The sequence below is a fragment of the Rattus rattus genome, chromosome 1 (genome assembly GCF_011064425.1).
Source record: "Rattus rattus isolate New Zealand chromosome 1, Rrattus_CSIRO_v1, whole genome shotgun sequence".
Lineage (NCBI taxonomy): Eukaryota > Metazoa > Chordata > Mammalia > Rodentia > Muridae > Rattus > Rattus rattus.
In genome coordinates this window covers 89,800,095-89,871,985 of record NC_046154.1, presented here as the reverse complement: position 1 = coordinate 89,871,985, position 71,891 = coordinate 89,800,095, and the positions used below count along the sequence as shown (strand labels likewise).

The following is a 71,891-nucleotide window of genomic DNA, read 5'->3' as shown; positions in this document are numbered from 1 at the left end:
GCCTACAGACCAACCTGACTTGGACAGGTGTCTTCAGATTGTGTCCAGCTGACTCTTAAAAACTAAACATTACAGCCCCCAGAGCCAACGTGAGTTTCCCTCACCTTGTAGACACTTCACGCTGTCTTTGCGTTCCTCTTTCCAGAGTTCCTGTTAGGAAACTGGATGGGCAGCAAAGGTTGGTAAAGGTGGAAGAGACACCATATACTTACTTCTTCTTAGGCTCATAGTTCCACGTGGCCTGCTATTCAGTGAGCAGAGTAGATGCTTCTAGTAGTAAGTTGTCTAGTTTTACAGGGACAAGGTCACGGGGGCAGTAAGATGTTGAGCCTTTAGTGTGTCACAGATAGAAGCAAAAGGCTCTTCTTCATCTGTTTTCTCAGATGTACCGCCCAGACCTAGATGCTTAAGGTTGACTGAATGGACAACAGTCGATCACTTTGTTATACAGACTGGCAAGCACACAAGCAAAGGAAGACACAGACGCCGAGTCTCTCGGCACAGGGTTTGCTCTGCTGTCTTTCATTTTCTTCTCTTGTGGTTTTGAGTGAGGACTCAACATTCACCGTGAATGGCTTTTTCTTCCCTTCTTGATGTAACCAACACCCACACTTGTAGTGAAACCACACTTAACCTTTTGGGATTCACTTTCAGGGTCTGTGGGGGAAGCACAGGGAAATGTCCAGGAGTTTTCAGTATGATTTTTTTTTGGTTTCCTTCTTCTTTTTTTTAAAAATAAAAATTATTATTATTTTTAACCACTATACTCACGTGTGTGTGTGTGTGTGTGTGTGCACGTGCGCGCACGTGTGTGCGCACCATGACACATGTTCCGAAGTTAGAGAACAACTTTTTTGAGTGAGATTTTTTTTTGTTACCTTCTTCCACCTTTCTGTGAGTAATGGGGACTAAATTCAAGTACTTAGGTTGGTGAATTCAGTGCTTAAATCACAAAACCACCTTATCATCCCTGTGTTTCATTTCTCATTTAACAAAGCCACAGAATCCTTGGAGTATCTGTTTGATGAAATCAGCAGCTACCCTCCCCCCTTTAAAATGTTCTTATTTTCTATTTTAGGTGCATGGGCAGTTTGCTTGCACGCACATTTGTATATCACAGGTGTGACTGGTGCCGATGGAAGCCAGAAGAGGTCTTTAGATCCCCTGAAACGGGAATTATGGAGGGTTGTAAGCTACATATGGGTGCTGGGAATTGATCTTGGGTCTTCTGGAGGAATAGTTAGTGTCCTTGATGGCAGAGCCATCATCTCTCCAGCCCCATTCCTGTTTTTTTTGAATGACTCTAGTGAGAAGCCTAGTCCTCCTGTATTTCCTTCCTTTGTTTGTTTTCCTTCCTGTTAGATGATGATGCCATGCTGACTTCTGTTTAAGCCTCTCTGGGAAAGATGGCTGCATGGGCAGGGGAGTCACAAGATTCTGTCAAAGAATTGTAAACCTCTAGAAGCTGAGTCCTGCTTTATAGGAAATTAGCAGCACTGTTCAGCCTTTTCAAGCTCCGTTAGCCTCAGTTTTATATGTGGTAGTTACAGCATCTGCCTCCTAGGTAAGCTCAAAGGAATCAATAAGGGCAAGGCCTATGGTGTCTGCCTCAGAACCCACACTGATGGGCTCAAACGGCCATTGACACACTATGAGTCCAAATCACTTTTTCTCTTGGAGTGGGTTTCCTTCAGGTGTATTGTCACACTACGAAAGAACCGACTAACACAAGAACACTATGAGCCTCAGAAGTCGGCCTTAGTGAGTTATTAATGTGGGGGTAAAGGAGACCTCAGCCTGTCTTGGGGCACTTGATTGGAATTATAGATGTCTCCAAAATACCTTGTATCCCTGGATAGTTGGAGAAGGTGGATTACCCTAAGAGAACAGCAAGTCCTAAAGCCCTTGGACTCCACTCCCCTGTGCCTGTCTACGTCAGAGCCATAAACGCGTCTAAGGATTTAGTCTTAATGTGAGGTTTCTACAGTGGGGTTTCTCTGACCTTTTAGCACATGGACCATATTCCCCCTGGGAAAGCATCAAAGGGTTAGGTACATAGTGTCATGGCTATTCAGATTTGCTTAGACCCTGTATTCTTTGACTTTTTTAGCTTTTTCCTTTTGAACCTCTCTTTATGTTCATTAAATGGACACTGTCTTTTAGGGCCCATCTCCTAACCACCACCATTCTTAAAACTCTTGGAAAGAGGAACATAGCTTATTATTTTCCTTGTGATGTTAGACTACATTTTCTTATGCAAAGGTAAAAACCAAGAGAACTCCCTTGGACACAAAAAAATAAAGCTTAGATGGACATGTTTTTTAAAGAACTGTGTGATGAGGTATTTTGGATCTTCTTCTAGCAGCTGTAAAAGAAACGCTTCCTGTCTGAGTGCACAGAACAGAGCATGCAGGCAGAGACCAGGGTGTGGCTTGCTTGCTTTGGCCCAGGGACAGCTGGCAACCAGCCAGTGTGTTTTGCCTCCTTGGTCTTTGACCCCCAAAGGTCTGGATATTGGAGTGAGTCACACTTGCTATTAGCTGATGATTGTATTGTGATTTCACAAACCCAGTGTTACCTAAACCATGAAGTGTACAGTAAGCATCTGGGATACGAACCCTGAGTCACTTATCATAAAGGCCCTTTCTTTGTTTTTAATCCTCAAATTCTTTCTTGTTTCTTTTATATCATTTATCACAATCACTTAGCAATTATTTAGTAATTCCTTTATTGTACCCTCTATTTCAACTCAATAGCGAAAATCTTTGCTGAATCTGTTAACCTTATCTGTCTCACACATGGCACTTGGCAGAGCTTGACCTGCCACTGTGGCCTTATGGCTTCATATGTCCAGAGTTTAGTATGTCCTGTATCAGTGCAGGAGAAAAGAAGACCACAGACCATCAAGGTCATTTTCAGACAGAGTGACAGCTGGCTGTTTACTGAGCATGGATCAAAGATCTTGACAGAATAATCATCTGTCATTGTCATGTGTATTGCTTCAATTTTCCACCTCAAGGGTATCACCCTAATCTTACTGCTTTGTAGATGGAGGAAGTAAAACTCAGACAGACTGGTTCAGCTATCTGAGGTCTAAGAGCTGGAACACGGCAGAGGAGAGATCATACATCTATCAACCTCCATAGCTGTGCTCCATAGCCTCAGGCACCAGTGCTCTGAAAGCTCAACTAGGATGAATTAGCTGGGAGTTTAAAAAAATACTATCCCTGTGTTCCACCTTAGAGACTGTGGTGGTTTGAATGAGAATGGCTCCCATAGGCTCATATATTTGAATGCTTCGGTAGATGAACTGTTTGGGAAGGATTAGGGGATGTGTCTTTCTTGGAGGTGTGTTGCTCAGCATATGATTTGAGAATTCAAAAGCTCTCACTAGGCCCAGTGTCTCTCTCAATCTCTGTCTCTTTGTGTCTGTCTGTCTGTCTGTCTGTCTGTCTGTCTGTCTGTTTCTGCCTGCTGACAGCAGATCAGGATATAAACTTCTCAGCTACTGCTCCATTACTGTGCAGTAATGTACTTGCATTATCATGTCAAGATGATAATGAACCAACCCTCTGCAATCGAGTCCCCAGTTAAATGCTTTTTAAAGATGTAAAAAATAGGAATCACCTTGAGTCTTTACAGCACTAGAATGGTAACTGTCTTAGGATTACTGTTGCTATGATGAAACACACTGACCAAAAGCAACTTGGGGAGGAAAGGATTTATTTAGCTAGTACTTCAGCATCACTGTTTATTATTGGAGGAAGTCAGGACAAGAACTCAAGCAGAGCAGGAATCTGGAGCTGAGGCAGAGGCCATGGAAAAGTGCTGCTTACTGGATTTGTTCCTCCTGTCTTGCTCAGGCTGCTTTATCATAGAACCCAGCACCATCAGCGCATTGATGATCCTACCCATTATGGGTTGGACCCATCCTATAAATCACTAATTAAGAAAATGCCACACAGCTGGATCTTTGGAGGCATTTTCTCAATTGAGGGTCCCTCCTTCCAGATGACATTGGCCTGTGTCAGGTTGATGCAAAACTAGCCAGCTGAGTAACTAAGACAGAGATTCTGATTGGATTGGTCTAGGATAGTCTATCCCTACCCTCTCCTTTCACTAGTATGCAGCCAAAATTGAGAACTTAGTGAGGTAAACATAGCCAGTTAGGACATTTTTCTTTGGCATGGATATAGATATGGATTGCTGGAGAAGGTTTTGGCATGATGTTTCATGGTCCCTAGGACGAATAGCAACTTGGAGAGGAGAGGGCTCTGGGTATAATATCTTCTACAATAGCAAGGTTAGACTTCGTAGAACACAAGAACGATGACAGTTGTGTTAAAGTTAAACTGGAACCTTAGAGATTTAGATCTGTACTTGAATTTAGAGGTCCCCTCTGAGGTCCAAAGGAGTTAGGTGACTTTGTCAATGATACACATAAGGCACAGAGACATGGCTAAGCCTGGAAGCAGAGTGAAACACTGTGTGAGAAGATGGAATCACACTTATTGAAGGCCCAAGTCCACAGAGTTCCTGGGTTTCAGTGAACCTAACTTTCTTTATGTGTAGAAGACCCACGATGACAGGAGTTCCTGCTCTCCCAGTCTGATGCGAAGATGAAGGGAAACTGTGCTTGCAAAATGCTAAGAAGGCTTGCCACAGGGCACAGGCTCCAATCAACTAAGGTTGAGTAGAGACTCTGCACCAGGAAGGAAACAGGGCTTACTTTTAGGGTGGGTGGTGGCATTTCAGAGGAACTAGAAGCCAATAGAGAAGAACCCCACATCACTCTCTGATTAGTAGCTGGAACTGGTCTGAGGACTTGATGTGGCCAGAATTGAGGTTCCTAGTTTGGGCAAGGCTTGGGATGATGATCATTGCATGATGCTGGTACTTCTATAGGGTAGTAGGCATGAGGACCTGGCATGCCAGAAGAAAGGACATCCCTGGGTAGGGTCTCTGCTGTGCTTACAGAGGTCAAACAATGCTTTGAATGGAAGACCCAGCCATCTTTTGAGGATTTCATGCTAATGCCTGAAGTGGCAGTAGGATCAGGTATGGTTATTGACATGAACCTAAGGAAGTGATGCTCTGAGGAGTAAACGAGATGATGCGTGCCAAGTGCTTAGCTCTTACTTAGCTATTGCTGTAGATTACTGACTATGGGTTCTGAGAGGAGGATACTTTCTTCCTCTCTGGATTAGGATCTTGGCTTTGCAGAGTTATTTTGGACCTGTGGGCTTAATCTCTCCAGCCTCATTTCCCTCACCTGTTCAGTGAGACAAGGCCAATTTTTATAACACTGTCGAATAAGGTGAGTTATGGGAAGATTTAATCTCAGGACCTGGGAAACACAAGCTGTAAATACAATAGCAACCCAATAGGACAGTTTCCTTGATAATGTGGGATGGAGAGTGGGCTGCCAAGGCCCACGAAAGCCAAAAGGGACCAGTGGGAAGAGGGGGTCAAAGAGTTCTGTTAACATGGAGCAGCATGAGTAGACCTCAGAATACACATCTCAGGCCCAGTTAGCTTTCTGTTTCCTCCACTGAAAAGGAGAAAAATCCCTGTGCCTAGGGACATAGAGTTCTGCTTTCTCTTGGAGAAGTCCTCTTCACTCCCTACAGAAATCTGATAAAAGGAAGCACATTTGAAACTCACATGCCATGGGCACAGACTTATTCAGCCCTGTTAGACTTATTCAGCCCTGTTGTTTGTTTAATTAGATTTTTATTACTTTTATTCAATATATTTTGATCATATTCTTTTCCTCTCTTAAATCTTCGATGGTCATCCCCATGTCCCTACCCACCCTATTTCATTCTTTCTTTCTCTTTCTCAAGGCTTCCCCCCAAAAGCCAACAAACAAATAAATAAACAAACAAGCAAGCAAGCAAGCAAGCAGGAAAACAAAGCAAAAAACAAAACAAAAACAAAAACCAAAAAAGCTAAACTCAATAACCTGTAATGGAAACAACAACACCAAAAAGTACACAAAAAAACATGGAGTTTGTTTTGCATTGGTCAACCACTCTGAAGCATGGGGCCTGCCCTGGAATGTAACTTACATATCTAGTGTCACCCCCATTGGAAAAAACTGATTTTGCCTCTCTCAGTGAGTACAAATTGCAAATAGCTTCTTGGTAAGGAGTGGGGCTTGCATCCACTCCTCTATGCTGGGATTGTGTCTGGCTTGAGCTCAGCAGGTCTTGTGCATGCTGCTAGGGACTTTAAGTTCATATGTGCATCAGCCTTGGTGTGTTTGCAAATGCTGTTTCCTCGGAGTCATCCACCACCTCTCACTCTTAGAATCTTTCAGCTTCTCCTTCACTATAGATCCCAGAGTCTTTAAGGAAGGGGTTCGATGTAAACATTCCAGGGATAAATTTGAGCCCTGTTCAGAACAGAGAAGAAAATGGAAACTTACAGAGCCAAATTGGAACCACTGGGCCTAGAACAGAGGTCTTCTGCCCTTCGCTCAGCAGTTCGTATGATTTCATTTTGGAACATTAGTGATAATTATTATTGAGATGGGATATGTGTATGTAGGGTGGGTAGATGGCAGATAAATACAGACTGTGATCACACTAGCTCACAGCCATAATGGTAATATCAGTCCTTTGGAATGGGGAATCTCATCTGTCACTGGGTGTCCCCCGTAGGTGACTAGGCTGACGCTGGAAAGAAGGTGAATGGCTTCAACTATTTGCTCTCCCAGGTTCTGGGGATGAAGAGCCCTTTAGAGAATCTGTTGGAAAACATGTTTTTGGTGACCTACATTAGGCGTTCATCACTATTTTCCTCTGGAAAATGGAAATGAGTTTTCACTGGTATTAGCTTACAGTGATTCATTTTATGCTACAAGGATAAAGAACAAATTGTTCTCTGTCATTCCCAGGGATGGGCACAAAGGAATGAGAAGGGAACTGACCTCCAGAAGGACCAAGAGCCTTTCCCAGGCTCATTAGGAAGGAGATTTTGAGGCAGATGCTTCAGAGCAGAGCCTTGATCTCCCTACCCTTTGTGTCTGATTTTACCTGTAGAGGTAGAGATAAATTTTCTGACATGTGATTTTTTTTCTAACTCTTAAAAAATGTCAGTTTAATGCTGGGCGTGGTGGGGCATTTTTTTCAGTCTCACTGCTTGGGAAGAAGAGGCAGGAGGATCTCTCTGAGTTTGAGGACCTCTTGGTCTACATAGTGAGTTCCAGGACAGCCATGGCTACATAGAGAGACCCTGTCTTCATACCTCCAAGAAACAGCTGGCAATTTAAAATAGTTCACATTAATTCCCAGTGAGCCCCAGAAGTGAACTGGTACCAGAAGTCCATTGCTCTGGGAAATGGGCAGAAATGGATGTCTTGAACCCTTTTGATTATTATTATTATTATTATTATTATTATTATTATTATTATTATTGACAGAATCTCATTTTGTAGCTCAGGCTGGCCTTGATGTCACGTTCCTCCTGTCTCAGGCTCCTGATTCTGCAGTGACATGCATATACCCCTAAGACTAGCTGTATTTGAGTTCTTCCATTGTGGTTTGGGTACAAGTCTATGCATAGATTTGTGAAAGTGCATGTGCCTGTAGGCCAGAGGATGTTACCTGGGTGTCTGTCTCTATCACTCTCTACCATATGTATATGTGTGTAAGCATGTATATGTATATGCATGCATGCGTGTGTGTGTGTGTGTGTGTGTGTGTGTGTGTGTGTGTGTGTGTGTGTGTCTTGGTTGATGTCAATAATCTTCCCCAATTGTTTTCAATCTTGTTCAGTGGGTGCAGGATCTCTCAGGTGAACCCAGAGCTCACTGACACAGCTCTTCTCAGCAGCTTGCTTTAAGGATCCCTGTTTTACCTTTCAAAGCTGGAGATATTGATAACTGGTACTCCCACCAGATATTCATGTAGCTTTAGGGAATCCAAAGTCTATATTCTCTTGCTTCTATCATAAGCACTTTAATGTCTTTGCCATCTACACAGCCCCTAGATGCATTTTTAAAAGAATCCCAAAGTTATCCTTGGAAAATAATCCAGAAAGAAATTAAGTGAACTGATTAACAAAAGAATTGAAACAATCAAAATTCTGTAGCCTTCAGTGTCAGTTTATTAAATTACAATCATTACATATGTTAACATATATAATTTTTCATTTACAGACATTAGAATTCATACATGGGATGCATACTAGTTAGTTATATACCCAACAACATACAATATGCATTTTTACCATGGTGATGTGACGTTTTAACATAAAACATACAACCAATGAAAGCACATGGGGCTTATCAATAAAATCAGGCGAACACCTACATCTGTTCAGCCTGTATACCCTCTGAAACAAAAGAGGGGCACGAGGTGTGTCTTAATGACTTTAAGACGAAAATCACATGTTTGCTTATCTGTTTACTTACTACTGTGAGCCTCCTTCATCTTGTGTGCACACGGCAGAGTAGGACTTGCCTGCTATGGACCCTCTTGGCATGACAGTAACTGGGTGTGACAGGTGCTCAAAATAACATAAAATAAACCACTAAACAATCCCTGGATCAAATTGAAAGGCTGTTGAGTGTGGTCAGGGGTAGGAAGTCTAGTTTTAGCCTCAAGACACCATCGAGCTACTGCTCAACACCAGGCTTCATAGGTTACCTCTCCTAGCCTGTGTTTGTTCATTCTTGAAGAGACATAAGTTTGGATGGCAGCTCATGTTAACTTTAAAATCCCGTGACATTTTTCTCTACAGGCCAAGCCCCTCGAGTTGGTGAGGGAACAGATTACTCTTCTAGTTCTTTGGGAACCACTGAACTCTGGGCAGGGCTCTCAGGTTTGTCATGATCAAATAGAAGTCCACCAAAGGGTGGCCACATGGCTATAGATTTGGAGAAGGAATTCTTTGGATTAATCCCTCCCATGACCTCCATGATGCAATGCTTTCCACAAAGCTCTCTTTTTGCTTGACCCTTTCCAGAGACTACAAGAAAAATAATCCCTAAAGCTACAAGAAAAAAAAATCTATTTGGGGTCAGAAAGTTGGTTTTAGGGATGAAACCAGAGATGTGACCACCATGTGTAAGCAGTCTCCTTCTTACGCTGCTTCAACGTAGAAGCAACTCTTCTACGTTGCCCCATGAATACTCAAAGATATTTCTGACTTCAATTTCTCTTTTAACTGAATCAAATTGAGTGCCACTTGCCAAGAGTAGAATTCTGGCTATTCCATTAAAAGAAACTGCAATTCGGGCTTGTGAGTCTCCTCACAAGCTATATCTACAAGATGGGTAGATGGAAGAGCTGGGGGTAAGTGTGTTACGGAGCCCGGGAAGTTTTAACAGTAGTAGAATAGTGCAAGGCATGAATACAGATGCTCTGATCTAATACTGTCACTGCTAGTAAACTAGCCAGAGGCTAGCAGGCAATATCTTGGAACACTGCTAATATTCAGGACAATACTGCAAGCTTAAATAAAATACAACTGAAAACAGCAAAACACGCCCAGTATTCTGTAAGCACTAATAAAAGCAGGGGATTTTGAGGCCAGACATATCTGCATATATTTTGCAAGGGACAGAATATAAACAAACCTGCTCTAGCAATTAATTCCCAATGTCACAATCATGGAAACCTGATTGAGTCAGAGCTTGAGAGAAATACCATGCAAGAGAGAGCTGGCAATGGCTGTGCCTTGTGCACAGTGAACTCGTGGGGCTTCCACAATCCAGAGTAGTTGACAGGCACAAACTTGAAATTTCCCTTGGAGTGATGTAGCTTGTAGCAGAATGAATCCAAGGTTCTGGCATGCTCTCTGTTGAGTAGACTCTGACATGCACTGAGAAACAACATGGTACAAGTACACTTTCCTTTTTCCCCACTGTACCTTAGAAAATCAACAAATCCACCTCAGAGATTACAGCCTAAGAATTTGTGTTCTGTTGAACAGATGTAAAAACAGCTAAGGTCAAAACTCAAGTGACCTATTCTGCATGCTGATTATGCCTTTTGCTGGAACATAGACTTTTCAAAGCACCTCTAGGCTGTCCATAAAGTCCTAACATTTTCAAAGGTGTTCATGTCAGAATTTGAGGCCAGTAAATAACAGTCTCTTTGAGAATTTGTCTCAATGCTGGCTCTCACCACAGGGTACTGTATCCTGACACTCCCCTGGTCATTAATTTATGGGAAACTGCCCTTGATTAGCTAGTTTTTTTTTTAAAGAAAAAGAAAAAGAAAAAAGAAAACCACTTAAGTGGAAATTCAAACCATTTTGTTAATGATTGTTCTTTGTCAAATGCACCCATGTTCATAATAAGAAAGTATCAGTGTGTCTCACGTTAGCTAATTAATTAGCTAATACAACCAGAGTGATTAAAAGCTCCACAGATGATGGAGATGCCAATCTGTTAGAACGAGTGGATCTGAGACTAAAATAATTTATGTCTCTGTCTCCAGGGCAAGCAAGTACTAGGTAAATGTTTGTAGACTTGACTTGAGTTAAGCAACCTTTGAGACACATTTGACCACAAAGCATTCTCGCTAAATTAACTATTTTCCAAGACATATACCTCCTCATCCAAATCCATGAATATATTACCTTATCTCTAAGGACCAGCCTGTGGTCTTCTTCTTCTTCTTCTTCTTTTTTTTTAAATTAAAGCAAGGTCTTGTTTTGTAGAGTAGGCTTTCTTGAAAATCACAATTTAGCCCAGGCTCTCCTCAAACTCATGACAATCCTCCTGGCTCAGCCTCCCATTGGCTGGGATTACAGATGTATGCCATTGACTCCATCACATATTCTTAAAACTATTTTTTCCATTTTGATTAAAAAAAACCCATCATGCTCCTGTTTGCTATGGAAACAGAAATGCTGGTTTGAGTCTAATATGTCAGGGACAAAGCCTCAAGCACCTTTGGATGTCAGGAAATTCCTGTCTTGGATAAATTTCCAAGCCATCTAGATCACTTCTGGGCAGCTTTGAAGGGTGTTGGCACAAAGCTTGGGTTTAGTGGAGGAGGTGATCGGGTCACTCTGACTGCTTTTGGGCAAGTCTTTTCCCATAACTCTATGTTGCTCAATGTTCTCATGCACCCGGAAGATAAACGTAGGCAGAGAGAGCATCTCACTCTCCTTTCTGACCTCGGAGCCAGGCTGGAGTCATTGACAAAGCATCCTTAATTGACCAATGAACATTACTCTCAGGGTTTTAGACCTAAGCAATACCTCTTCCTCCTGGCCACCAAGTCTGCCCAACTTCTTTCAGGTGTGATTTTCCCCTATGAAGAACGGGGGTGGGGGTGATCTCACCTTTCCCTGTGTTCTCACTGAGGCCTTTTTCAAGAAGTTGAAGACAGCAAAAGGACCAATGTAAGCCGGCTTAGCAGAAGTTAGATATTATACAACCTAGGTTTGGTAGGCAGTGGAGATGAATTTTGTAACAAATTATTACTCAACAAATTTTGTTCAGCTACTACTACTCTACCAGTGGTTGTGAGGGAGCCACACTACCCAGCTCTACTAATTTTTCCTAGCAGATGGCTCAGCAGTTATTTGGGGCCAAGTTTTACCATCCGACTCCTTTGTGGCATCTGCCATCACATGAGCACTTCTAACAGAGACGTGGAATTGGGAGGAACTGACCACAGTTCACACCCAAGTTTTATTCACCTGGTGGGATGTTGAATTTGGTCATGGAATCAAGCATCACTGTTAAAATATTATTGACCTTGTAAAGGTCACACAATAGGTCTCACTATATCAAATGCATGAGGTTAATGTGCCTTCTTCTAATGGCCTCATTTGGTCTTGAAAAATGAATGAATTTCTGCTGTACAGACAAGTCAAGCAGCTAAAAGACCATGGTCACCCCGTCTTATCTCTGTTAGTATTGGAAAACCACACTAAAGAAATGAAACCAAGGAAGCACATCCTCCAAGCTCTCCTCCAAGAAGAGGCTTTGTCTGGGTTGGTTAATTAATACCATATTTAAATCCCTTTGAATATTTTAAGGCAAAAATACCCATACAGCATTCTTCATTTAAAGCTGCAAACCAAACTTGAGAGCAGATCCAGATAGACTTCTCCAGATTTGATGATTGACACCTTGTTGGTTGTCGGAGAATAAGTACATTGAATCCTGGCGTGAATCAAGTGTTCATACAGTGGTCCATTCCACCAGATATCTGTCTCTAATTTCCTTCAGTGTCTCTATCAGCTGGCTAGCCTACCCTGGACAACAACAGAGAGAACATTTTTAGGAACGCTGTCTTGCATGACTTGAAATTTTTCTTTAAACTTTTCTTTAACATTTATTTAGTTAGTTAGTATGTGCATGCCATGGCATTTGTGTGAGGGTTGAGGATAACTTGTGGGAGTCAGTTCTCTCCTTCCAGCTTTTGGGTTCTGGGAAGTCAAACTCGGGGTCTCAGGCTTCATAACAAGCACCATTACTTGCAAATCACCTTGATGGCTGACTTGAAGTTAGTCTTTGGAACATTCTGAGTGGTAGTTGATTAGGAAGTATGCATTGAGAATTCATTTAGTTTTTAAGTAAAATTTGACTTTCTCTTCATGGTCCTGTGGACTGAGTGCCCAGAGCAGAGTAGGTACTCAAGAACCATGGTCTCACAACAATAAAAGTGTTCTATGTTCCATGTGCATGTGGAATTCCTACTGGCATGTTTGGATATTAAAGAATGCATTCAGAAGAAAGGTGAGCTTGCTTCGGCAAGCAGAAAACCATTTCCTTTTTGGAGAATATTCGTGAGAATACCAGTTCTTTTCTTTTTTCTTTCCTTTTCTTTTTGTCTTTTCTTTGTTTTTTCTTCATTTCTTTATTTCTTTGGGGTTTTTTTTGTTGTTGTTGTTTCTTTCTTTCTTAGTTTTTAGGTTAGGCACAAGAGAATGTCGAAATGCAAACAAAAGACTTTTGCCTCTGGAGGAATTAAATCGTTTTCTCAGACTTTCTTTGCATTCTGTCCTTAACTCTTGGACTGAAGTAAGTTTATTATCAAATTCAGCTGTAACTGAACTGCTGGTTCAGAGAGGTCTAGGACAGAGGGCACCGTGAGACCAGTAGATTTGTGCCATTGGATGATGGGTGTTTGAATTTTTAAAACCCAGCAGGTCTCTATCAACCAGGAGCTGTTCTGAGTTCTTCATTTACTATTTCAGTCCATAAGGCATATAAGGATCAACTTTGGGTTCCTAAATTATATAGCTAAACCACTGTTCCCTATCCCTGATCCCTCTAAAGCCCCTGTTTATAGTTCCATATAAGCAAAGGAAATTGGGAAGTAGAAGGCAGGAAAACCCCGTGGAATGATGGTTGCTTCCTCCTCATATCAAGAAGGCTCCAAAGAAAGTTTTATCTTCTTTTGTGTAATCCACCAAGGAGATGTCACTGACATTTACCATCAGCCTGTCCCCTTCTTCCAAGGAGAACATGGCCCCAAGGTAGATGGGCTGAAACCAGTTGCTGCTTATTTCACACACAGACTTGGTCCCTGTAAGGAGGTGGGCAGGCTCAGGGTAGCTGTCTGCTACCTTGGTGATAACCACAGTGATGGAGTCTGGCTTTTTTGGCCGTCTCACCCTGCTGATGTCACCACACTCAGATGTGGTTCCTCGGAATGTGATCTGGGAGTAGATGAAATAGTCTCCTGACTCTGGGATCACCAGGAATTTGTTGGTGTAGTTCATTCGGTTCTTGGTGAAGGCCATCCCTAGGTTATTCTCCCAGTGTAGAGCAGCCAGTTCATTTTTCAGATGTGGTACAGGAGTTTGTCTCACAACTGCAAATACAGAAAGAGAAGTTTAATTGGCACAGATTAGAACCTGTGGTTTTGATACCTGGGGTAACAGAATAAAGTCTTGTGTTATTTTTCTGTCTCTCTCTCTCTGTCTCTCTCTCTCTCTCTCTCTCTCTCTCTCTCTCTGCTTATGTGTGTTTGTGTGTTTATGTTGTATCGACACATGTGCATGCAAGCACATGTGCGTGTGGAGGCCAAAAATAGAAGTTCCACATTTTGATATAGGGCTCACCAATTTGAGGAGAGTGGCTGGCCAGAAAGTTCTAGGCATCTGCCTGTGTCTGTCCCACCCGTCTTAGGGATACAGGCATAAGTAACTGTGTCTAGATTTTCAAGTAGGTTCTGCTGATCCAAGATTAACTCCTCCTGCTTGCATAGCAGGCACTTTATACACTGAGCCGTCTTTCCAGCCCCTGCCTCCTGCACTCACATTCCTTGGTGACCCTATGAGGTAAAGCAATCTTTTTCACAGTCAGAACTTTGCCATTCCTGATAATTTAAGTGGCTCTGGGGCATGGCCACTCATATTTGGATCACTTTAAAAGATTTTCTTATTTACAAATTGTTGTTCTACATGGGTACAGTAAAAGTTAAGAAATCCTCTTACTTTGCTGTGTACCTAAACAGAATTTGCTGCTAAGTTGGCTTACCCAGGATAAGGCCAGACAGCAGGCCCTCTCGGTGCTTATTCCTGAAGCCATGTATAGATTTTTTCAATGCTTCATCATTCTTACACAAATTTAGCATTTTACATTAGATTAGACTGTCTGCCAGAGCTCCTGGAAACAATTATCCACTGGTATGGAATCTACAACTGTACTCTCCTCTCTTCCCGCCCTCTAGAAAAATTCCTTTTGCATAATGTCATCTTACTGAATCTGTGTTTGTTTTTATTTGGCATGTCTTTCCTTTGGGGAAAAAAGATAAATAATACTTGTAGGAAGAATTAAAAGAGGTGTAAAAACCCATGACTATTAGGGAATACATTAATCCTTACTAACTTTCTCGTTTAGAGAAACTCTGTTCCAAAGGAAAGAGGGAGGGAGGAGAGAGGTGGGAGGGACAAGGGAGGAGGAAGGACAATGAGAGGGAGAGAGAAGGAACAGGAGGAGAGGGAGAGGGAGGGGAGGAGGAGAGGGAGAAAGAGAGAGAAGGAGAAAGAGAGAGAGGGAGAGAGGGAGAGAGCTCATGAGAGGGAGAGCTCTAGTAACCAACCCTGTCATTACATCACAATGCTGTAGTCCAATGTCACAAAACAGGCAGTAATCAATAATGCATTACCTGGGGACATGTTGGGACCAGAAACTCAGAACATTTTGGCAATTCTCCCACAGTGACAGGGCCAAATATAAGTCAGTGCAGTAGATTTGTGGAATGCAAGGAAGCTGGGCTTTGGGCCACTTGGGCCAAGTACCAAGTCTGATTCTGCACCATGCAAAGCTCTTTAACCATCTGTGCAGCTTGTTTCCCTCCTGTGTGCCTCAGTGTCTCAACTGGAAGCTGAGGCTAGGGTTCTTTAGAGCCCTGTTCTGAAGATTAAGTGGGCAGAACAAATGGGACCATTTTATAGATTACCATAAAATGAGTACAGCTGGGATAATTTTTCCTGTTCAAATAAAGCAGCATGTTTCATTTGGAGAGATTAAAGAGTAAGCTTGTGTCATTTTTATGTGTTATAGATTCTTATGCTTGCATCACTCCTAAATATACATTCTATAAAACATATTAGCCAATGATTTATGAAATATGCCTGTAGTTAAAGGAAATGAATAGAACCAAACTCGATTCAAACCACTGATGTCAAATAGGATAATTCGCAAGAAAACTATTACTTTTAGAGGCAACAAAAACATCTTAATCCCCTATAACTATTTTAAAAACTCACAGCGATCACCATTGTACACTGATACTATTGTTTGGGGATAGCTTCTGTTTTAAGGAATAATTTAATAACTTGTGCATGCAATGGGTGACCAGAAACCTAGGTCTTGGATTTTCTCAACCTATGGGGTGTGAGCATCAGAAAACATGTATTTGCAATGGTCTTAGGAACAGCAGCATAGCGCAGTAGCAAAACTATAGTTATGAAATAGCAACAAAAATAATTTTGTGCTTGGGAGTTGCTACCACATGAGGAACTATATTAAAGGGTCACAGCACTAGGAAGGTTGAGAATTAATATAATCTAAGGTATCTTTCCTATTGCTGACTGGTCTAGGATATCTTATGCAAGCTTAGCACATGGCCTGAATGGGTGTGGAATCCTCGAGTCTCTACATTAAATGGCTCTTGGAAAGCTCTGGGGCTTCCGTCTTTATCTCCGTCTCTTGACTGTGAATGATACAGTGATTGACATGTCTTCAGATGATGCATAAACCCATCCCACTGTGTCTGCAGAGAGACAAGCCCTGTTGCACTAAATGCAATGAGTGGAGTTAGCTTAGCAGATGTGATGTTGGAGTTCGGATAGGAAGCATGTTGCTTGATTTGAATTTTCCCACTACCTACCCATCTGACTTAGAACACGTCAAATCGATGTCTGATCCTGAGTTTTTTTCAATGTTTTGTTCATGTGTGTAAGTGGTGTGTATGTGTGTGTGTGTGTGTGTGTGTGTTCAATTGTCTGTGCCCCTGTGAAAACCAGAAGTTGACATCTAGTACTATACTCTGCTGCTTACTTACCACCTTACTTTTTGAGATAGATCTTGATGGACCAGCTAGTCTGGGTGTCCAGTGAGCTTCTGGGATCTGACTCACTGCACCAGCGTGACAGACACATAGCAGCATGCCTGGCTTTTGACATGGAAGCTAGGGATCTGGACTCAGGTTCTTAAACAATAAGCATCTCATTTACTGAGCTACCTCCCCAGCCCCTTCAAGTCAGTGCAGGGATCTTTCACCTGTCATGAGATCCAGACGTACTTGAGGGCCCGAGATGGAGGAAAGCCACTTGTGGATGGCCGAGTGTGAGCATGCCAGAGGAAAACAGGAGAGACAGGTAGAATGCTGACTACAGAGGAGAGAGCATCATGAGACAGGGGCCCTTGGATCTCACACAGGGAAGAAATTATCCAAAATCCTTGATCATTAATTCTGTTGCCAGTTTAAAGCCATCACAGTGAGTTTTGGCAAATACAGTGAAAAAAAAAAAACTCTCTCAGATCTATGAACTATGACGCTTGAGGAAGTACAGGAAGGCTTACTTGTCAGGTGGGCTTTTGGCTTGTCTCTGGAAGGTGTGTCTGTAACAGGAGGAGAAATATGCTTTGAGTAATGGGGTAACAGACTGAAGAGCATCTGCAATGGAAGAGGAACATCAATCCTACCCACTGTGGTTCAATTTCGTGCCTTGGGCTTTGGATTGTTACATGATATCTGTAGGATACACCACTGGGGATGTGGGGGGGGGCTCAGGAGTAAAAGTCTTAGGTGCAAAAGGACCTTGGGCAAGTTGCCTTGTCTGGACTCTATTCTCCTATCTCTAAGATGGGCACAGCAATCTCTACCTTGAATGTCCACATGGTTCTTTGTTCTTAGGGCCAAATAAACCATGGCTCATTGCTTCTTCTTCTTCTAGGCTATTCTGTGAGGGCTAGATGATCTTTCAGAGTCTTTATGGTCCTTTTCCTATATCCACTGAGGAGTAAGGATAACTCAGCTGAGAAGGTATGTGGAGCGGTCATGACCCACTCAATCGATTCATGACCTAGACAGATCCTTTTCCATTTCTGCGTTTTTTTTCTCATTAGTCTTTGAGAAGGACGTTATCATTTCATGTTGATTTTTGTATTAAAGTTAAACAGGTTCTACAGTGATAAAGATGGCCTTAACTATAAACAGCAAAATCTATTATTTACTTCTGTTGTTTTGGGAACTGCTCTCATCCCTGAATAGGGGTTGACCAATTTCATCTACACTCACCTTGCCAGAAAGGATAACTACCGTCAGAGGTGACTAATGGTAGGCAGTTGGAATGATCTGTCTGAAAGCCACATTGCCTAGCATATCCCTGAGCTGGGAGTTTAGATTCAGATCACAGTTCATACATGAGGTCAGAGCACTGTTTTGCCTTCTTAGCAATGAGGGAGGAGCCTCACTATTCTCTAGGTCTACATCTCTTGGCTTGGCAACTTGGCAACTATAGACCCACCTCCAAGGGCATGCATACTAAAACTGTCAGCAATGTCCTTATCCCCCACAAGAAAAGACATCAAAGATGAATACTTACAAACTGGTTGTGCTGAAGGGGCAGACCTCTCTTCTGTCACAGTCTGTTGAGAAAAAAGTATAGTTCAGCCTATTTAGAGCCCTTCTTAACTCAAAATCCCACACAGCTGCCTATAAGACTCTGCTGTGTCTAAGCCTTGGTCCTCTGCTGGGAGGGGAAGAGCATTGGAATATCTCAGTTGGTATCTCTTTGTTTTTTTTTTTTTTTTTTATTTCTGGAGCTGGGGACTGAACCCAGGGCCTTGCGCTCGCTAGGCAAGCGCTCTACCGCTGAGCTAAATCCCCAGCCCCTCAGTTGGTAAAAACCTTACATCTCAGCTCTGCACTTCTTTTCTAGAGACCCCCCCAATGGCCTTCCTTTCTTCTGTCTTTGTCTCTTAGCTTGAGAGTGTTTCCTGCTGTATCTGAGGAGATTTCTGCATCCTGTCACTGCTTGTAGTAAACGAATTAGAGGTTACTTTATTTTTCCCTCACTATTTTGAAGGTTGGAACTGTTCTTGTTATTGATATATATTGATCGTGCATCATGAAGGACTTTTTGAAGACACTCATACTCCACTATATCATATATTCTGACCATATTCACCCTCCCGTATTCTGTTCTGTCCCCCTTTCCCCGCCAGCTACTCTTTTTCCCCAAGATAATCCTGCATTTAATCCCGTGCAATCCACCTCTCTGTAGCTGTATTTATATTGTCTGTATCCATTTCTCCCTATAAATGATTGTATAGAATTGAGGACCCACATGTGAAGGGAAACACAGTTTTATTTGTCGCTCCAAGTCTTAAGAAATTACTCAGATAAAGAAATGAATACCTCCCATTCCCATCAGCTTTGCATTCATACTGGTTTCCACAGAACGCATGAAGAATTCTTCCACTATCACAACCCTAGTTCCTGAGTCACCTTAGATTTTCCATGATAGAAGGAAAGCAACTGTCTTGGAACCAGATAGACATGCATTTGGATTGTGGTTCTGTCCTTTGTCAATGGTAAGTTCTTGTGAAAGACACCCTTTTTTCTGAGTTTCGTGTATCCACTTATAACTGGAGATATTAACACCCCCAAACCTAAGTGACTTGCAGAGTTGAGGTGAAGATAATAAGAAAATGCCCCAGTCAGTTCAAAGGACCTGGGAAAACACAAGAACTGCCATTCACAGGCCTGAGCACAAGGCTCTGGAGCAAGGCAGGCTCCCAGCTTACTAACAATCACACCGTTTTCACACACTTGCGTGCTTTTGCAAGACAGTTCTCTGACTTGGATCTTGTAATTACACAGCCCCCATTAACATATTACTTCCTACTTCCTACCATGGACCTCTCATCTATGCCTGCAACTTAAAATCTACATGTGCACAGCCCGTTTGTGCTTGTGACTGAGGGGCTGTAACTGTGTGAGAGCAAGGGAGCAGGCTCTAACACAGGACACTGTGTGTCAATGCGTCCAGGCCCTGCCTCCTGCTCTCTGGGTCCTCCTACAGCTGCCTGGCAGACCTTCATGCCTTTGGTTTTCCTTTTTTCTATTTATAGCTTCTCTCTAGAGGGTTAACTAGGGAGGATTCTATTATGACCAAGATTTTATTGTGCTCATAATGTGTTGGTGGCTCCTCATGCCTTTCACAACATAGTTCTATATATTTTTTTAAAAAATTATATTTTATTTATTTTGCATATGTGTGAATATGCATAGTCTGTGTATGGAGGTCTGAGGACAGCTTGTGTTAGGTCTGTTTTTTTACTTTCACAGTGAGGATTCTAAGGCAAGCGCCTTTACCCATTGACCCCTCCTCCCACTGCCCCACAGTTCTATCTTATCCTGACATCCCATATTCCATTGGTCACCTCTCTTTTTAGTGAGTGTTTGCTCTTTAATATGTCCTCTGTGTTTCCAGTTGTGAGAGGAAACCACAGTGTTCCTCAGTCAATAGATTTAAAAGTACAAAGAGTGCAGTTGTTGCTTATTTGTGCTGGCAGCACACATCCTTCAGCCTCATGAAACACTCTATATAGATTCTATCCATATTCCCATAGTAACAGTGGGGCTTGCCGAATATCCTCCATTCCCATATGTGGGGGAACAACATGTTAACTCCGGTCAGCTGACTTCAAAATGTCAAGATTGGAACTCTGCCCTTATAGCTTATGGACAAGCTCCTGATGTGTTGAGGCAGAAGGCATGAGAGTCAGTGTGGTGATAGCGGGGTGAGCTCAAGATTCATTAATCAGATGGCTGATCCAGAACTGTGGGGAGCTGTGGAAATCAGTTTGAACAGAGGTTTACAGGTCCTGTACATGTTACTCAGATGATGAAGGACGAATAGCCACGTTGGAGAAGGTTAACAGCATGTATAAGAAGGAGGAGGGCCAATTGCACATGGGGGCAGCTGGAAGCTGGTAAGGCTAGGGAATGAAGACATTATAGATATTCATTCACCCAGCATCTTTGAAAAGCCTAGCCAATTGCTGGGAAAACTGTCTCACATTAATACATTTGCTGCCTTGAGATGTATTCCCAGAAGTGGCTTGGTTTCTCTCTGGTGCCTGAATTGCTATGGACAGAGTTGGTAAAGGAATTGGTTATTTGATGAGGCAGAAAGTGGGAAATGGGGAGAAAATTGGTGAGGTCATGAATCTCCTCATGGTAGAGAAAGGTATACCTGTCTTAGTTGGAGTTCTCTTGCTTCACTTACTTCTCTGTTGGGAAACCATATCACTCACCTTGCTTATTTTGGACTGAAGGGACACTCAGCAAAAGTTTTGGAATGTTCCTTTTTGACTAAGAATTCTAGGGCTGTGACCTGGTACCTGGGCTACGAGCACAAGTTCCTGGTGGACCTGTTGGGCTTTTATTACTCAGACACACATTTTATTTTTATATATGGTTGGGATGCATGGGTTTTAGTGGTTCAGACGGCCACTAGATATGAAGGTTGAGCTAGCTCCCCACTGGAAGGTACTGAAGACCATACCACTCCCAGAATCTGGAGGAAAACCATGGACTGGGACTCTCTTTTCCTTTCCTTCACTAAGTTTTAAAAATAATGCCTGCTGGAGAGAGGAAGCTACTGTGATAGGGCACAACAACGGTGAGGTGAGAAGGGCTGGGACAGTCGTTTGTCTAGGGAAAGGTTCAAGAACCAAGCTGTCCTACTGCGTACATTCCAGATGGTGGTTGGCAACCCCAGGACAATTAGACATCCTTCCTGTTCTCTAGGTGTGGTTCCTTCAAACACTTCTAGATGACTCTGTGGTCCTGAGGAGCTCCCAAAGACTGCTGTATTTGTCTCCAAATCCGAATGGACCCTGGCTCCAGGCCACACCTCAAGAATTGGACATTTCCCTTAACATGACTTTTCGCCATGGGCTGAGAATCAGAATCAATGCTATTTCTTGTGGTAGTGCTTTTCTCTCTGTAGGAGACTTTGCTAGGCACAGTGTCTTGTCTGCTCTTACCACTCTATCTCCAGCATGCAGGGAAATGCCCACTTCTTTACTGGAGTAGGGATCTGTCAAAGGTGAAGATCTCAGGCCTCAGGAAGTCAGAGGCAGAGAAGCATAGGTAATGGGGCAAAGCTAGGATTCAGTGACTTTAGCTAGGGCTTCACAGCTCAAACATCTAGGAGACAGGTATTTTTGCCTAGATTAAAACTTTTAGAACCTGGGGAGATTACTCAGCACTTGCTGGCCTTGCAGATGACCAAGGTTCAGTTCCCAGCATCTACATGGTCATCCCCAGTCATCTGTAGAGACAGTTTTAGGGGATCTGATGTTTTTTTACCTTCTTGGGCACCAGGTATGCATGTGATACACATACACATGCTACCAAAACACTCACACATAAATAAAATCAGCAAATCATTATCAGTCTCATCATCGTCAAGCACAAGAAGCAAACACTATCTTAACAACTTAAAAGGTGAGTAGCAATGGCCTGTTGACACCACAGATTCTTAAGTTTCCCCCAAGGCCTGCATAGAACACAGCTGAGGCTCTGAAAACATTTACTGAGAATGAAAGGGATGGCCAGAAACCAAGTCAGAAAAAAAAACCCAAAAATAAAAAAATAAAGTTAATATGCACACTCATGGGCATACATCTTAGTGGGACCATGGGTGTCAGGACAAGCAGCACTGAAATGTAACTGGTGCTTTCCCCCCTTGATTCTTGCAGGTTGTAACACACACTATTCTATGATTTTCTTTCTTTTGTATTTTTTTTGAAAAGCTTAAGATTCAATCTGTAATGTAATACCTCTATCTTATTCCAATGTCAATTAAAAAACAAAACACCCTCCAACCACCACAGAAACAGACTAACTAAGATCGTAAGAGAACCGAAAAGCACTTCATATATCCATCTCTGAAGAGCAGTGCCTCCCTCCCGGTGTCTTCACGTCCGCCTCTTCTGTGCTCTTATGGATAGCACATTGTTTCTGCGGATGAACGCATCTCCGTTCTTATTCTTCGACTGTCCGTTTACATACTCCTGTCTGTCCTGGTGCTATATCCATGTAACCATCCAGGCAGGCCAAGACCCCTCGATAATCCACGGCAGAAATTAATTTCACCACAACTGGCTGTCACTAGGTGTTTGCTTCTGCAGACTCATTTTTAACAATGCGGCTTGGGTAGCTCATCACCATTTCACCTGTCATGGCCCCGGGCTCATCTTGCAGCCAGGCCTCCTCAGTCCCGAGAGCCAAAACCAGAAACAGCCCTATTCTATGATTTTTCTTTCTTTTTTTGGCACGTTGACTAGTAGTGACCCCTGGCTCAGACTGTCTGTGTCCTTTGATTTACATATTTCTTGATCCAGTCTTCTTTTTTAAACTGGGCAGAAAAAAGGCTGGGGTAAAGGGGGAGCCTCTTAGCCATGTGCTCCTGCCTGCTGGGCTCCGTCCTGGGGCCTGGTGTGTGAGCGTTTTAATAGTCTGTGCAAGCTGACGTCACTACAGGTGTTTAAAGGCCGTAAGAAAGTACTGACAGTCAAAGGAAGGGAGAGGAATCTGAACCTTTGGAGCAAATTCATATTCTGACACGTACACCAGGATCCGATAAGCATTATCAGGGGACACAACGTAAACACGTTTGCGGTTGGCCTTGGAGATTTCCTGGCATTCCCCCAGAAAAAATCCCTGTAAGTAGATATTAATTAATGATCCACTTAGCCTTCCCTCCCACTTCTGGAGTCACCTGCCCCATTGACTCTGTTCACAAACAGGAAATTCTATTCATTTCTTGCCGTCATAAACCCTGCAATTGAAAAGACATTCGTGTTTTATGGCCCACAACACTTCTCTCCGTCTGTCTAGGGGAAATCAGTGTGTTTGAGGCTTCCTTTCCCTGGAGTCTCACAAGGATAAATACAACTGGAAATGGCATCTTTTGCGGTCACGTCGTTGCATCAGCCTCTGTATTGGCCTGGACCAGTCCAGGGTTGCCATGGTATATATTTGATCTGGCATAGAGCAGAGAGTCAGGGGTTTGCAGCAGAGCAAATGTGGAAATTCCGACTTTGTTATTTCTTGACTCCTGAGCCTGACACACTGGCTGACCCCAGTGATTCTTTCCTGGCAGGCCTGTGCTCCTGGCTCAGGGAAGCCACACTTAAAGTTCATATCAGTGCATCTCATTTCCCTCTTTCTTTGGGCCCAAGCACTCCTCTTAGACTGTGGTGTCTTCACCTTCTCTTGGGTTCTACAGCTTTGGCTGTGAACAGAAGTTGCCCTTGGGTCTGTTTTCTGAGAACTGGCAGATTTTAGACTCGGTTAGGAGTCTGGGGTGACTTTATTCCTTTCTCCAGACAGACACTGTGTAGGCTTCATAGGTCCATAGTTTACTTCTGGACTCTGCCTTCTCAGAACACAAATGTGGAGAGGAAGCAGAATGGACCAGTGGCCACTTTAGGTCCTCAGCTTGCTGTTGCTGTCTGCTTCTGGGTGGCATGAGATTCAGGCTGCGAGACAACGTCGCGCAGTGCTAGAGCTGTGGTGTCTGGGTGAGGACGTGGGAGTTTGCTAAGCTAGAATGGTGCAGGCTTGCTTGAGGGAGTGACAGCATGGCTCAGGATGTGACCCGTATGTGCTGCAGCCCTTTCTTCTGTCTTTGAAACGCCACCGCCTTCCCTGCCAGCCGCTTCCAGCCTAACTTTTGGGGATAAGCTACTCTTCCGTGTGGGGCTTCCCTGGGTTATAGCAGGGGTGAATCCACTGTGGGAGCGACATGCGTTTGGGTCTTTCATCTCACTCGTTTGTGTCTTGTAGACAACGATGAGGATCGTAGCTATTGTTCGCCTTTAAAACAGGAAGAACAACTTGGGCACGATAAGAGGCCCATCCAAGGTGGAGTGGGTAGGGAAATCCTCTGGGTGGCGTCCCTTTTTTGCCTATAACTTTCTGGATGCCTTTCAGACTTCCCACGATAGTCCGAGGAAGAAGGCACATTCATTCCCTCGTTTAATGGGCAGAGAGTCTGAGGCCTAGGGAAAGCGGATCTATTGCCCAGTACTTTATCCCCACTTTGTCAGGAAAACACAAGCGGATGTCTTGGCAAGTTGCCACTGTGGATCTTTCCAAGTGGAAATAGAGTTAGCATTTACCCATCATTTACTGCATCCCAGACTTTCCTGGGGTGTGGGGTAATTAGATGAGGTAGGAGAGGGAATACAGGAAACAGTGGAGTCTTGCAAGGGCTTTTGAGAAGGGTGGAGAAGTGAGATTAAAGAGCCCTGAGGTGAACGTGGGGAGAGTCTGTGAGGAATGTACAGATGCAACAGGAGTACGGCACTGAACAGGAAGCCCTACCTCACAGCCGGGAGACTTACGGTCCAGAATTCAGTACCATCTATGCCTTGTGTGCAGCTGAGATTTAGTGTCCTGAGACAGGGTGGGGTGAGGTTAGGGTAGGAACAAAGCCCTGGCCTTAGGGCGCCAGTTCCAGAGGGGGTAGAACATCTGTTCTGGGGCAGTGACAACTATTCAGGCTCCTGGAGGATACCTGAACCATGGTCAAATGCTATCCAAAAAGAGTGGTTTCAGGGAAGAGGTTGTGGTGATAGGGCAAGACTGGAGTGCATGAGGAGGCACAGAGATACTCATAAGTCGGAAAAGCTCCGCAGCACACAAGCCTACTCTCTGGCCTGCAATGTCAAATTCCACAGTAGGCAGGGAAGTTGTGCTCTGTGAAGTAATCTCTCCGAGCAGGGGATTTCCCTGGTCAGCATGATGTAAGTGCTGTTCTTGGCTAATCCCCACCACGGGAGACACCTTACATATCTTATTTCTAATTACCTGTATTTCATACAGAGGCAAGCAGACAAGAGAAGGGAGACGACATACTAGTGGTCAGCCTAGAATTCAGACTGGGGTTGAGATTTCAACTCATGACCCACGACCTTTCCAAGACATCATCCTACTGTCGTCCACAAATCTGAAGATCCTAAATCCTACACTACTGTCCTTTCTTAAAACAGGGAACACACACTTTTTGTTTAAGGAGTGTTTGCAAACACTTCTTCCCTTCCATGGAGGCTTAACCTTCCACTTCCCCTCCTTGGACGAGCACAGAAGCACCAATTTCTCAGTTCTTCATGGGACACTCCTTGCATTTATAAATACATACATGTAGATGAACGCTCTCAAAACCCAAGCATGTGCTATTATGTACACGTATACCTCGAGCCCCTTGCCTCTTTACATTGAATTTATGGATGCTGGGCTGTATCTGCTTGCCCATATAAAACTGCAATCAATCTTTGTGTCTCTGATCAGATTGTCTGTCTGCGATGTGCATCACATCTCCGTTTAAGGATTATTCGGTAATAGAAGTATTTGCTTCCCTTCTGGCTTTCCTGAAGGAGGGGTTTTCTGGGATGGGAGACCATTTTGTTTTTAATTATATTTCCCTGGCACCAGAGTGTCAGGACACTTCTCTGATTCAACCTGCACCACACCCTCCATGCCCCGCAGTCCTAATTTCCTGCTAAGCTCTGTGTCCGAGGTGGGTGCGTGATTCTCAGAGTGCAGTAGTAGAGTTGGTCTGTGAAACTCCTCACTGGACTGGCATGGAGGTACTGGTAGTGGCCCTGACTTTTCTCCATGGCATTGCTGGAAGTTTTCTTCTTGTGGTGTGATATCTGGAACCTAGTGCAGTGTGAATGAACCCCGTGGTCTGAGGGCAGAGCAGGAGGCTCAGGCTGTCTGGTTTTAAGCTTGGATCTGCCTCTGACTAGAGGTACAGGCTTAGGTAAGTATCTTCATCCCCCACTCCCACTCAGTTTTCCTATCTGCAAAACAAAGGAATGGCTTACTTCTAAATCAAAAGTAGTCTTTGACAGGGACCTCGGGGAACGGCCTTTATTTCACAGGTGCCTTCCTGAACTCTTGCATAAAGCCTTCTTGGAGCCACGTCACCCCTGCTCCGTGGCCAGGTGAGGGAACACCAGGACTTTTATAGCTCCCTTTTCAGTGTCCTGCATCAACCTCAAGTTTCCCTGGTGGTTGTCTGGTGCCTAGCATAGAGTGCCAATCATATCTCAGGATCCCGGTGCATGTGGTTTAGCCACATTCCAAACATACAAGATGTTCCTGCACGTGTCTCATTAATAATGCCAGCATGCTGACAGAAACACCCTCTTTGGCAGAAAAGGAAACAGCTCAAAGATATGAAACCAGGAACCTGTTTGCCACTTGGCCAAAAATGGCGGAGCTGACCGGAGAGCCTCATTTTAGCCCAATTAACTCTCTTTGGATCTCACATTCTGCCCTCTCCTCGGAGTCAGTAATTCTCTCTTAGGAACCCCCAGTTCCATTTCTGTCCTTCTCAGCATGGCTCCTTCTTGGTGAGGCTAGCTAACCTCTTAGCATAGCTGCTGCCTGGCTTCTTTGAGCCATGACTTTTTCTTGACTCTGGTGATTGGGATCAAAGGTCTGGAGGGGAAAATGGCTCCCATCCCCTCTGCCTGCACTTTTCTCTGTCCAAACTTTTGCATCGTCCAGTGAGGCCCTTTCCCAGGGTTAGTACCCTACTAACTCTAAAATAGTACTTCTCCACAATCCTAACGCTGTGATCCTTTAATACGGTTCCTTATCTTGCGGTGCCCCCCCCCATAACATTATTCTGTTGCTACTTCATAACTGAAACTCTGCTAGTGTTATAAATCATAAAGTAACTATCTGATATGCAGGACATCTGTGCACATGCTACCACTGTGCAGGTTGCGACCCACAGGTTGAGAATCGCTGTTCTAAAACTCCTGTTACATAATCCCAAGGAACTGGTGTTAGCCGCTTCTCAGGCCACTGACCCTGGATGCTCCCAGCTGTTCTGTGTTCCTTCTGTCTGTGCATCTCAGTAAATAGGCCCCCTTAAAGCCCTTACAAGCTGTTCATAAATATTTTTCTCCCTCAAGACCTCGCCGTAAGTGGCCAGCTGCTCCTTTTCAGGACCTGGTCTCTCCAGGCATCCGTCTCAGGTCCTTTACTTCTCTGTTTTGATGCCCTGAGATGTCCTTTAGTCTGCTTAAGCAACAGTCTCAAGCATCCCTGTGTGCCTTCCCTCCAGGGAGATGGCTTTCTTCATGGTGGGATGGGGGTATTAGGTATTAATATGGCTCATACCCAAGGCATCTGAGTTGTGAGGAGGGCACCCTGGGGTGTTACTGTTTGTGATGACACCTGGAACCTTCTTTATGAGTCTTCCTGTTGGGTCATTTCCCTCTGCCAATTCCTATTTCTACACTGTACCTAGATGGCCTTCTCTGGTTTCTGCCAACATGGGGATTGTAGACAGCATCCTGAGTAATAGGATCCTATTCTGTACCAGGAATTGCTTTGGAGTCCAAGGACGCACAGGATGCTGGAGGCCACTTAGCAACACTATGTTCAAGAGCAGCTATCTCAGTATGAGTTGAGAATACCCTTGAGTGCCTCAGTCTGGTGTGTGTGTGTGTGTGTGTGTGTGTGTTTCCTGGGATCGAGCAGAGCCTGACATCCCATTTTCCAATCCTCCACAGGTCCCTTCTAACAGCAGCAGACTTCCTGGTCTATCTGCACATGTCCACACTTTATAAACCATGGCACGTGGCTGCCTGAATCACTGTTTGTTGACCCTGGTGGAGTAGCAGGAGTTACACATTAGCCCCAGAGTGGAAAATGCCCAGGATTGATTAGAGACCAGGTTTCTAATTAGACTATTTTTTTAGTCCTTAATCTTTGGGACTAAAGTGGAATCAGTCACTATAGACTGATTTTCTCCTAAAGAATATTCTTTAAATGACACACTTTGACCTATTGGATTCTTCCTGCGTGTCCCCAGCTCTGGTTTTGTCACCTCCTGGACACTTTCCCCCTCATTCGATGAGTACCACCTCTATACCCTTGTGGTGGCTAAGCTTCTTTCTAGCCCCAACAAAATCTCAGAGTCAGTAGGTTCTTAGTTGAGCACTGAAAAAAAATATTTCTAAACCCAAGAAGAGGAATTGGTTAAATACATTTTATCACACGCGTATAAGAACATAATACAGTCATCCATACATCATGCTGCCATGGAGTCATTATCATAGAAACAATTTTATACTATGTAGAAATCTCAGAATAATCCTTTGTTATAAATAAAAAAGAATTATATAGTTTAGGTCATTAATAGTTTACATCTCTCTTGGTTTCTGAATAAGTCTTTTTCTTCATTTCCTTGTTTATGATTTCTGTTTCTTTCCCCTCAATAATCATGCATTATGTAATATAATTTAAGAGCTTTTTGTTTAAGGAAAAGGAATGTTTTCCAAAGTATTGGCACACTATAATTGTAATGACCTAAAAATAAATATCTGGAGTGTGAAATTATTTTTGCATAAACACGAGACGAAATAATTCAATTCCCTGGAAATGCACAGTTAAGAACCAGATGGGACCTTTCCACCTCTCACTTTCCGGGTCTGTATTTGCTTTGTACAGGGCAGCCACCGGTGTTATTCATGAACAGCTGTGTCCCAAACTGGACTATGTGGCTGTCTGCAGAGAGACCACTGATTCCCTAGGCAAGAGAAAGTCTACTTACCGGAAACATACAGTCTTTTCCGGGGATCCGGAGCTGGCCAGTCATCAGGAGGGTGCTAAGTCCTGCGAGGATGGGAAATGATAACAGGCAGCAGGTGAGAGCCAAACAGGCTTTGCTCCTGGCTGCTAGCCCGGTCCTGGCCTCTCGCCTGTGCCGGCAGCCTTCCCGCAGCATTTCCACTGGGACTGCTTCCCCAAAGCCCAGCCCCAGCTCCTCTGCCATGCTTCTGCTGTCTTGGGGATACTTCTGATGCCTTCTGGCCAGAGAGCCCCCCATTAAATAAGAAAGCAGCTGTCACACCGCGTGAGTTAATGTCCTTCCTCTCCTCCCTTTTTACTCTCCCCTCCCCTTGACGGCCCTCTGCTACCCGCCCTGCCCAGCTAGGGAATGCACCGCCTACAACAGAAACCAAGTTTGGTTTAAGAAAAAAAAAAAGAAGAAGAAGGAGAAGGAGAAAGCTTTCCCAAGCATATTTATATACAGTACGATCATGTGCTCTTTCCTTCATTTACAGAAGGAAGTCAGGAAAGTCCCCAGAAGAGGAGATGAAGAATGCATCAAGCCGATGGGTGGGGCAAGTTAAAATGTACCTGCTCCCTGCCCTGGACTGTAGCCAGCTGAGCTGGTCTGGGGAGTGTGTTTCTTCTGGAAGTGAAAGTGAGGGACTGGGAGGTGTGTGGCTTGCAACAGGAAATGGAAATCACGTTTACATCAGCCCTTTGCCAAGAGTCTCCAAGCCTCTTAATCTAATAGCAACTCCCTGTCATTGTACACATGGAAGCACTGACAGTCAGAAAGGTACCTGCCCTAGGTCATTCTAGAAGTAAGAGAGCAGAGCCAGGAAGATGGCCATTCTAAGTTAAGATCAGACATGGGCATTGCCTGTGAAACAGAAGGATATTTCTAACCTCAGTTCCAGCAGAGAATATCTGGTTGTGGTCGTAGTTAGAAGTGACTGTCAGAGAGATAAGGACATGGGCTTCTGTGCTCCTTTGTCCCAAAGTTAACTTAATGCCAGTGGTTTATGTTGTCTGTGGATGGGAGAGGGGTATGGCAGCTGATAAGGGCTAACATTACTAAACACTCGCTTTTTAACTCGATGCTGGGAGTTAACCGTATCAATCAATTTATTTCATCCTGAGGCAACTGTTTTTATTTTTCTTTCTTTTCTTTCTTTTTTCTCTTTCATTTCCCTTCTTCCTCCTCTTCTTTCTCTTCCTTTTACATACCAAAAAGTGTCCTGAAACTCACTAGGAGGACCAGACTGGCTTCGACTTCAAAGAGACCTTTCTGCCTCACTTCAGAGGAATGAACCCCCTCCAGTGAGGGTGTGAGGAGGCCTTCTGGAACTCAGCCTCAGAGGTAGGGAGGGCTGATGCCAGAGAAGTGTAGGAGACCCTTTTCAGAGGTAGGCTACAGAAATCAGGAATCCATTGCCCACGAATTGGCTTAGTGGGTGCAGGTGTTTGTTACCAAGCCTGATGATTTGAGATTAATATTGGAAACCCACATGGTAGAAAGAAAGACCCAAGTTGTCCTGACTTCTACATATATCCTGTGGCACAGATTCAGGCAGAATGAAAGAAAGAAAGAAAGAATGAATGAATGAATGAATGAAAGAGTGAATGAATGAAAGAGTGAATGAATGATTAATAAAAAAAGAGGGGTGGGGAGAAAGAATAAAGAAACCAGGAACCTAGAGTGGCCTATGGCATGCCCCTGTTTGGTGGCCTCTTGTGCCTTGAACACAACCCAAATCCTCTCAATATTTGGGAAAGCTCTTATCCTGGACACTACCTATCAATCCTCCCAGGGCCCAGCCTCATCTCTTCTTATTTTCCCAAGATGTAGATTTTTCCAATCCTCTAGAGACTAATGCTCACCTATGGTGTTTTCTCTGCTGTGGAAGCTTCTGTTTTTCTCTTCCTATTCCCATATCCCTATATTCCTTAGCCATACTCAGAAACCTTTCCTGCCCCCTTTCCTCCAGCTGGATATGATACTATCTTCACTGCCCTTGAGGCATCCCATCTTCCCTGACACCCAGTGCTCTGTGTTAGACTCGGTTGGGCTGTCACTTTCATTGTACCACCATCAAAGCTGGGAGGGAAGATGCTAAGTCATGCTCTTTCCTGGAGCTGTTCCTCCTGGCTTGGTAGTGGTTACATACTGGTTTCGTACTAAGAACTATTATAGTGAATTCCATGGAAGGGTGACTTTTATGACCCCTGTTTATCTATGCTTGATTTAACAACCTACTAAGAAATGGATCTTTGAGATTCACCCAAGCCTTTGCCATTGAAGCTTAACATTTCTTTCGATGACAAAGCGCTGTGCCCCGGTACAGATGTTCCAATTTGTTTAACCTTAATCACTGAAGAGCATTTGAGTTATGTCTAGTAATTACGCATAAAACTGTTATGAATATTCATGTACATGTCTTTGTGCAAACTCATTTTAATTCTTTGACATCAGTGACCCAGAGCGGCACTGTTGGGTTGTACGGTGAGCGCAGGTTCGTTGTCTAAAAAAAGTGCTGTAGTTGCTTCAGAGCATATTTTATTTTTATCAGCAACATGTCTGAGATCCAATAGTCCTTTCAGAATTTGGTATTACCACTTGTATTTATTTTAGCCATTTTTTTCTATTTTTTTTTTGTGTGTGTGTACACAAGTATCACAGTATGCATGTTGGTGGATGTGTATGTGATATATATATACATATACATATATATGTGTATATATATATAATGTTTGTGTATACACATGTACCACAGTATATATATGCATATGGTGTGTGTACACACAAGTACCACAATATGTGCATGTGTGTATATGATATATGCATGCATAGATCAGCGGACAAACTTGAATATCAGTCCTTGCTGTCTACTTTGTTTCAGATAGAGATAGCTTGTTTGTCTAGGTCAGCCTAACTGGCCTGAGAACATCTGGGGATTCTCCTTCCTCTGCCTCCTATTTCCCTATAGAAGTTCCAGGATTACAGATGTGCACCACCACACCTGGCTGTATGTGAGTTCTGGGAATTCGGAGCCCCCCCATGCTTAGGTTGCACACTTTACTCACTGAGCCATGTCCCTAGCTCTGCTTTAGCCATTGTTTTTCTGATTTGAGACAGGGTTTCTCTGTGTAGCCCTGGAAACCTGGAACTCACTCTGTAGACCAGGATAACCTTGTACTCACAGACATTTGTTTGCCTCTGCCTCCCGAGTGAGTGCTGGGACTAAAAGTTTGTACCTCCATGCCCAGCATGTTCTAGCTATTCTGATAGATGGGAAGTAGTAACCCATCATGATTTAGTGAGTGATGATGAGAATGTCCTTTTCTGTGTTTGCCTGCCTTCGTAAAAATTCTCTTCAGTGACATAAATATTTATTTCGGGGGCTTAAGTGTTTCTTCTTTTCTGCATTCTCAGAGGATTCAAAAGCACATGGCAGTCCACTTGTTAATAAAGAAGAAACTAATGCGCTCATTAATGAAACAGCAGAAGGTAGGTAAAAATCCCCCACTTTCACAAAGCTCACGTAGCAGTCCCCTGTTGTCTACAGGGAATATGTTTGCATACCTCTGACAGATGCCTGAAACTACAAACAACCAAGTCCTAAGAAGGCCCTCTCCACCTACAATGTATCTCATGATAGGGTAAAACCCAGAGAAATCTATTGAAGGCAAAGATATTGTAAGCTGAAGTCAGATTTAACAACATTTCACCTCAAACATCACAGCTTAGTACCATAGGGCACAACAGAGTTTCTATTGAGTGGCTGACAACGACTGGGGCTTACTGCCATCCCCCCAAATCCCCAGAGAGTGTCTGTCACAGACTGCTAGGTAGGAAAAGATAAAAACTATGTTTTGCTTTTATACCATCACAAAGGGGAAAATTGCAAGTCAAACTACAGGCACTGGGGGCCGTTGACGAGTACAATATTTTTCCTTCCCATATGTACCTGTGATAAATCTTAATTTATAAACTGAGGACACTAGGCAAATCACTGCAATAACTGACTATAAAATAGAACAACTGTAATAATCCACTGTAATAAAAATTGCCAGCATCACAACGGTCACACTTTGAAACCTTTCTCAAACAAAACGCTGGTTACTTTATTGCAAGCATGATGGCAGTGTGGCAGGTGATCTGGTAATCGAGATGCTTGTTCACTGATTCACGGTAGCATGTCACGGAGAGCATGAACACTGGAGCCGAGGGGCTGCTTGTCTTGCGTAGGACGGGGTAAGACACAGCAAGATTTCACGTGTCTCTGAATGGTCAGCAGTTCAGAATGCAGGGTTCATTCGTTGCTGGAAAGAACACAGGGAATGCTCATCAGCAGTTTAGAAAATAAAGTAGACAGGTGGGGAGGGAACGATTTTAATGTAAAAGACGGTGATTAGAAAGACCACCACTTTGTGCCTAGCCCTGGAGAGGCCCTAGTGCCTGGATGGGTGGGTGAGATCTGGTCGAGGGACATCTGCTTAGAGGAGAAAGGGAGGAGGGATGGAGGGTAGGATTGTGAGAGGAGGTGACCAGGAAGGGGGCAGTAAGCATGTAAAGTGAATAAATAGAAAGGAAGGAAGGAAGGAAGGAAGGAAGAAAGAAAGAAAGAAAGAAAGCAAGCAAGCAAGCATCACCAAAAGGAGACCAAGAAGTGGAGAGCAAAGGAATAAAGGAATTGAGGAGAGCAAGAGCAAGCATGGAGAAAATACAATGTCATGTCTGTGATAAAATGTCCTCAGGAAACTTGTTAGTACACCAACTAAAAATGTTAATTAGAAAAGAAAAGAATAAGCCTCCTTGAGAGGAGATACAGGAGCAACAACCCATAAGAGACAGGAAGGCTGTGGGTGGCTTGGTGAAGAGAGTTTCTGGTTGTAGAGAAGGCATGGGTGTGTAGCCAACAAGGATAAAATCAAGGCGCCTAGATGAAGTGAGGGTAAGAACAGGGTGACTGGGTTGGGTAGCAACAGAGGCCGCTGAGCATGTAGGGCCTCTCGGAAAGGGTAAGACTTACTTTCTCTTCCAGTGAGATATGTGTCTTTGAAGGCATAGGGTACAGAAGTCATCAGGTTTTGATGTTATTATGAGAAGACCTTGCCAGGCTACTGTTTTGAAAACAGCCAAAGGGAAGGGACAGGCAGGGAGGCCAGCTGGGCCATTTTTCTGATCATCTGTGAGAAGCACGATGGCATTTCAGGTGTCAAAAGCAGGAAGGTCTCAGGAAAGTGTGAACTTAGGATATATTTTGGAGTAGAGTGTCTTTTCTTACAAAGCTGGGCAGAGGAAAAAGTTTCAGTGCAGGGTTCCCTTTTCCTGTAAACCACTTTGAATGCCAAGCTGCCCCCCGCCCCCACAACTGGGACACATCCAAAGCATTTTCTTAGTGATTCAGCTCTACTGAGAATAAAGATGGCATATCACATAACTAGGGGTGCTATTGGTGGTAGTGTCTCCCAGTGGAGGTATGGTGGTGGGTGTTCGCTGGATCTGTAGATGGAAGGCACCGAAAGGCACATTTCAGCTCAAATTTAAGCCCATGCCAATTTCATTTAGAAATACACCACGCTGCTCCTAGAGGCCTGCTGTTTCGAAGGCAAGACTTTGAGAGGAAATTCAATGACTGCAGGAGTGATCCAAATCATTTCTACTCGCCGGGCTCCACTTTTCCCAGCATGTGGGATTGGGACGTGAAATCTGTGCCTGTGAAGGATGTTTCTGCCTAATGTCCAGGGTTTCTGGGACTCCCCTGCCCTTCCTTTGCTCAGCCTTTGGTTTTCCCACCATCTTTGCATAGCCCTTTAGCACCCTGGTTTGGGAGTAGCTCTTTCCACAGAGTGTACTATAGAAAGTTCCCCATGGTGCACCACAGACAATGAGACATTGGGAGGTGTCAGCAGATGTCTTCCCTGTTGCTTCTTGACTGGGAGAAGTATTTGTTTTTAAGTTAAAGCATTTTGTTTTTTTGAGATTATCATATAATTATATCATTTCCCCTCCCCTTTCATGCCTCCAAAGCCTTCCACATACTCTTCCTTGTTCCGTTTTCAAGTTCATGACCTCTTTTTCATTAATTACTGTTACTTATATTTCTATGTATCTGTCCATAAATATGTAAGTACAACCTGCTCAGTCTGTAGATCGTTACTGGTATGGGTGTTTTCAGGGCTGGACATTTGGTATTGGGTAACCAGTTGTTGTGTTCTTCCCTGGGGAAGATTATTTCTCCCACTCTCAGCATCCTCAGATACCTATAGTACTTTGTGTAAGGTCAAGGTTTCCTGGACTTTCCCACATCCGTAGTGGCATGCTTACTGTGGTCCTTCTTCCACTCATGAATCCACCCTGGCAGTCCTGTGAAGATTCCAAACTCGCTCTTCTGAGTGTGCCAAGCCCATTGTTCAATTAGGGACGTGTTATCACACAGCATTGTCATGACCTGTTTGTATAGCAATCTTGCCCACTGGCATGTAAACATCTCACAGACAACAGATAGGAGTTTGTAATTGATAAATGTTTCACATTCAGGATGTAACTGCTAGGTAAATGTTTGAGGGAACACTACATGTGGCCAGGGCCCAGTGGGTACACATCCGTGTTGAGACAGGCTATCACAGGCTGAAGGATTTAGGACAGTTCAAACAGGAGGAGTGGTTTGGTTAGGGTTTTCTGATAGATTCCATGGATGGAGTAAGGAGAATAAGGATAGAACTGAGGGCCATTGTTAGTGGTGACATGGGAATATTCAAAGTAAGTAATACCCAGAAAAGCATGCTTGACAATACCTGGCTCTGGCTGCAGACAGTCACTATTACCACCCTGTGGTTATTAGTTACCGGGAAGCCTAGAACTCTACCAGTGACTTGATGTTGGTTGGCCTAGGAAAGAGGGAAAACAAGAAGACATGCCTCAGCATCGTTGTCCATATTCTGGATGGTTCCCAGAATCATGTGTATGAGCACATCTATGCACTCGGGTGTGCGCAAGTCCATTTGTGTGAACAGAGGCCAAAGGCAACCTCGAGTGTCATCCCCCAGGTGCTGTTCCCCACCTTGATTATTGGACAGTGTCTCAGTGATCTGGGGCTTGCCAACCAGCCTAGACTAGCTGGTCATGGAGCTCCAGGGGTCCTCTTTACCTCTCCCTATAGCTTCTGAGGGATTGAACTCAGGAGGTCCTCTTGGTCTTAAGGCAAACATTTCCCCAACTGAGCTATTTTCCCCAATCCCAAGAATTTGTATCTGTATGGTCATTCTTGATTCCTACACAACCTTGGCAGGTAGGCACAGTCACTCTAAGAAGAGCAGGAAACAGCCAGAAAAGTGAGGCTGCTTACTCAGAATCCCCAAAGTGAGTGGCAGAGTACTAACTAGCTCAGCTGACCAGGCTCCCAAGATTGCTCAGTTCTTTCTGGAGGTTGTGGCCAGCAGAGGTCAGAGTACTTAGAGAAACAAGGCAGGGCTCCAGGCAGGGAAGGGTGTGGGGGATGAGCAGGAGATGAGGCAGCAGAGGAGAGTGGGTGGCTCCTCTGGCAAGGGCAGATGTAGCATTGTGTTTATGAACAGTTTGTCTAGTCAGTGTTCAGTCTTCATACCCATGACAGCAGCCAAGGGGCACACGTTTATCACGGCCTTTCTATGGAATGCGTCTGTAACGGGGCGTGAAGCTGAGGCTCTGTGGAAGGAAGTGTTAGAAGACATGCCAAATTCAACGGTTTTGGAAGTTAGAGTGACGAGGTGGCGAGGTGGTATGCAAGCAATGAGCAGTTGGGGCTGGGGATGAGTAACTGTTAGGGAATAGCTCCACTATCAGAGGAAAAGGAAGTGATTCAAGGCAGGCTAAGCAGACTGAGGGAGGACTTAGGCCACTCCATGGTGCAGATTCCTCTGGGTCAAGGGCCACTGACATGAGACCCTGTGCATACTCATCCTCAGAGCCCCTTCCCTTGGGCTGAACTGCTTCGCTGTGCCTGCATCAGTCTGTGAGGAGAAATGCAGCACTCTGAGGATAGGGCTGTCACGCACTCAACACACACAGTCTGTTTAATGTGGGAGAAAATAAAGGGCGGGGGTTTGTCTGCTGATTGCTGCAGTAGACAACCTCCCAATGTGTCCTAAACGATAAAAGTTTGATTTTCATATCATGTTGGGAACACTTGTTTTTCTGATCAGTAGATTTCTATTATGGACCTCAGAGGCCTGGCCATAAAGTGATTGTTCTCATTGATTTTGATATTAGAAAACACATTAAAGCAGCCATGCATTGCTTTTCCTGATATTCTCTGGTGCATCTCACTAGGTGATTCTCCACGCCCTCCTCTTCCTGTACAGCTTCTTTTTAGGAAAAATGTATTCTCTCTCTCCCTATCCTTCTCCTCTCTCTTCCCTCTCCCCTCCCCTCCCCTCCCGCCCTCCCTTCATCTCCCTCCCTCTCCTCCTCTCTCCTCTCTCTCTCTCTCTCTCTCTCTCTCTCTCTCTGATAGTCTATCAAAGAATCTGGAGCTCACTGATTGGCTAGAGTGGCTGCCAGTGAACACCAGGGGTCAACGTGTCACTCTTCCTCCAGGGCTGGGGTTGCAGACATACACACTGCACCCAGCTTTATGTAGGCTCTGGGGCGCTAACATAGGTCCTCATTTGGTACAGCAGGCACTTCTCTCACTGAGCTACCTGCCTAGCCACACTGCTTTTAAAACTGTTGGTTGCTGGGCCACACAGAATCAGGCCACTGAACTTGTTGGGCCATGACAGATTTTCTAACAACACTGCAGGCTTGGTTCTGAATGAATATGCACTTTGCCATGTGTGAGCCATCACCATGAACAACTCTGGCGAACCCTGCCTGTAGCACCTCAGCTCAGAGCCCAGTCTACTGTATGTGATGAGTTACGTTGTCCTTTTTGTGCATTCACAAAAGCGTCTTGCTCTTATGGGAGCAGAATGACTTAATTATAGAAAACAGACGTTACTAACTTCCTGCTGTCATTCTTTAGCTTGTGAGTTTCAGATTGGTAATCTTTGGGTTGTGTTGTATTAGAGTGTTTGATGTAAAAGACAATCACTGTTAAAGTTGCCAATGAGTTTCATAAAATAATAATTAAGTGAATTTTGCTTAGGATTCTGGCAGAATTTCAGGCATCGTCTGAAGTGGCCACAGACATGCTTTTGTCATGCTGTCCTGTCTATTTAGGCGAACTAACCTTCTCATCATTGACAGTTGTAAAGTCAAGATGTCAGTCAACTCTGAAAAGTGTTGGAGACGCATTCCATCATGCAGTGTTGAACATTTAGCTGAGATCTAATGACTTATGTAAAAAATAAGCAAATCCTTCCATCTTGTCAGTATGCAAACTTTCCATCACCTTTAATAAATGGTAAAATTATATACATATCGAGAAATTGACTTTGCACAAATTATGTTGTTCTGTGAGTAAAGATTTGATTTATATACTTACGCAAATACTTGGAGTTTTATGAACATTTTGCAGGCACTCAGTGCAGACACCGCTGTTGCAATAGCTGCTTGTTGTCAACCATGCTCAACCTTACCATATTCTCCTCTATTTCTACCCATGGCAAGCCCTTGGGCTGTGCTGCCTTACAGCTGTTTGTAAACAAATTCCAAAGGCAGTAGACAACTGTCCTGCCCTGAGTACCAGAGAAAGAAGATTTGTCTATAAGGGTTGCTTCCTTCACAGAATAATTCCAGGACTCAGGTGACTTGACATACTAAAATAGAACTGGCTATTAGTCCATTTACAGCAGAGGTTCTCAACCTGTGGGTCTCGACCCTTTTGGGAGTTACATAACTTTTTCACAGGGTTCGCCTAAGACCATTGGAAAATACAGATATTTACATTATGATTCATAATAGGAGCAAAATTACAGTTATGAAGTAGAAATAAAAATAATTTCATGGTAGCGGTTCACCACAACATGAAGACCTGTATTAAAGGGTCACGGCATTAGGCTGTGAGCCACCACTCTACAGAGAAACTCAAGGCTGAGGACTTCATCCTGAAGCACATAGGTCCCAATATCTTTTCCATGGAAACCACTGAGCCATACACAAATATGTCCTAGGTTTTCATCTTACTGATAATCCTGAGTGGCTGGATGGCAAGACTGGGTACCAGGGCTCTGGGGGAGGGGCTCTCCAGCCTGGAGAGAGAGGGGAGTTGGAGGGTATTTGCTGACAAGGTGGCCCATAGAGGAGACAAGGAGTCAGCAAGGGGAGGGAGTGAGGGAGTGAGTCAGGCGTGATGGTCAGGGGATGGGGGGGATCTCTGAGCTGACTTCCTAACAATCAGGCTGTATCTGTGGCTCCGAGTGGCATCCAGGCCATTTCTGCTGCTGTCACTCACTGTCAATCAGTTGCTTCTTTCCTTATACAAGTTTCACAGAACAAAGACAGAATGACAATTGTCCAAGTGGTACGGAAGATACGTGTGACTTTTCATTACATGTCCAGGGTTACAAGTCCAGACATAATTAGAAAATACAAGTATTAGGAAATACAAACAGAACAGATTTCATTCTTCTTATTATCAGCCTATAACTGCGATTTAAGGAATCTAGAGAATGGCTCCTCCAAAGCGAACACATTTATTGTATGACAGACTGCTTTCGAGCTGGCAATGATTACTATTTGAAAGATTTTCTGACAAACAGAAAATATCTGAATCGGTCTTTTTTATGAGTATACGAATGCCTAACTTCTTTTACTACATGTGTATATGTTTCATCATCTATGCTATACAGTAGCAAAAACTTCTTTTAGTAAACCTTTCTTATTTACTGAATTTTATTCCTCAGGAGCGCACCCTGCGTGACCCATTATCTTTAACCTACATCTTCGAGACTTCTAAGCCTATAATAAAAAGAGACCTTGAATCTGTAACCCAGTCTCCTGCCAGTCAGAGTTTGTCAATTATCTCTGTTTGCCCTGCATCATGTATACTGTTTGAGTTTGCTCAGGGGCAGACAGGCAAACAAGATCCCTGAAGTAATGATGTCATCTAGCTATGTGCTTATCTGTATGTAGTAATCTCCAGGGCAGGAGACTTCTAAACAGTGACCAGATAAAGTTAATTTTAGGATTTTCCTAAAAAGACTCAGATATGATTTTTTTCCTCAGGCAGAGACATAAAACGAATCATAATTCAGAAAGTCCCCAACAGTGAAACACTCAGAGACCAATACCCAAAAGTTAAAGATAGAAGGACAGAGATTACAGCAATCTGCTCAGTTTTGCTGGGACTGTGCAGTGGACATGGCTGTACCACCTTTGGTCTCCTGGGAAGACAGTGTGAGCATCATCAAATCCTTGAATCCCTTCGAGTTCAGACCAGCAGGACCAGCAAGCATGAAGATTGTCATTGCCGACTGTGGACAGGTCTGATACCTTTGACTTGCATATGGCTTACCCAACAGCCCCTTTCTTCTGTCACTCAGGACAGAGTTTCCCACCCTGTCTGTTCTCAGTTTCCCATAATCTCTTTGTTCTCAATTCCCCTCCAAGTCTGCCTGCATTGCAGAGGTGGGTGTCTGACTATTAACAAGTAAACACGAGTGGTTAAAAGTCTTCTTAGGCCAAAAGGGGTCACGAGTGGAAACACTTTGAGGAGCTTTGTCTAACTGTAGTGCTCATATGTTTGTCTGTTGCTTTAATATTCTTTGAATGAGGAAAAGCCTTCTGGCCAGCACATGGTTGCCTTGGAAGAGAAGTGACCTTTTCCTTTTGTGAAAAGGAAAGTGCCATTTCAAGCTCAGACTTGAAGGTTTAAAGAACTGAAACCACCAGGGTTTGGTACCTTCAGTTAGCTTTGTTTACTCTATACTCAGCTCCTTCTAGTTGCTATTGTAACAATCCAAAGACCCACTTCAGTTGGGGGAAGAAAGGACACTAGAAAACACCTTCTGTAAGGCCTTCAGGGGAAATCACTTCATGCAAATATCTGTGTCTCAGAAGGAAACTGCCCAAGGTCAATCTTTTGTCCATCCTGACAAGGCAGTAAGCCTAGTGGGCGCTTTTGCTTTTGCTTTCCTGTTTCCAAATATGAAAAAGCCAAGATGTCAGGAGACTGGTCACCAACTTATTGCATGACTTCAAGCTATACCCCTTCACCAGTCTCCAGTAAAACTAGGGTTTTCATGTGGGCATGAAGGGAGTGGGCTGTTGTGGGGAAATGTGCTTCCTGGTGAGCTTGGCTGATTTTTGTGACACCAAGCCTGATCTTTTAGAAACTGCCTGTTTCCTATAAGCATGGGTGTGCAGGCCCACACTGGATCTCGATGATAGCATCTTGGTTAGCAATTCAAAGCCTAAGACCCGGAGTGCTGTTCCTAACTGTGTGCCTTACCTCCTTCAGTCATGTGACCTTCTGCTAACTGTTAATCTTTCCCTTAGCTTCTGTGCATTCTCCTTGACAGTGACAAGGTGACAACGATATGACCACACACTGTGAAGGCCCAAGGCACCATGTTCAGACAGTGTACACCCAAGGTACAATGCATGCTTCTCAGCTCTCCCTTTAATGAGGTCAGCCTTAGCTGGCACAGACTGGGTGCCCTCACCCTGTTTATTGCTGACAGACCTCTTTCTCCTTGAATTAGTTCAGAGAATAATTACTCCCAAGGACTGTTTCAGAAAGGATGGTGAGTAGGTCATGGAAACATCCTCCCCACTGAGTCTCCAGATAACTGTCTCTCAGTCTATAGCATCCCAGTCTTCTTCATCTCGCCAGATAACTGTCTCTCAGTCTACAGCAACCTAGTCCTCTTTATATTGTCTCTTTCTGAGATATGTATGGCTCTTTTCCTTTTCTGGTTTCCCATATTCCCTTCTGCAAAACTAGTAAGCGAGATGAGAATGTCTCCAATGTAATTGACTTCTAACTCATCCTAGGCTGGATGATCTGTACTCAGTTAAAGCAGGGTCTGTTAGTCTGTTATTGATTGTGTATTTGCATATGTATGTGTATATGTATATGTGCATATGTGCATACACCTACACATGCATAGAAGCTAAGGGTAAAACTTGCATGTTGTTCTGCAGAACACAGTCCATTTTGATTATTTGAGACAGGATCTCTGACTTTTACTTGGAACCTTTTCCAGCTCAGCTAGGCTGACTGGCCACGAAGTGCCAGGGATCAGCCTATCTCTATATCCCCAGAGCTGAGATTTCAAGTGTGTATTACATTACCTGGCAGTTTTCTTATATGAGTTCTGGGGATCCAACTCAGTACCTCAGACTTGTGTAGCAAGGCACTCCCATTGGCTTTTCAGAACAGGCAATTTTCTGTTGCCCTGTGTATAGAGACTATCTAGCAGCATCCATTGTCTCTTCCCCTTAGACATCAGTAAAATCCCTTTCTCAGGTTGTGACAATCAAAAGTGCTTCCAGACATTGCCACCAGTTCCCTAAAGAACATCACTGACTTGGATGAGAAACATACCTTAGGTGCACTAAACACCGACACTTCATGCCACCACTGTGTAAGAGTTTCTCATGCTCTCATCTTAGTCCATCCTAATGCAACCTTCTGAAGTGAGCATGTTAGCCTTCATTTTGCACAGGAAGGCAATGAGCTGCTAATAAAACATTAAGTTAGGATATAAACCTGAGTGTTCACCACTTCCAAACCTGGTTGCTGCACTCCTTTGAATGTCATAGAGGAGTAATCTTTTGCAGATGAAACTTATTTACTAAAATAATCCCTGGAGCTGGGGCCAGACAGAGCCAATTCAAAAGCCCATGAGACCATGTCCAACTTCAGAATGATATATATCGGGGGGTGAGGGTACTGGCCATGCAGGTGCTTTGCCTCTGACCTGGCCTTGATCTCTTGTTCTTAGAACAGAGCTCGACTTCCTAACTAGCACACGAATCTCTTTGCATCAGCCTTCAATCTTTCTGCACCGTTACATCTGTCTTCTCCCTTTTCTTTGTTAGCATCAGGGGTTGACTCATGAATTCCCCGAAGGCACTATGCTCATGATTCTCTTTGGTCATCCGAATTTGCCTTTGCCTCATGTGGAACACCTCTCTGCTACCCTGGGGCTGGCCTGGGTTAGTAGTACTTCTCCCTTGGGGACACTATCTGATCCCTAAGCTTGGGTATAGTATTCCTTTGGGGTTACCCCACAAACTGCTCTGAGTTTTCTGTTGACCAGTCTGTCCCCCTCACCATACTTCGGTGTTTTAAACACATTTACTATTCCTTTTTAAAATCTGTAATCTCAGGTCAGGTAAAGGTGCTTGCTCAAGTTTGTTAATGTTGTCCTCTGGCCTTCATGTCTCCACAATACAAAATACACACAACAAATAAGATATATAAAAATAAATAGATAATCCCTCGTGTTCAACACTGGCATTGTTACAACAAATATTTGCCAAATGGATGAGTAGCAGTTGATGTTGTAGGTGTTGGATGGTTTGAGAGGTACTGTAGGAAGGGTGGTGTAGAAAAGTAAGCAACTTTTTTTTTTCAAGCTTATCAGAATCTGATAAGTGAATGATCAATTTGAAGCCTGGAATGGCCCAGGTTTCCCTCTTCTTACCTCAAAATCTTCAGTAACTTAACTGGAAGGTGATCCTATTCAGTAGAAATGTGACTCAGGTAACTACCTTTGACACTAAGTTAGATAAGAAACTGACTTGGTTACATGACAAGGAGTCAGTGTTCTCTGTGTCCCAAATATCAGCCAGGAGGGCTGAAGAACCATGAACACTGCTTACTTTAGCCTTTAGCTCGACAAATCTACTTGATGAGATAACTTGAAGAACAGGTATTTGGGATACTTTAGAGCAAGCTTTCACAATGTTGGTAGCATGGCATTTGGTGTCATTGTGAGAGCTAGTCTATGCATGGGTGGCAGCCTCTCCAGCTTCCACCTGTTAGCCGCCAACAGTACCCTCTATGCTCTTATAATAACCACCATGGATATGTTCATAAATATCCTGATGCCCCAATTGAGAGCCTCTGTCTTTGACGTGTTAGAAGTGGGGTCGATCTGATGGAGTTGTAGGAGCACTAGAGAAAATCTGAGCTGCCATTCATTGAAGAATTTTTATAAGTTCTATCTGAAGTTGGCTTTGGGAAAAAGCTTGTCACCCCCTCTGTGCTTTCCTGTGGAGTGTAGGTTTCTTTTTCTAATGAAGAGAACACTGCAAGTCCAGAACTTAGTGGATTCTTCTAAGTTCAGCTTTGATCTTAGGAATCATCTGGAGGATGGGAAATCCTGGACCTTGGATAGGGACCAGTTATTTAGCATCCACAGTTGTGTGATAAGGGATAGAGCTGAGGCTCTTGCTTACGTGGCATAGCTTCTCTCTAGAGAATGACATTTCTGTTTCCCGTGGGCTTATTAAGAGTTTCTTGGAAGGACTCTATCTCATTGAATTTCTTATTAGCTGCCCTCTTTCCCACCACCTAAGACTATTAGACTTGAAGAATGAGTCAAGCCCTTTGTTACACTGGGGAAACTGAAGCTTAGAAAAATGAAGAGATTTGGCTAAGGCCGTATAGTCTGTGGGCCCCTGTTAACTTGCTTCTGGGATTTTATCTCCTCTGAGGGCAGTCCATCCCACATCTACTGAAGCAGAGGCTGGACCCTGTTGTAGATGTCTGCCAGTGTTGTTCTTATTTCATGGAAGCTTATTTCAGTTATACATCCTGCCCCCCTGCTTTCTGTTTGCTGATGTGTAGCCATGCAATTCCCACACCTGAGGCTCAGAGAACATTGAAGATGGAAGAAGGGAAAGAAAGATTGTAAGAGCCAGGCCATCTGGAAGTTTGCTATGAGATTTTGTCTTCTAGGTATGCCAGAAGTTACCCCATAAAGTCTAACCCAACCATGAGCTGACCAAGGAGGCCAATAATGAACATGCTAGCATAGAAGAGAAAACGCTCACCTAACTGAGAGAATTAGTCAACTTGGGAATGCTGAAAACAGGAGAAATAATCTTCAACAAATTCATATGAGATTGTGAGGCCATAGGTTTGAAAAAGAGTAAGCGGGGATATATGAGAGAATTTGGGTGGAGGGGGAAATAGTGTAATTATATTGTAATGTCAAAAATAAAAAAATATTTTAAAAAGAAATTATATGTTAATGTTACTTTTCAATTGACACTTTGGTTGTTGACTGGAAGTTTAACTCAATGAAATAAAACAGATGGGAAAAATCTGAAGGATTGCGCCAGGTCTAAAATGATTTGTGGAGAAATTAGATCCTTTTTGGAAAACCCCCTGGGTCTGGAGGACATGAAGCCCTCTATCATGTAAAGTGGGGCATGGGTTGTTTTCCATCATGTGACTTAGAGGAATGAAACTGGGGTTTGGAGTCAGGTTCAGCTCCTAGCTCCTCCACATCCTCACCACCGAGAGACACCATTTTTGAATGCTCCCTCTGGGCTGATCTTGTTATCTAGATTCTCCATCTTATAATTCCAGAGGAGTCATTAGAAGAGAAAACTGCATTACAGAGAGTTTAAAACACAAGGGGACAGTTAAGGAACAGAATTGGAAATCAGAATCACGGTGGACTCCAAGTCACCTGACCAGACTATAGATATCTAAATTGAGATTTTTATTAAATATTTTGTTGCAATGTAACACCTCTAAACTTCAGTTTCTTAGTCTACTGAGTTGGGGTGATGATACCTCCTTGGAAGAATCCCTATGGCGATAAATAATAATAATTCTTTAAAATATTTTTAATAATTAATTTTATGTATATGGGTGTTTTAGCTACATATATATCTGTGTATCACATGTCTGTCTGGAGCCCATGGAAACCAGAAGAGGACATCGGATCCTCTAGAACTAGTGTTACAGATTGTGCTAAGAATTGAACCCTGGTCCTCTGAAAGAGCAGCCAGCACTCTTAACCACTAAGCCATGTCTTTATCGCCAAAGCTAAAGATAATTCTTGGATAGTATTTGGCACCCTTGAGAGTCTAGCATGTTCTCAGTTTTTCTTCCTTCAACATAGTAAGTTTAATATAAACTGTGATTTTTTTTTTAAATGCAATATTGGTGTAGGCAAACTAATGAGTGGATATATAGATGTGATTGTATTGAATTTAGCATAAAACTAAGCCATGTTTGTATTTTCTTCATTTGCCCTGAGGAAATGGAGGCACACACACACACACACACACACACACACACACACACACACACACACACACACAGAGAGAGAGAGAGAGAGAGAGAGAGAGAGAGAGAGAGAGAGAGAGAGAGAGAGAGAGAGAGATCATTGATCTGCTCAAATTCACATATCAAAGACTTGGCTGAGCTAGAATTTGGTTTCATAATCATTGAATTCCACAGTGGCCACTATTCCCAAGACTGTATTCTAGCCTCATTTGAGTTCTAGAATTGTTCAACTGATTCAAGCCATTCTATGGACATGCTTTGAGCCCTTCCAAATAAAAATAAGCTGAATGTTTATCTGAATTAGATCTCTTGTTTTAGAAGCTGTTTCTTTGAGGACCATCTGCTTTCTGTCAAACTTTGAGGACTCTAAAATCAATTCTTGTTCTAGTTTAGGTCTCCATCCATCCCTCTATTATCATGTCCCAGTACCACTTTAGGACCTCAGACTAACCTTCAGTAAAAATGGGGTGAAATGTTTTTAAAGCTCTTCCTGTTGTGGTCCCAGAGCACACAGCTAACCCCATTTCCCCTATGCCCTCCCTTCTACGAGTCCCCCGTGATTTATAACCTCCCCACCTCTCAGATTCCTTTCTTTAACCCACCAGGCTCCCCTGTTTGGCATTTTTAAAATTCATTTAGACCGGCCTTCACTTGATACAAATACTTTTCCTCTCCAAGTCTGTGTCTATACATGTGGGGACTCTGTGGCATCAACAGTCACATTTTACAGGTCAAAAATGTCTAAGACCAGAAGTCAGTTTTCTCTTCATATCTGTACCAGCCCAACATGTACCCCTAACAGCATGTGCTGTTGGCTGCCTAAGGAAAAATCAGGGAACTCCATGTAACATAAATACTCCATACTTTGGAGATCCAGACAAAATATGCCTCCCAGTATTAACAAACTTTGTGATCTTGGATAAATTATAACGAATCATTGTGAGCCTCAGTTACTGGTGAATTGTGAAGAGCTCTTCGACTTCGAAGGTGTATGGTAGTCTGTTCCACAAAAGCACCATGAGGTCCAGGCAGAGGCTATCTGCACACTGCTCCTCTTTGATTTGCACAACAGTCTTACTGCATTTCATTAAGTCACTGAACACTTTTACCTTGCCTGTGAGTCAAGTGTTCTCCTGACACTTGAGCGTTTGAAAAACAGAGGCTTCAGAACAGACCCAAAGGCCGAAATTCCAGAGCACTTTTTGTAGACATGATTGGCAAGTTACCATTTTGTGAATGAACAGAATGGACAACTTTGGGAGGAAGAAGTCTTTGTTGTTCTTCTCGGGGAAACGTGGGAATCAGCTTGTGATTGTCTGAATCTCAGTGGACTCTCAATCATCACTTGGCTCAGAGACAGGTGAGAGCCAGTGCCTGACACATACATACTAGAAAAATGAACTCCATGTTTAGCCTAGCAGAGTACATAAGTCCCACTTGAGCTGACACTTACCCAATTGTAAAAAGAGAAACTAAGGCTTAGGATGGGAAAAAACATCTAGTTTTCTAATGGCCAACAATAGCATTTTAGTTTCTTTTTCATACAAGGTAATCTATAACCTGGTACCTATACAGTTCCTGGTTGACCAAGATGGACTCAATGTGGCATATCAGAACTGAATTCAGCTCGATTCTCTTGTGGTCTCATGACTTTCAGGGCTGAGCAAATTTGAGGGTGAAAGAGGAAGAAGGTGCGAGGTCAGCAAGCAGACATAGTAATTGTTTTAGTCATTTTTTTGCATTGTTATGACAAAAATCAATAGTAACTTAAGAAGATGTTCATTTTGGCTTATGGGAAGGCACAGCACCTCTTGGCAGACTAGGAATTAGAAAACAGGGAATGGTAGGCATCTGTTCTTTTTTTTAAAAAATTCAGTCAGCTAGCACAGTTTATGAGATGCTGCTGTCTCCATTAAGGGTATTAAAGTACCCTCCCAGACATTCTGAAACTCATTTAGGTCAACTGTGAAGACAGCCATCAATGTCTTTTCTCTCTGGATTATTGCTTCATCTAAAATGTGATGTGAGTTAGGGTGAGCAGCTCTAAAGATGGTTGAAAACCAGAAAGGATATGATAATATTTGTATCAGTCTTCTTGAAGTTATTTGTTTCTGGATAATAGTGGACTATCAACTTGTAAGACCCTGTTACTGAATATACCACGTACAAAAAGTATAGAACACAGAGAAACCTAGCTGGTATTCAGTTGGAAACCCCATCCTTCATGACTAGTAGTGTCTATAGTGCTAGAAGGTACTATGAAGGATACCAAAGGTGAAAAGAAATCATCAGTCTCACTCAGCCATGACTTCTGCAAGCTACCGTAATAACACTTCTGGTAAAATATGGTCAACCATGCAGTAGTGTCATGGATATTACAGATGTAACCAACCATTTAAAAATTGAATTTAAAACCTCCTTCCTGAGATGGAACATATCCAGAGCACTAGAAGGTCAGCTTTTCATTAGGGTGAATACAGACATTGCTGGGTGGCTGGTGACTGATGGGTTACAGATGTGTGTAGTGGTGAAGATGAAGAAAGTTTGGGAACTCTGTCCTGAGACTAGTGATGTGTGCTTCTGTGGGGTGGTAAATGATGCTGGGAGCAGTATCTGGACATCACTGGTGTCTAGGGAGAGGCTATGAGAGAGCTGCTGGGACAGTAGTGCTACTCTGGATGGGCATTTTGGAAAGACTGAAACTTGAAAATTTGGGCCAAAATTTTTCACAAAACATGAGAAGAAAAAAAAGACAGATGATAAAGACTATAGGGGCTGAGAACTTCTGAGATTGTCCTGTCTTTTAAAAATGAGTTTATAGGAACTAGCTAACCCTTGACTTCTTAGAATTATATGATGGTGAATAAGATGTTACAATAAAAACCAAGCGCTGCGTCTGTCTTCCTGGGAGACGGAAATGGGTATAAGTCCATTTTCTATGTATAAAATTGGCAAATAGGGTTAATTTGTTTTTCTTAGTTATTATTTTCACGCCTTTTAACTCTTGTTCTTTCTCTTGTCCAGTTGCTCTAGATAAGAATATTCATAACATGTTGAATAAAAATGGTTATGGAGGACATTTTTGTTATGTTTTGCATCTTAGATTGGCAAATTAGACATCACTCTGATGTAAATTGTGAACTTGTTACATGGACTCTTATTCACAAATAGATACAAAATAAAATATTTAGGAATAAATATATCAAAATCAGTGGAATATTTCAATAATGAGAATTATAAAACAGATGAAAGAAATTAAAGAGGGACACACACATTTAGAAGCCTTCCATATTCATGGACAAGAAGAACCAACACTGTTACTACACCATATATGTCCATGGCAGCTTATTAGATTTAATACAACTGTCATCCAAATGCTGATTGTTCTGTAGTTTTTTTGTAAACAACTCTAAACTTTCTATGAAAGCACAGAAGTCCCTGTATAGCCACAACAATCTTAGGTAAAAGGAACAAAGTTAGAGGTAGCATATTATCTTACAACATCCTGCAAATCTATAGTAATTGAATGCCATGGGGTTGCCATAAAAATAGAAACATAAATTAATGCAACAAAATAGATTGCCCAGAGATAATACCACATTTACAGTCATCTAATTTCCAGAAAAGCACACACACACACACACACACACACACACACACACACACACACAAAACCATGGAATAAAGACAACCTCTCAATAAATTGTGCTTATGTGGGAAGGGGATATATGTATGAAGGGCATAGAAATTTGACCTTTATTTCTCATCCAATAGAAAAACAAAGAGCAATAGGAACAATTCAAAGGATCAAGGTTGGTCCAAGAGCAGTGTGTATTTATAGCTAATTAATCGTTCTCCTCCTAAGGCTCATGAATAATTGTAAAAGAGGGGGCAGAAAGAGTCTAAGAGGGGTGGATGACTTCATGGAAATAGTGTTTTCCAGATGTAGCAGGGCAGCTACCTATGTGAACTCACAGAAGTTATGACATCATGTATACGACCTTTGAAAGCTGAAGACAGAGAAAATCCCAGCATGGCACGAGGAAGTGAGCACAAATTTCCACATCTGGTAGAGGATCTATTAGCAATTGATAGCTTTTAAAGATGGAGAGACAGTCTTGTTTAAGGGTGAAGCTCCTGGTAAGTTGACCATACTTCAGTGGAAGGATAAACATACAAGTCTATATGGCCAGTACACATTGGCCTTGATGGGATCAGGGGAGGACTCAAAAGTTGGGTCAGCAGGGATGGGTGTGTGTGGATCTGGGAGGAGTTGGGAAGGAAGCAGATATGATCAAAATGTGTTGCATGACACTTTCAAAGAAATAACAGTTTTTTTTTAAATCCAATCAAAGATTTAAACATGAGACTACAAACTATGAAACTACTAGAAGAAAACATGGAGAAATCAAGACAGTAAAGACGACAGGGTGTCAAAATGGTGAGATAGCTCAGCGGGGGTGAAAATGCCTACTGAGTTGAGTTTGATTTCTGGAATCTGTATAGTGGAAGGAGAGAGCAGGCCCCTGAAGTTGTCCTCCATCCTACACACACACACACACACACACACACACACACACACACACACACACACACACACACACACCACCTATGTCAAATACTGGCAAGGATGTGGAGAAAAGGAACCTATATACTGCTGGTAAGGATATAAGTTACTACAGTTACTGTGGAGCCCCGTGCAGAGGGTTTCTATAATGCTGTCTACCATAGAATGTAGCAACCTCACCTCTGAGTGAACGTGGGAACGAAATGGCAGAGAGACCAGCTTGTTACTGCACTATCTACAATTGCTAAAATTTGACTGCTCATTAAGAGGTCGGTGGACAAAGAAAATGTGGTCTATATACACAATAGCAATTATTCACATAGAAGCAGGAGTATTTCATTATTTGCATCAAAATAGACAAAAAGTGTTATGTTTGGCGAAATGTCAGGAAGAGGAAGATAAATTTTGCATAGAGTACAGAAGTCACTACTAGAGGCAGGGAAAGGGGGATGGTGATAGGTTAGATGACAAGTACTCTAATGCATAGGCATCAGAGATAATTTCGTGTTATGTGGTTTAGAAGTGGGAAGGAAGTACAGTTTGAAGAAACCTATGATATACGTATGAATGACTGGGAGGCATTAGAATCAATTTACAAAATGAATTAGAAGCCTCCAAGTCCAAAGATATTAAGGAACCATTTATAACCTCAAATTAATTAACACCTATTGTACATATAAGATACCACATAAATAAATATATGAATTCTAATTTAAAAAGTCTGAGAAAATTATATGGAAATGCAACTAACCCAAATTGGTCGTTTCATACTACACGTAGGTGTCAAATTATTACACTGAATCATATAAATGTGTACAATTAAAAGAATAGTCAAAAACCTTATAAAAGCAGGTGGTGTTTGAGATGAGGCTGAAAGGATGGAGATATCTTTACCAGGAGAAGAAGCAATAACAATGCACCAAGTGACAACGCTCTTAAGGAGTAGCATGCTTATAGGTGGCAGGCTTCTTGGACAGCAAATTGTGACTTGGCACAGTCAGAGTAGGGCTTCATGGAGAAGTAGGGCAAGAAAAGATACTCAGATCCTAAGAGCTTACAGATGAGATTCAGAAGAACTTCTGTCCTGGACGGCAGCCATTAGCAGTGGAAAAATGATGTTTGAGTGAGATTGGATGAAAGATGCTATCTCAATACACTGCTGTCACAGCTGGGGGCATCCGTGGGAGGTGACAGCAGATGGAGCGGAGCCAGCGGTGCAAAGCTGATTCCCTTGTCCAGTCAAGACCTGAGAAATGTGAAACCTAGAGACTCATGATATGGGAGAGGCGGCGGACAGAGAAAAATAGAAGTAAGAAATATTTACATTTAAAATTTGTGGCTAGTTCTACAGTGGCCCCACAGACAAGTATGGAGCTGGGATTTGGGATGCCCTGGGAAATGAGAAGCCTCAAGAGGAATGCCATTTTGTGAGTTCCCTTGACTGGTGTCTTAATTAGGGTTTTTTTTTAATTGATGTAACAAAGGCAACTTGGAGAGGAAAGACTTTACTTGACCTTAAAATTCTTTGGTCACACTCCATCAGTGAGGGAAACCAGAGCAAGAGTTCTTGGCCTGCTGCTTACTGGCTTGCCCCCCTACCTTGCTCAGCCTGCTGGGGACTACCTGCCCAGAGTTGGCACTACCCACAATGGACTGTCTCCTCCCACATCAAGACAATAGTCCATAAGCTTGCCAAAGGCCAACCTCACATGGATATTTTCTGTATTGCGAATCTCTTTTGCCAAATGACTCTGACTTGTGTCAAGTGGACATACTACTAATATACAGCTGGGTGTATTTGGTAGGAAGGACTATTACAGCCCATGTAAAAGGCTTGCTGAAGGTGGTGAAACTCAGTTAAGGAACTTGAGGAATGTGGCCTGAGGCTGGAGATTTCGATCATGGCAAAATGACCTCAGATGTTGAAGAGTATTGGAAGCTGCTATGGCTTGAATGCTGGTGTCCCCTCCTACAGAAACTCAAAGGTCAATGTTTAGTGGATTATTCAAGATGTGATTAAATCTTGAGACCTCCCTTATGAGTGGGTGCAGTGCGTATCATAGAGGTCTCACAGAGTTTCAATACGTTCAACCTTTCAACTTTTCACCATGTAAGGACATGGCCATCATCTTTTCTGGAAAGAGCATCTTTTAAGCAGAGAGCATTCCTCGCAAGATAAATTATACAGAATTTTCAGAAATAAATTTCTGGACTTTATAAACTAGCTAGTCCGAGGCATGTTGTTATAGTAGTAAAGACTTGTCTAAGACAAAAGCCAGTGTGTTGCGTCCCCTCAACACCTCCCTGCATATACACTAATCAGCTAGCTGTCCCTTCTTTGCTTGCCTCCCTCCTGTCACAAGATGTCCACCTCTCACATAGAGTGTCTGTGCTAAATCCTTTTGATACCAAATATCCACCCAACAATGCAATTTCAACCTGTCTTAGCTAGAGAAAGCTGTCTTTCAAAGAACTGTCTAAGAATTCTTGCACAAAAATAAATGATTAATGATGGCATTACCACAGCAAGCCAGTGCCTTGATTGAAATTGATTTTCATTTTTTCCCCTCATTTGGAGCTCAAAAGTATTTCAAGCTGCTTGTCAAACAAAGCAAAAACATGGCTGAATGAAAGAAAGTTTTTTTTTTTTTAAATCCACACAGAGTTCTAGCAGCAGATTCTAATGCTGGTTGTGGTCTGCACATGGAAACAGTTAAGAAATAAGGAACTTGCAGCGGTATGACCTGAGCATGGAAAAGCATTGTGGCGATGACTCTAAGCATGATGGGTTATGGTTATGGGCTGCTCTCTCTCACTCCTGCTTCCTTTATCCTCCTCCTACTCCAAACCCCGTCTTCCTGGTTTCTTCCATTGTCATTTATCCAACTGCCTTCTTCCTCCTTCCTTCCCCACCCAGCTCTTTCTCACTCCAGGTTTCTGTCTCATTCCACACATAGAAGCAAAGTCTGACACTTCTATGATGTTTCACAGATCATGAAGCCAGATGGAACACATGATCTCATCAACCTCACGGCCACACGTGGAGACTGGTGCTGTCCCCATTCTGCAGATGATGAAAACAGAGTCCAAGAAGGATGAGATCACTTGCCTGAAGCCACATAGCCATGGGAAGGCAGACGTAAGATGGTAGCTTGTGTTGTTTTTCCTTCCAACTCTGTAAGTCACAGAAATTCCAACCTGAAAGCTTACACTGCATTTTTCTGCACAGGAATCGAATCTTCTCCATGTTCAAGGACTCCAGAGAATAGCTGCTGTCTCCTAAGAAGATTTTTCAGAGAACATCAGTGGAGTGTTTCTCTTCTTGAAACTTTTCTCGAATTATGGGGAAGCCCTCCTTTAAATAATTAGAATCTTTTGATGCTCAAGATGACTTGTGTATAACACTGTGCCCATAGGTAGATAGGCCTAGAGTCTGGAGCCAACCCACTGCGACTCATTTGTTAGATTTTCAGGAGTTTTGTGAACTGTTGATTGAAGACAGCAGATTTCTAAATATTAAATTATTGGTGAACAAAGATCAGAGATATGCTAAATTCATGTCTTCTTGATTATTTTACTATGATTTATGACCACTATTATAACCTCTGTAATCTGGAGGAGGCTCACACATTTGTGAGCAGAGAAAATAAGAACATTCCTGTACTTTTGCTTTTCTTTTCCTATGTCTGAGTCCAGTGCCATTTACATTTGGAATTTGCTGAAAAAGAAATATTTACACTTTGTAAACTGGCAAAAGTTATGAATACAGGCCTCCCTTCTTCCTCAGGAAATCATCTATTAAACATTTAGTAGTCCATTGCTGGCTAAAGAACTGTGGTCAAGAGTTGAGTGGCTTGTTTTATTGTCTTTCTTGCTGTCGTGGACTTGGGCAGGAGAGAGAATGGTATCGACAGGAGAATGAAAAGGAAGTGATTCATGCCTCCCTTTTTCCACGTTGGTGGTGTTGATAAAAGTAGCAATGGTATGAATTATTTAACAGCACTCTGGACTCCAGAATCCTATTCATGGCCACTGGATGAACAATGGGGTCAGTTAACTTTTGTCCAAATTAATTACTAATTCCAAATAGAAGCCAGATTCGGGGGATTTATTTATTTATTTATTTATTTATTTATTTATTTATTTATTTATCCATTCATTCATTCATTCATACATAAATTAACCTGATGTCAATTCAAGTGCTTGGAGCCCAACAGCAGGTGTAGCAGCTCTGATCTTTGGCTTCTGACTGCTTTGGCTGGGAGTCTTAAGCTCGATGAGACATCTAAACAGCTGGCACCTTCCCAGTGATCTCAGTGCATGCTTGGAGATTATGCTCAGCAAACTGGGTGAACCACCTGGAAGGGAGGGAACTATCATGTCCTCTCCTGTCATCAGCAGACCTTGTCTGGACCTGGAAATCTCCACCCTTGTAGTTAAGAACACTTTTTCCTTTCTTTTCTTTAGTCAGATTGGTCATCAGATGTCTACGTTACTACTGTAAGAAACTAAACATGGCACTGGGCTTGGTCCATGACTTATTTGATCTTTTGTGTAAAGGGGTTGAGAGAGAGAGAGAGAGAGAGAGAGAGAGAGAGAGAGAGAGAGAGAGAGAGAGAGAGAGAGGCTTATATAATCTCAAATTGTGGCTTTCTTTTTAGCTATGTCCGTGACTTAAATCCTTCCCCGCTGCCCTTGGCAGTTATGTCTTCCATTGTCCAGTCAAACATGTGTTGAATTCCTTTTATGACCTGGCTTTGATGCTAGAGAGGAGACATCTGATTCCATCCTTGTCTTGGGGAGCCAAAGCTAATCGTAGTTTGTTTAACGTTTTCAAGAGAAATGCCAGGCCATTCTAGGACACCCAGTTCTAAATATATTCAGATTGAAGATGGTGATACTTATTAAGCCTTTACTTTGGGAACCAGATTGTGGAACTGTCATGGCAGGAAGAATGGGTACACTTATTTTGATCTGTGCCACATTGGTTTGATTAGTTTAGCTTAAGTTTCTTTCCATATCATGATGGTTGTAAAATCTCTTGAGAAGTCTGGAAGCCCACAGAGGAAAGCCCCTTGGGAAACCTGATTATTGACCATGTCCGACCATGGCCTTTTCAAATAAGATTGGTTTCTAATGTTCTGAATGTTGGACATTCCATGTCTGCATTCTCTCTTCCTCTTGCCACTTGCGAGGGAGGGGATAATTGATTGTATTCGGAAAGTATGCCCAGAAGATGGCATCTATTCCAGTGGGATGGTAAGAGGAACACGTTGGCAGTAGGAAATGTCATGCTAGGAGTCTAGAGTGTCACAGGGGAAAGTACCCTAGACAGCCTGTGAGGTGTGAGCACAGAGTCCCCGCCTGGCCAGGGAGGGGTGCAGAGCAGGTAAGGTACACCAGCATTTCTCTCCCTTCCAACAAGGACATGACTTGATCTTTCTTGATGGGTTCCCTAAAGAAAGTCTTCCTTTGGTAATCCAGGATAGTGGGATGTCTCTAAGCTGGACTCCTATGCAGGAAGCATCAGCGTGTTTGCACCAGAAAGAGCTATCACTTCATCCATCAGAGACAGCTTTATTCTCCTACAATCAGGCTTTCTGAAAAACTCTGTTTTAAAAGATGTTTTCCATTAATGGCATTTTTTTCCAGTTCACATGGAGCTTCCAAGCTGTATGCTATTCTCTGAGGTCCCAACAAGTGCACCCAGCCAAGGTTCAAAGGAACTCACTCTATCTGGGAATGAGTTGATAAGCATCCCCGTTCCATTCAGATTCTCTTGAATCGTCACACTGAGCAGGGAAGACAGTCAAACTAGAGTGCCTTTTGAAGTACCTGGGTCACTAACTCCACAGGCTTTCTGTGTCTGTGTTGTTTGGGGAGCTCTGCTTTGGCTGTCTTTCCTCACTCATTTCGTGAAAACCTTTCCAAAGTTCCCTTTCCTCATTGTGCTTTATCTCCTGAGACTTTTCCGATTCTGGCTTCTCAGTGAATATTAATCTTGTGGGGTATGCCGCCATCATCATAAAGTCATAGTGTATTTAGTTTTCTCTTTGCCCTGTCCTGAATGATGCTGGTTACTCCTTGCTTAACTCCTCAGCTAGCCTGACTGTCTGGATCATCTTCAGTTTATCCCCTGTCTTCTGCTCTCCCTTTTTCATCATCAAATATGGAAGGATTCCAACACATATCTCAATCTTCCTGTAGATTACAATCATTCTTTTTCTGCCTCTAGTCTTGCTTCCTTTCTTAGTTAACTCAGATTGCAAAAACTAAAGCCTCGCATAGTGTCATAATCAGGGTGGCAATCTTGTCGTGAAGGCTGAGAAAATAAATCCAAGAGCAAAAATGCCAGCAAGTTCCCTTGAGGCTCTGCCCTGGCCCACAGTCAGTATCTGTGTGCTGTGTTCTCACGTGGTACAATGAGTGAGCGACTGCTGGAGCCCATTTCATAGGAGCACTGATCCGGCCTATCTTCTCTATCTTCTCTTACCTTCTTCTGAGTTTCTACTTTGTCTCTGTTTGGGCCTTACTGCTCTCAATATTCTGTTCTTCATCTTCATAGCAATTCTACTAAGGCCTCGAGTTCTCGAGAAGCTAGAGGCCTCTGCTCCCCTCCCCCAAACATATTATCTTTCTTGCTTCCAGGTCTATTTATATATTCCAATTTAAATAAAAAAGGCATGAAAAATTGATACTTTGATCTACATGTGAGAGTGAACATGTGACACTTAACTTTTGGGGCAAACGTCACCTTGGTCAAATATATGATTCTTAATGTTAGTAATCTTACTTAGTTCTTGCTACTATAAGAAAACACCTAAGCCTAGGTGGTTTTAAAAGAACAGACAGTTGTTTCTGAGTGTACTAGAGTAGATGAAGGTGACTGCTGATAAGCAGTTGGTCAAGTTGCAGTCTGTGTCTTAGAGATGGTGTGTTTTGGCTATACCTTTAAACCTTCTGGAATAAGGCTCTGTCTTATGATTGTGAAAGAGATGTAGAGGCTAAACTTGAGCCTTCAGATCCTTTCATAAGGCACTAATCTCATGTTATTCACATGAAACTCTCATGACTGCCTGTTCCTCCAGGCTTCATCTGTTTATACTGTTGTATTAGGGATCACATTTGAATTGAAATTTGGAAGGGACACACACTTTCAAATGATAGCGCCATTGTTTATCAGTTGCTAAAAATGGTGTTCCTTTGCATAAAGACATTTTTTACATTAAGTTCTCTAGTTGATCATTTTATACCATGAACTAGCAGTTTGGGCCAGGTCAGACTCTCGAATTCCCCTTCATTACTTGGTTGGTTTCAAACTTTCTGGTTTTGGTCATGTTGAGAATGGTTTGAAAAGTCGAGACTGCTAAAGAAACTTGATTTATGCTTAGTCTAGAGAGCAAAAGAAACTACCTAGTTCTCCTTACATCAAAACAAGAAAAAAAATGTAAGTTACATGATGTGATGGTATGAGTTGTCGGTCAGCTTGACAGAGTCTAGAGTCACCTGCAGCAGGAAAAGTGACTAAGACAAATAACAATGACAAACATTGTGACATGGGTCTGCACTTTGTGTTCTGGCTTGTGGTGACCAGAAGCCAGGCTGGGTCTTTTGGTGTTCCTAAGTGAGAAAGCCATCTGATGATGGCTACAGTTTGCAAATGCGTGGATTTCAGACTGATAAATGAGAAAGCAGAAAGACAAGAAGAATGGACGCCTCCTCCATACAGGGGGACAGAAGGTTATAGATAGGCTTAATTTACATATTCATGGACTTAAAATTTTTATAATAATTAAAAAATCAAAAGCTTGGCTAGGGAGGTGGCCCTGTTGAAAAGTGTCTATTGCTCAAGCACCGAGCTGGCTTTGTGTGAAGCTAGGTGTAATGACATGTGCCTGTGACCCAAACCTTGTGTGTTTCATGGTGGGATCCAACGTGGAGACATGGGTCCTTGAAAGTCATTGGCCATCAACCTACTCAAATTGATAAGCTTCAAGTTCAAGAGAAACCCTGTTTCAAAAAATGGCAACTTCCTCCATGAACAATAGCAAAACACCCAGAAGAAAACATAAGATACCTCCTTCTAAGTGACTCTCAAAATAATATATGCTCTAGGTGATGTGGGATGCCTCTCAGTAATGGCACTCACTTATTGTTGGCAACTGACAGCTGTCTAATTGGACTTAGGGTTCACTCAACAGAAGGGATATCATGCTTGATCCTAGAAACCTAGACAACTACTTGAGGGTAGTAAGATCATTTATTTTAGAAGACAGTCTACTTACTGCCACTTCTCTAGAACAGCATAATTCCTAACTCCACTCTAAATCTTATCCTTATACCCACACATAAGTAGAGCTTCCAACCCTCATCAAAGAAACCTCTCTTTCGATAACAAATGTAGACAATTACAGAAAACCACAACTGGACACACTGCAAAGACCAATGGATTTGGACACTCATCTGCTGCACAGCTTGTGAATCTACATCTTAGAGAACATCCCAGAAGAGAGGCAGAATGGTTGTAAGATCCAGGATACCTGGAAGTCTGCTGTGTGACTGCCTCTCTTAGAAATGGCTGCATAAACAAGGCCTGAACAATTCCAATAGGCAGAGGTCCTATCTCTAGTCAAAGAACTACAGGCAACTACTGACATCTGAGAGATGGAGAATTAGCCTCTCCTGGGGATGAGCTCCCTGATTGGTTATCTAACACAAAGTTATAGGCTATGAAACCATTTGCACACAAACAAGAAAAATGGCTCAGCAGAATGTGTGTGTGTGTGTGTGTGTGTGTGTGTGTGTGTGTGTGTGTGTGTGCATCAAGGAAAAAGAGGCTATAAATTTGAGAAGGAAGCATGGGAAGGATTAGATGGAAGGAAGATGGGAGGGGATGGATGGAAGGAAAGGAAGGGTAAATGATGTAGTTATATTTTGTGAAAATATAAAAAATGCATAAATAAAAGTAAAGGTAGAGAACTCTCGAAGAGAGTTGGCTGACCTCAGGCCTCCATACACCTACATGCATACAAATATACTACATGTACATGGGCACACACTGCCCATATGTCCAACATCATTGCCTTATGACTGTGAAGAGACACCATGACCACAGCAATTCTTAGAAAAGAAAACATATAATTGGGGCTGGCTTGCAGTTCAGAGGTTTAATCCATTTTCATCATGGTAGAAAACATGGTGATGCTGACAGACAAGGTGCTGGAGAACCTGAGAGTTCTACATCCTGATCTGCAGACAGCAGGAAGATCAAGACCCTGGGCCTTCCTTGAGCACCTGAAACCTCAAAACAAACCCCTAGTGGCACACTTCCTCGAAGGCCACCCTCCTAACAGCACCACACTCTATGAGTCTGTGGGAGTCATTGTCATAAAACAATCACAGTCAGATAGACACAGAAATGTAAAGATAATAAAGATGAATAGAAATTGGGCTGGGGGATGCTTTACTTTGCTGGGTAAAGCACTTAGAGTACACGAGCATGCAGACCTAAGAGAGATATAGTAGCAGGCATCTGTAGTCCCAGCATCATTGCTGTGAGATGGGAAGCAGAGACAGGTAGATCATTAGAAGCTGACAGGCTTCACATAGCAGCAAACGGTAGGAGGCGCTGTCTCAGACAAGGCAGAAGATGGCTTAGGACACTTGAAACCTGAAAATGTCCTCTGACTCATCGATGCTGTGGCATGTGTACCCCCATAAAACATTTTTAAAATAAAAGTCAGAATCTACACGAATCATTTGAATAAAAAATAACAAAACTTTTAGCACTGAAAATTTTAATATATATTTATGAAAGTAATAGAATAAAGTATTGTCCTCAATGCTCAAACACAAAGCAAGATGGCTCATCTCCTGATGACTTTTGAGAAAATGGCATTTCTTCAGCCCCTTTGTGGTGTCCTAGTGGATGTGCTTATCTTATCTCTTATTTTCATCATTGATATAATGTTGGAGGAAGACAATAGTCTTAAAGTTCTCAAGCTCTGTCGATTTGCAGAGGAAAAAAATGTCAGTGCTGGAGACTGAGCCAGGACACTGCCAGTGCTAGGAGAGCTCTCTACACTGAGCTACACCCTCAGCCTACAGTGCTAGTTTTAGATGAGCAAAGGGACAGCCTATACAGTCAGCATGACTGAGACAAAGGAATCTAATAAGGTCATCTTCCTTTGCCCCCTGCCCTTCTCTGCCCTCCCCTGGCCTCTTCTCCCCTTCTCTCCCCATTCCTTTCCCTTCCCTTTTTCTTTTCCTTTCTTCTTTCATCCTTTCCCTCCCCATCCTCTTTCTTTTCTATCCTTCTTTAGCTGTTTCTCCAAATGTTAATAGTGAAAGCATGAATGATTAACAGATGGCTTCATCAAACAATAAAATTAAGTAGTGATACTCTGAAGATCTAAGTACATCCCAGAAGACACATGAAGAAAGAGCCCCTTTGCATGTTCTGAAAATTGGCATGTGCTGCTTGGGATTGCATCTGTGGTATTAAGGCAATCTGATCCTCTCGCCTCATAGATAAACCTATGAATGGCTCCCATAAGATAAAACATCACACCTTTCCCTCATATGTAGAATATAGACTTCACTATGTATCTATGTGAATACATATGCATGCACTTGTGTAAATAAATGCATGTATCTATGTGTTAAGGGTTAGAGGGAGGAAAGAGACTGGGAAGAGTGTGGGAGAAGGGGTGGGGAAGGACAGGATGCAGCAGGGGAAATAGGAACAATGTACTATGGTATATGTGTATGAAAATCTTAATGAAACTAATTATTTTTTATGTTAGCTAAATAAAAGACTTATACAGAGTCAGGTTATGGAATTATCTATGTGTCCATGAGCAGATGCATCAAGAAAGCACAGTAGGTATACCAACTGTAGTTGTATTCAATCATCAAGAAGAATGGTGTGCTATTTCCAGAAAAAAAAATATAAGGATTGAACTGGAGATGATAATGCTAAGAAGATAGATGCTGCGTGCTTTTTCCCCTCATATGAAGAATTCAAACAAAAAATGTACACCAATATGACATGAAGTTAGAAGTAGGGCTCTCTGAGGAAGAAGGAGACCCACTGAAAATGGTGAAGAGTGGGTGATGGGGTGAATATGAGCAGAACGATAGAATGGCATAAAAATGCCATGGCATACAGTGGATACATGCTAACTAAAATTATTTAGTCAAAAACGGTTCCAATGTGATGAAGATGTTGAAAACACATGTGAGGATCTTGGTTAAGATCATAGGATGATAACAGAGAGTAGGGAAATAACACTATTTCTACACAGATAGGGTTTTACACACAGTGTTAAAATAGCTAAATTAAGTGTTGTGAGTAAAGATGACTCATTCACATGTACTATGAGACCTTACGTTGATCACTGAGTTCAGCTCTTCCACATGGCTTCCTTCAGTGCGGAGAGCATCTGCCTGGGATGTGGAGCTATAATTGGAATAGAAGCAAATCCCGAATCCAGACCTTCAGACTCGCCTGGGAGTTTACAAGTTCTACAAGCAAGGCCGTGGATCAAGTTCATGCTACACCTTCAGCTAATTTCCAGAGAGGACTGGGTACTGGAAAGAATGGCAAGATGTAAAATAAATGGATACATTTGGTGTCAGCATGCAGCCAGGCTAGCATGATAACGTCAGTTCTTCAGGGCCCCAGGAACACTGATGGTCCTTCAAGTCAATGTCATCCAGACCGTAAGGAGCATTGTGCTTGCAGCTATGACGTTGATCCCTGGGCTTCATGAGAATAACAAGTGAGAGTAGCCCCAGGAAACTTACAAACTAGAGCAGAGTTTCTCAACCTGTGGATTGTGACCCATTTGGCGAACCTCCATCTCCAAAAGCATTTACAGTACAATTCATAAGAGTAGCAAAATTATAACCATGAAGTAGCAATGAAAACGATTTTATGATTGGAGGTCACCCCAACATGAGGAGCTGTGTTAAAGTATGGCAGCATTAGGAAGGTGGAGAACCACTGATTTGGGGGCAATTATCCAAAACTGTATCTGTCCTAGTTAGGGTTACTGTTGATGCGATGAAATACTACAACCAAAAGCAAGTTGGTGCAGGAAAGGGTTTGGTCAGGACATAATCTCAGACTTGTGGGCCGGAGCTGATGGGGAGGCCCTGAGGACGAGCTGCTTACTGGCTTGCTCCTATGCCCTTAAGCCAGCACCACTCTATGGACACCTGGAGAAACTGATAGGTAACTACATCTATTCGCAGCCAAAGTGCTCCTACGGGCACCGTGGCAGCCACCACAGTTTCAAACAGTGTGTGCTGCATGTTTTGACATTAGAATTTCAGTAAACTCTAGATGATCCTGAAGACATTTTCCCCCAGGACAAAGGGGCAGTCCTACACCTGGTGCACTACCATCAGATCTGTAACTACTGGTGCCAATACGAACTTCCATTTGTAAGAGGAACTTTTGTGAATGGTGCAGTCATGAACTCTCATGCTTGGGGATCTGTGCCACGATTAGTGCAAACACGATCCTTCACTTCCATTCGTTCATCCTGCATCATTACAATGGTTTGCAAGGTCTGCCACGATGATATGTGTACCCCTTTCTGCCTATAGAAGTAGGCTGTTCAGCTTGGTCTCTGAGGGCGGCTAGGAGATAACCTTTCTGTGCTCTCATTCGATGTTGCAAAAATTAGTCCCAAATAAAATTCTTTGGATGATTTTTACTTGCCTACTTTTGAGTAGTGTTTTTCTCCATTAATTAATTAATTAATTATTCACTTTAATGGGAACAAGAATGCCCTTGGCAGGGAATAGGGAGGCAAAGTTTAGAACAGAGGCAGAAGGAACACCCATTCAGAGCCTGCGCCACATGTGGCCCATACATATACAACCACCCAATTAGAAAAGATGGATGAAGCAAAGAAGTGCAGGCTGACAGGAACCGGATGTAGATCGCTCCTGAGAGACACAGCCAGAATACAGCAAATACAGAGGCGAATGCCAGCAGCAAACCACTGAACTGAGAACGGGACCCCCGTTGAAGGAATCAGAGAAAGGACTGGAAGAGCTAGCAGGGGCTCCAGACCCCTTATGAACAACAATGCCAACCAACCAGAGCTTCCAGGTACTAAGCCACTACCCAAAGACTATACATGGACTGACCCTGGGCTCCAACATCATAGGTAGCAATGAATAGCCTAGTAAGAGCACCAGTGGAAGGGGAAGCCCTTGGTCCTGCCAAGACTGAACCTCCAGCAAACGTGACTGTTGTGGGGAGGGCGGTAATGGGGGGAGGATGGGGAGGGGAAGCCCATATAGAAGGGGAGGAGGAGGGGTTAGGGGATGTTGGCCAGGAAACCGGGAAGGGGAATAACAATCGAAATGTAAATAAGAAACCCCCAAGTTAATAAAGATGGAAAAAAAATTCTTTGGATGATTTTTACTTGCCTACTTTTGAGTAGTGTTTTTCTCCATTAATTAATTAATTAATTAATTAATTAATTATTCACTTTACATCCTGATTACTGCCCTACTCCTCCCAGTTCCTCCTTACACAAACCCTCCCTTCACCCCTCCCCTTCTTCTCTGAGAGTGTGGAGGCCACTCTGGGTGTCCCCTCCCCCACCCCCCACCGGGCCATCATGTCTCTGTGGCGCAAAGTGCACCATCTTCACTCACTGAGGCCAGACAGAGCAGCCCAGTTAGGGGAAGGGGATTCACAGAGTTTCTTTAATGATATAGTGGACTGAGCTGGTAACAGAAAGGAAAAGGGGCTGTGGGGGGTGGCGGGGGGCAGGGCAGGAGTAAGAGAAAAGGCAGCTGTAGCAGTGAGGACTGTGTGTAGCTTGTCAACAGTGACAAGAGGCAGCTAAGGAGCTTGGGAGAGGGACTGAGACAGACGTGACCAGGCAGAGAAGTGTCAGACAAGAGAGCTGGGAAGCTGAGGGCCAAGAAGGAACTGCGACTAAAGAGAAATAGAAGCTGTTAAAAACAAAGAAGAGAAACTATAGGCCTCGGCCATACAGACCTGGGCCAGAGAAAAGCTGAGTTCTAAGAGCCCAGGGTCTTAGACACCTTAGGCCCAAGAGCTTTTTTCAAAGGCTGAGTCTTCCCTCAGCCAAAGGCCTGAAGTTTGTGATATATATCATTGTCGGGTTAAGGGTTTTTATACCTGAAGCCTATAGGAGATTTATGACGCCAGGTGGTGCCGCCTACTGCTGATTGTGGTCCTCTGTGTTGTGCCCCTGCTGACAGAAGTCAAGAATTACTAAGACTGACAAATATCAGAGCTGCTGGGCCCAGAATAATAAGGCTCAGAATGATAAGGCTCCAACCTTGGTGTCTAAAGCAGTAAAGATCTGGCTAAAGAATTTGCTCTGAGTCTGTTAGTCCATGCCCAAGGCCTTAGGCACTTGTTTATGGTTGCCAGCAAAAGAGCTTCTTTATGCCTACCCCTTGACTCCTATCTGGGTAGAGCAAAATGGACCCCAGGCAGAAGACTCATATAACTAGAAAAGAAGCCAGAGTTTCTGGCTAAAGGCCAGGTGAAGGGGTTCTATTACTCTATCCCTCTGGTCCTGGTATCTTTTCCTTGGGTGGTTCTTTTCTACCAAAGCATTTTTCCAACTAAGAGAAACACGTAAGTATGTGCTTCAGGTTTCCATTGCTGTAAAACATGCTGTATAATAACAACTGAACGCAAACTAGACATCTAGCTCAGAAGTCAGTGGGATTCTCATGATCAGGGCTGACTTTGCCCTGCGCCTGACACGCTCACCCAGTTGTGAGTTGGTTAGACAGCTTGATGATCTTGGCTAAAGTTATTCACATTTCTGGGACTCGGCCAACTTTATTAGCCAATCTGAACTAGACTGCTGCTGCTGCTGCTGCTGCTGGTGGTAAGATATTAGCTACTTTCACATTTCTCAAGGTGTGTTTAACCTTCCCCTCTTGTTCTAGGACCTTGCCAAAGATACTTCATTACTCTACATCATATAGTGTTGATGTTTTCTCATTTTTGATGACTTTCACCATTTTGAAATATACTGATCAGATATTTTATAGCAATCCCTGTACTGAGACTTGCCTGAAGTTTTTCTTGTGGTTAGATTAGAGATTAGTGTTTTGGGCAAAGTAACATAGAAATAAAATGTCATTTCCACCTCACATCAAGAATCAGCAGGTTTGATATTTTCAATGAATCTCATATGAGAACTTATTCTTAATATTATAAATGAGATGACAAAGTACAAATCTAATTTCTTCAAATTAGTTCAGAAATTTAAAAATATATTTATTTACTTATTTGTGTGTGTGCGTGTGTGTGTGTGTGTGTGTGTGTGTGTGATATGTATGTGCAAGTGTCTTCAGAGACCCAAAGAGTGTGTGGGGTCCTCTGAAGCTGGAGTATAGACGGCTATGAACCCCCAATGTGGGTTCCAGAGGACATAGAACATTCTGGTTCTCTCGAAGAGAAGCATCATCTCTACTACTGAGCCATCATCTCTTTTAAAGGCAGAGGCAGAGAGCACTAGCTCTCCAAGAGGAAAGATAAATCACTCAGTTGGACCAGAATGTGTCAGATACCTTGCTGCTGGGGTTACCGAGAAGTTGTGACCCTCGTGGTGTGGGTGCCGGGAACCGCTGGAGAGCCATCCCTGCAGCCCAAACTTTTCTGTTTTAATTGTCACTTGGATTAAATAAAAAGGTGTGAGATCTTAAGTGGCTTAGTTATTACAAGAACAAAAGCTGGGATTACTTTCTCATAGCAGATATAAAGTGAATAAATCCAGTTCCTTAAGTAAACAAAGACACAAGCATGTGCTTTTACGTTAGGATGAAGGTCGATCGTTCCTAAGCAGTATGTATCTTTCCAGCTGAAAGATGTTCATGTGAGAGTTTCTATCAGCAGACAGCTCTTTTCATGATGACTGGTATAAGAGCTAATTTAATTTCCAGTAAGCTTTTCTCTCTCCTTGACTAATGGTTTCCTTTCTCCCCCAGAGTTACTTCTTATCTTTGGGAAAATGATATTATCTACTCCAGTACTGCTCATTTTCAAAAGATGTCATGGCAAGAGTTTTTAATAGTTAGGATTCTTCACTTCCTGCTACAAAGGGTGGTGTCCTCTGCTTTCAATGACAACAGCAACCCAAACCAAATTTAGATGCATAATCCTTAATTCCCACATTTTAGAGCCACAAAGGAGAAGGGAGTAGGAGGAGGGAGCATTCACTCATTCAATAAGTATGTATTAAGCATTTATTATGAACTGGGCTCTGAGCCAGGAGACAGTGAGACAGTGAGACAGCGGCTTTCCTAAAAGATCAGGAAATACATGTACATGTGCATTTGTGTGTATGAAGACAGACTGTTGTGGGGCGGGTTGGGGGAGGAGAAACTGAATCTCTCAAACCTGTACATCAGCAGGAGAGGCACGTTTGGGTGAAGGATAACACAATTTCTGTATTTAATGATCTTAAGAATTTAGGGTGTGTGTGTGTGTGTGTGTGTGTGTGTGTGTGTGTGTGTGTGTGTGTGTGGAGGGAGGAGGTTCTGTAGAAAGTGACTCTTGAGCTGATGTGTAAAAGTCACCCAGCCAGAACTGAAGAGCATAGAAGAGAGCACTTGGCTTCTCAAGAGGGAAAATTGCTCAGACGGACCACAGTGTGTTGACTGGAGAATGGGAACATGGAGTTAGGGGACAGTCAGGAAGAGGTGGTGGTGGTAGTGATGGTGGTGGTGGTGGGGTAGTGTTGGCAAGAATTCCAGGCCCACCACCCGCCAATTCCAGTTAGCATCTCTGAATTGCTTTCCCCCCATCTTTACTGTGGGGATGATAATTTGGACCCTTTTGGGGGTTAAATGAAGTAACTTTGAGGACTGTCTAGTATGGCATTGGCAGCAAGAGAGAGCCCAGCACAAAGAGGTACTGAAGTAGCAGGGTTTGGAAGGTCTTTGAATTTTCTGGAGAGATCTCCTCTGGCCTCATCCTGAATGCATCTTGACAGTCACAGTCTAGGGGTAGAAGATAAGGGAGGTGTTCTCTTTTAGATTCTAGGCACACCTTGGGTGGCATAGATCGAGGACCTCACAGAGGTTGGTCTCAGTGGGACACAGTTCCCTTCTACCCGTCACTGACAAGTTTCAGACAGACTTTTCCCTTGTAGTCCAATGGTGATCTCAGCTCACTCCTCTGCTTTCAGCCATTCCTGAAACAAGGATGCTTGTGATTGAGCTGCAGGAAGCAAAAAGGAGCCACTCACTGCCATACTGTGCTGCTCCAGATCTTGTGTGTAGCTTCTGTCTCCTCGGTTACGTGGTTGACTCCAGGTGTGTAGAATGTTCAACAGGACAGAAAAGGCCATGCTTTTGACCTCTGCAGGAGAGAAGGAGCCTGCAGAGGCAAGCTGCTTAGCCAGCACCCATTCAGATGTGGCTCAGAGCAGTGGGGCAGTTGATCTTGTGTAGAGACACCAATATCACTCAACTCACTACATGGTGAGGAACTTTTCATTCCCCTTCTTGTTCTGCTTCTTCTTGTTCTTCTTCTTGTGCTTCTTTTCGTTGTTGTTGTTGTTGTTGTTGTTGTTGTTGTTGTTGTTGTTGTTGTTGTTGTTGTTCTTCTTCTTCTTCTTCTTCTTCTTCTTCTTCTTCTTCTTCTTCTTCTTCTTCTTCTTCTTCTTCTTCTTCTTCTTCTTCTTCTTCCACTTCTCTTCCTCTTTCTTAATTGAGTAAATGTCCAAACCAGCCAGTGATTGGGTATCACTATTAGCTATCCTGCCTCTGGCTACTCTTAACCACTGACATTTATTTACCATCTCCTTGATTTTTCTAGTCAGAACCCTCAATCTCGACTGTCTTTACCACTTGCTCTTCTCCACCAGTCTAGATCCTCCTCTGACTGACATTAAAGTTAGTCCTTAGTCAAGCTCTCTTTTGGTACCCCATTTGAGATCAACCTTTTCAAAATCAAGTTAATCTATGATTCTACCTGCCTTGACTTGTCATCCCAAGGTCTCAGGCATGCACTAGGCTGAGAACTCATGGAGGACCAGGACCTCATGGTGCTTGTCTCACAGATGCAGGCCAACATCATGGGTATGCCAAAATAGAAAGGGTATAAGGAAGAGTTAGTGAATAAAACCCAGTATGTGGTGAAGACATGAGGATGCTTTCCCAGCTGTCTTAGGACACTTTAAAGGGAAGTTTCTTGACACATTTTTAGTCTCCATAACAACAAAGTAAAAAGTGTACTAAAATTTTATTTCTTAGGAGTCTGGAAACAGGCTGTATGTTCAAGATGTAGACAGTATGTACAGGACCCTGGATTCAATCCTCAGTTGTGCAAAAGAATTATTATTTAAATAATCACTCAATAGTAATTAATGTTTTCTGCAAACACTTTAGAATTTACAGACAAGTAAGAAGCAAACTAAAACCCCTGTAATCCCACCAGGTAGATAACATACCTATAATTTGTTATACAAACCCTACATTTATCTAATGAGTATGGATATGTGTAATTTCAATTATTGTACACTTTATGATTCTCCTTTAATCATTTATTACACCACCAACATTCTTCTTGCCACTAGTTGTGTTTTAATAATTGTATGATGTCTATTAAAGATGAAACAGAGCCAGACTATTGTTCTGTTTAATGAATCCCTGGATTCTGGCTGCTCAATGGCTTCTAATTTTTCTTCCCCTGTTATAACTTATGACATAATGAACATTTTGCAGCTAAATCTTTCTACAGCTTTATCTTTTTCCCTTTCCTCTTTAGACTATATCCTTAGAAATAAAAGACAGATGCGTCTGGCATTATGATGAAGTGAGATGCAAAGCACCTACCATAAGTTAAAAAACCTAAGCTGAAAAGAGCACGCAACAGCCCTACCTTACTATAGCATGGTGTATCCCCTCCATGCCCTGACAGCATAGGTGCCTTGCTCTTGGGCTTGCACAGCTGACTTCGCTGTTGCTCTGCAGCATAATGAGAGAATATAACACTACTTATGGCCATTGCACACAAATGTCCTCGTTCAAAAATCAGTGCCTTCTTAAGTCCCTCTGAAGCTCTCAGATAACATTTAAATAGTCCCTTGGTTCTTTACAATGCAGTGTAAGTGCTATAAAAGATAATCTGCCAACATTCAGTGCAAATATATTTTTCCAAATATTTTTGATCTGTGGTTTCTTGAATGAGCTATTGTAGAACCCATGGACACAAATGGCCAACTGTATGGTTTCTACGAAATGCCTAATTTTGGGGCCCAAAAAGCATTAAGTCAATCCACAATCAATCGGAAATCACCTGTAATGGGCATAAAGACATGCATTTGATTTTCAATAATCTTGGTGCAGACTTCATTTTTGACATAAGTTCATACCATCAATACTCCCGTCAAAACTCTTCCTTGATAACATCTTGTGCTTGCTATTGTTTAAAAACAATATTAAAATATTGTTTTAAAATATTTTAATAAAAATTATATTTGAATATCAATGTTTAAAATTAATATTTAAATTTACATTTTAAAAATATTCTTTAATACAAATTTAATAAATTATATTAAATATTTGGTAATTAATGCGTGGAGAGAGGATCCTATTTTAAGGTGAACCTCTTTGAGGATTGGTGATATAGACATTCATTCTATCAGTAAATCTGGTTACTTGAGGTTTTGCTTCACTCTTGTGAGTGACTCTAATTATCCTCCCAGTTTTCAATTGGTTAGTATGTGTTTTCCCTAGCAGCTGTTGATAATACTAGGACTTGCTGTGCCTGCCATTTGCTAAATTATTTTGTATATCACGCTGAATAACTCTAACTCTTGAAATAAGATTCCTCATTTTCTGCAGATATATGACGTCTTTTCTAGCATTGCTTCTGGAAAAAGGTGATTTTCATTTTGTAGAGACTCTAAGGCAAGAAGGCATCATTAGTTAAAACACCGAGTTGTCAAGAAGGAACAGGGTCGTTTTGATCTGTTGGCTTACTTTGAACAAAACTCTCCATGGTATTATAAGCATTTATTTTTTTCTCACATATGAAACACAATGGGCTGGGTGATAATTTAGTTGCTTTAAATTTAAAATGCTTGCTGGGCAAGTATAAGGATCTGAGTTAAATATCCAGAAACCATGTGAAAAAAAGTTTAACATGGTGATGCACAATTATAATCCCAGACTAGTGGGGCAGAGGCAGGCCAATCCCTGGGGATTGTTGGCTACACAATTTAACTCAGAGGACTCCAGGCCAATGAGAGAGACTCTGTCTCAAAAATTAAGGTTGGTGGTTCCTGAAGAATTCCAAAAGTCACCTAGGTTTGTCTTGTGGCCTTGACACAGGCAGGGATATACATGCATACATGCATATACATGCATACTCACACACATGCTGAGAGAGAGAGAATAAAATAAATGTAATATCATGTATCTCATTATAGATAGTGATTGATTTTGCAAATACATTTTCTTTTTAATTTATCATTTGCCTTTTACTTATGCCTTGACTATGGATATCTATGTTTTGGAGTTACCTGTAAAGGTAATCTACTAACATAAAAAAGGTACAGACAATGACAAGCAACTCAGTCCATTCCAGGCCCAGGCTCCAATTATCCACTGAGAAAGAATTTTATAGCTGGACTTATTTATCTTCTCTTTTGTGTCTATGTTCATCACCATAGTTTGAAAGCATTTAACCACTGTAAGGCATTATGAATATTGATTATGTTTCTTACTGCTTTATGCTTTCTTTTTTTTTTTTTTTTTTTAGAGCTGGGGACCGAACCCAGGGCCTTGCGCTTGCTAGGCAAGCGCTCTACCACTGAGCTAAATCCCCAACCCCTGCTTTATGCTTTCTTTTACCCCTAAGTTTTTAATGACATGGGGTTTATTTTGAGTTTACACAATGATTCTTTCTTTCTTTCTTTCTTTCTTTCTTTCTTTCTTTCTTTCTTTCTTTCTTCTTTCTTTCTTTCCTTCTCTCTCTCTCTCTCTCTTTCTTTCTTTCTTCTTTCTTTCTTTCTTTCTTCT

General features: G+C 42.7%; 1 protein-coding gene and 1 pseudogene across 1 annotated transcript; both read right to left on the bottom strand.

Annotated features, from left to right (window-relative positions):
• Positions 1-12,851: 12,851 nt before the first annotated feature.
• Tnfsf15 (TNF superfamily member 15) lies at positions 12,852-29,420 on the bottom strand. Its single transcript, XM_032902984.1, has 4 exons — positions 29,092-29,420; positions 18,037-18,079; positions 17,012-17,050; positions 12,852-13,790 (listed from the first exon to the last, which is right to left on the bottom strand). Exons 1-4 carry the CDS (start codon positions 29,365-29,367, stop codon positions 13,336-13,338), a joined length of 813 nt encoding a protein of 270 aa, XP_032758875.1. The 5' UTR covers positions 29,368-29,420; the 3' UTR covers positions 12,852-13,335.
• On the bottom strand, positions 22,427-22,645 carry LOC116885467 (annotated as a pseudogene).
• Positions 29,421-71,891: the final 42,471 nt, after the last annotated feature.

Coding starts and splice junctions, on each gene's coding strand:
- Tnfsf15 (XM_032902984.1), bottom strand. CDS start 29,367: ATGGGGGGCTCTCTGGCCAGAAGGCATCAGAAGTATCCCCAAGACAGC. Junction 17,051..18,036: donor CCCTTCAGCACAACCAGTTT/GTAAGTATTCAT, acceptor CTCCTGTTACAG/ACACACCTTCCAGAGACAAG. Junction 13,791..17,011: donor GCCAAAAGCCCACCTGACAA/GTAAGCCTTCCT, acceptor CTGTATTTGCAG/TTGTGAGACAAACTCCTGTA.